The sequence below is a fragment of the Apteryx mantelli genome, chromosome 5 (assembly GCF_036417845.1).
Source record: "Apteryx mantelli isolate bAptMan1 chromosome 5, bAptMan1.hap1, whole genome shotgun sequence".
NCBI lineage: Eukaryota > Metazoa > Chordata > Aves > Apterygiformes > Apterygidae > Apteryx > Apteryx mantelli.
The window spans coordinates 78,311,740-78,372,687 of NC_089982.1; the positions used below are offsets into that span (position 1 = coordinate 78,311,740).

The 60,948-nt window shown below is 43.0% G+C and overlaps 2 protein-coding genes across 5 annotated transcripts; both read left to right on the plus strand.

Annotated features, from left to right (window-relative positions):
* The first annotated feature begins 5,989 nt into the window (after positions 1-5,989).
* Positions 5,990-39,473, plus strand: NELFA (negative elongation factor complex member A). Of its 2 annotated transcripts, XR_010884471.1 has the most exons (12): positions 5,990-6,246; positions 13,834-14,005; positions 15,173-15,334; positions 16,277-16,366; positions 19,352-19,482; positions 19,675-19,744; positions 20,657-20,745; positions 24,619-24,730; positions 27,665-27,921; positions 29,064-29,163; positions 30,654-31,001; positions 39,458-39,473. XR_010884471.1 is itself a non-coding variant. In XM_013960098.2 (11 exons), the coding sequence occupies exons 1-11, from the start codon at positions 5,995-5,997 to the stop codon at positions 30,836-30,838; spliced, it is 1,620 nt and encodes a 539-aa protein (XP_013815552.1). In that variant the 5' UTR covers positions 5,990-5,994; the 3' UTR covers positions 30,839-35,447. The 2 variants fall into 2 exon arrangements, 1 of the variants encoding a protein (XP_013815552.1); XM_013960098.2 differs by lacking the exon at positions 39,458-39,473 and having other exon boundaries at positions 30,654-35,447.
* A 2,858-nt stretch (positions 39,474-42,331) lies between these two features.
* Positions 42,332-59,311, plus strand: LOC106498661 (uncharacterized). Of its 3 annotated transcripts, none has more exons than XM_067298305.1 (9): positions 42,332-42,760; positions 46,745-47,269; positions 48,480-48,615; positions 51,208-51,296; positions 52,607-52,670; positions 53,431-53,519; positions 54,675-54,787; positions 55,803-55,959; positions 58,982-59,311. In XM_067298305.1, the coding sequence occupies exons 1-9, from the start codon at positions 42,706-42,708 to the stop codon at positions 59,131-59,133; spliced, it is 1,380 nt and encodes a 459-aa protein (XP_067154406.1). In that variant the 5' UTR covers positions 42,332-42,705; the 3' UTR covers positions 59,134-59,311. The 3 variants fall into 3 exon arrangements, with proteins under 3 accessions (XP_067154406.1, XP_067154405.1, XP_067154407.1); XM_067298304.1 differs by lacking the exon at positions 42,332-42,760 and adding an exon at positions 46,309-46,662; XM_067298306.1 differs by lacking the exons at positions 42,332-42,760; positions 58,982-59,311 and adding exons at positions 46,309-46,662; positions 57,627-57,891.
* Positions 59,312-60,948: the final 1,637 nt, after the last annotated feature.

Here is a 60,948-nt window from a genome sequence, read left to right on the forward strand (position 1 = left end):
AGCTAGAGAGGAGAAGTCAATGCCTGGCTTCAAAGCTTTAAGGGACAGGCTGACTCTCTTGTTAGGGGCTCATGCAGCTGGTGACTTTAAGTTGAAGCCAATGCTCATTTACCACGCCGAAAATCCTAGGACCCTTAAGAATTAAGCTAAATCTACTCTGCCTGTGCTCTATAAATGGAACAAACAAAGCCTGGATGACAGCACATCTGTTTACAACATGGCTTACTGAATATTTTAAGCCCACTGTTGAGACCTACTGCTCAGAAAAAAAGATTCCTTTCAGAATATTACTGCTCATTGACAATGCACCTGGTCACCCAAGAGCTCTGATGGAGATGTACAATGAGATTAATGTTGTTTTCATGCCTGCTAACACAACATCCCTTCTGCAGCCCATGGATCAAGGAGTAATTTTGACTTTCAAGTCTTATTATTTGAGAAATACATTTTGTAAGGCTATAGCTGCCATAGATAGTGATTCCTCTGTTGGTTCTGGGCAAAGTAAATTGAAAACCTTCTGGAAAGGATTCACCATTCTAGATGCCATTAAGAACATTCATGATTCATGGGAGGAGGTCAAAATATCAACACTAGCAGGAGTCTGGAAGAAGTTGATTCCAGCCCTCATGGATGACTTTGAGGGGTTCAAGACTTCTGTGGAGAAGTAACTGTAACTGCAAATGTGGTGGAAATAGCAAGAGAACTAGAATTAGAAGTGGAGCCTGAATTGCTGCAATTTCATGATAAAACTTTAACAGATGAGGAGTTGCTTCTTATGGATGAGCAAAGAAAATGGTTTCTTGAGATGGAATCTACTCCCGGTGAAGATGCTGTGAACATTGTTGAAATGACAACAAAGGATTTAGAATATTACATAAACTTAGCTGATAAAGCAGCGGCAGGATTTGAGAGCACCGACTCCAATTTTGAAAGAAGTTCTGTTGTGGGTAAAATGCTATCAAACAGCATCGCACACTGCAGAGAAATCCTTCATGAAAGGAAGAGTCAGTCGATGCGGCAAAATTCATTGCTGTCTTATTTTAAGAAATTGCCACAGCCATCGCAACCTTCAGCAACCACCACCCTGATCAATCAGCAGCCATCAACATCGAGGCAAGACCCTCCATCAGCAAAAAGATTATGACTCGCTGAAGGTTCAGATGATGGTTAGCATTTTTTAGCAATAAAGTATTTTTAAATTAAGGTATGTACATTGTTTTTTTAGACACAATGTATTGCACACTTAATAGACTATAGTATAGTGTAAACATAACTTTATATGCACTGGGAAACCAAAAAATTTGTGTGACTTGCTTTATTGCAATATTTGCTTTAGTGCAGTGGTCTGGAACTGAACCCACAGTATCTCCGAGGTATGCCTGTACTCTAGAACAAGATTTAAAGGAAATGACCATTTGATTTCCACCTCTCACAGGCTGTCTTCGTAGGCCTTTATCATTCTAGGTTTGAAGTCACTACACCATTTTGAAGTTTATTTAAAAAAAAAATCATGGAATTGTGTAGCTGGAGTCATAAGTAAGAGGGTGGGATGACAATGTAAATATAATCTTAGACACAGGTAACCAGGTGGTACACCCTTGCAGTAGCTACTGCCCTTCACGTCACATAAATTTACAAGAGAGGATATAGCGAGTAAACTTTTCATAGCTACAGAAGTACTTTTGTTTTTATTTCTGCCAGAATAGAGCCATATCTGTTTCAAAAGACTTTGTCTGGCAGGGAAGGTAACTGGCTGCGTCACAGCAGATGCAAGAGGTTACCACAAGTAAGCTTCGTGCTTGACTTGAGGAAGTCAAATAATCTGTTTTTGTTGGAGTAAATTCTGAGAGTCACCTTTCAGATCCCACTGCTATAGCAAAGAGTTTTAAGACAGGCCAAATAAAGTTAACCAGTCTTTAAAAATGGAGTTTAAAATGTGGGATTTTGTTTGTGTGTAGGGAAAAGACCACAAAAAAGCAATAGAGTTATGAAAATCACATACTGCCCAGAGACCACCCACACAGAAGGAAAAACAAACTTATAACAAGCAGAGTTTTATGAACTGAATGAAAATAAAAAAATGTATTGACATGTATTAAAACTGATAATAAATACCATTTTATGGACCCAATTGCAGCTTAATGATAATTTGATTGTGTATGTAAAGAAAGTAAAACGGTGTTTCCTTAAAATGGTGTGCACTTGAAACCCACTGACAGAATACTTCTGTTGCTGGCTGCCATGAAGGCTATTAGCCTGCCAGTCACTGTTAGCTCTAGTGACAGATCTAAAGGTCTTAATTATGCAGAAAACTTAGGTGTCAGCCTGATACCACATGATAAAATTTGTCTTTGTATTATGCTTCCAAAACATAGAAGACTGCACTTTAAAAAAAGTGCAGAAGCATTGAACGTATTAAACATTTGCAGTGTTCAGAACTGCCAGGGTTACACACAGGGAAGTAAAAATAAAGTAGCACAGACAAACCTAATTATAGTTTTGAAAAGCTCAGTTACTCAATCTTAATGGAATCCTTTTAATAGTGTGGGGGGGGGTTGGGTGTACTATATAGTACTATATTATACAATCAACTGCTTTGTCTACCTTCTTGGGTCAGCCCCTGTCATCATAGCATGAATCATAATCTGAAGCACTGTTGGCTCAGAAACTGTCATAGCTGCAATTGCAGGATGCCATTGGGAACTTAGTGCCACTGCTAATGCTAATGATATATTTATAGCACAAGCTTCAGTGCTTTCTAAAACACAGTAAAAGCTGCTGCTTCTTAACCGAGAGCTCAATGCCAGCATCTCTCTGAACCCTCTGCCCATCAATGTACCACTCCTTTACCTGGGTGTCCAGCCGAGATGCGCTGCTGCTTCCCCCTAAAATAGGAAACCTCTAGGCATTACCTCTGTAACTTCCTTCTGAATATACACAGTTATTCTGATAGTTAACACTGCAGGCTGCCCTCACTGATGCAAGACTAGTTCATCCCAAAAATATATATTTTTGGACAGGTAGCGAGACAAACAGTAGGTCAGGAAATTCCTGGAGCACTGATTTTGGTATGAGGTGAAGAGTTATCGTTCTTAAAACAAATATAAAGTGGATTCAAACACATGACTCTCTGGCTGTGTATGCTTTTATTTGAATACTGTCGCAACTGGGGAAGTGAATCTAGGTTGTCTCCCCTCGACCCATCTTGTAGCATGCTCTTAACATTTCTCAACAATTTGATATTCAGCATTACAAACTTTGAATTAGGGCCTCAGAAGAGAAAATGTCTGCAGACAGTTATCTGTGTAACCCAATATTATGTGGGATATCAACCACTTTCAGAGAAATCAAGTATACCCCATGAACCTATAGGTGCATGAATCCTTGAGGAATGAGCACCTTGGTATTTGCCATATTACTCTGAAAATCACTACTCTCACTAGACAAAATTTAACTAAAAAATAAATAAAGCTTTACTGTATTCAAACAGAAAGTTAAAGTACTAGTAACTAGACAGAACAAAACCTTGCTCTTATAACTAGCTGGTATTTTGTCTTAATCTCCACAAGCTCTGCATGCCCAGTCAGTTAGCAGCTGATAGGCATAGATTTGCAGGTGGTAGGACTGGAGCCAAATTTACTATTTAAAACCTTATATTCCAGATACATCTCAGAGAATAGACTCTCTTTTGAGGTCACACTTCAGCTAAGAAAATAAAAATAATTACACCAGAACAGACTAAATGGCTATGCAACCACTGCTTTAACCCTTTATAGTGGCCAAAAATAGATGTCTCAAGGGAGTATAAGAACAAAGAAAGTATGTAATAATACTCCCTTATCTTCTATCAGTGTGCAGCTTTGGCATCACCTGAGCAAAATTGTACCTAATCCCACACAAAGTCTACCAGAACAAAGTTACCTTTTCAGAAAGTGTTCAGTCCATGTGAGCTGGTAGAGAGAGGCTGTACAATTCTCCTCTTTGCATTGTGGAGCTGTAGAGTATTTATCAGCTCTTACGCTTAAAAAACACACCATCTCATGGAAACAGTTTAATCCTGTGCATTAGCTACTGCTTGAACATAATCAGCTGCAAAAAGTACAGGGTATCCTGTGATTCACTTTCTCCAACCCACCTCCAGTAAGAGTTGGTTAGTTTTCTCCTCACATTCAAAGCTTTCCTTGCTTAGCTAGATTTTTTCTAGTTACAGTATCTCATGGAATATACATTTTCAGAGGTAGCAGACAGCAGAAAACAGAATTAAAGGTGAGACATTCAGATTTTACCTCACCAACAGATTTGGGGAATTCTGTCACAATTGTGCCACTTAGCACTTTTTAATTTCACAACACTTTAGCAGAGTCCATAACCTTCAGCAAACTAGACCTAATTCTGTCAGAGGCTCTATAATGTATATAGGAACATACGCGCTCCACCTTAGATAATCTACAATCCAAAATTCACTCTCCTGCCAAGAAACAAATAGTTCCAATGAACTCAGTGGGATTTCACACTACAGTTAAGCACGTGCTTAGCTTAAGTCTTAGCAAGGTTGGTGCCTACTTTAAACAACAGGGTATAATTAGTAAAAGCAAGGTTCAGGAGTTGGGAACAAGAATACAGTAACTACTCAACACAGTGTTGAAGAGTCAGCGTAAAGCTCCTCAGCACCAACTGCTCAGCTCTTACAGAGAAGCCAGGTTGTAAGCAACCTCCTGTGTAGGAAGAAAGCTGTAAAAAAATGTTTTCCTTTAAAAGCCTAAACAGAGAAAGAGAACAAGTGAATTTGCTGTGCACTCCTACCACAACTCCTGTGCTTTCATTTCAGTTAGAAAAGACACTAAAATGAACCCTTTATGCTGTACTTGAAGAACTCTAAATCTTCTGGGATTTAAGTAATTGATTAATTTTTCATATTTAAATAACGATGAGCTGAATCATGAGGGAATATGAGTGTATGCATAATAAGCCCAAATTTCAGAGTACCTGCCACTAGTGTTACAGACGCAGAGGTAACTTCAAAAATCTCAGAAGTACCCAGCACAAAAGTCTCTGGGGAAAATGATGAAAAAGGCAGTTAACTCTGTTTTTGTCAAATCATAGCGTTACACAGAGATTTCATCATCCGCCACCGTGCTGGCAAGCTCTGCTGGGCAGTTTAGATGGGAAGGCGGCCATGGGCACAGAGGAGGGAGGAGGGGCCCAGGACGCACAGAGGCGGGTGCACCTGGAGGTGCTGTTAGCTCCAATAAGCCACCCGATCTGCTGGCAGGAAAAATGAAAAAGGTGAGAAAACGGACACACTTTTTCAACGTAGGCCGACCACAGATGGGGCAAGGACAGGCCAAAGCGGTGCTGAGGGGGCCTCGGGTGCTGCCGAGGAGCCAGGGTTGCGAGCCCAAGGGGGAGGGCGGGTATGGCAGCTGAGGGAAGGAGATGTGGTCGCGAAGGCCGGCCAGCGGCCCAGCCCCGGGGCGGCCTGCGAGCGGGGCCCTCGCGCTGCTCCCGCCCTCAGCAACGGCCGCGCCGCGCGCTGAAGCGTCTCGGCGGGCGGGAAGGGGAGGGCTGCCGCCCTCCGAGGAGAGGGGCGGGGCCTGGCCTCTCAGAGCTGTTCCTCCCGGCTTCGGGGCTCGCCGGCCGCCCCGGTCCTTCTTCTCGGTCCCGTACGGCCGAGGCGAGTCTTGGAGAAGTTAGGGCAGCGCGTGAGGAGCAACAAGCTGGAGCCGACGGAGAACCTTCCACATGGTGAGGCTACGCCATCTTGCGATACGGCAGAAAAAAACATGGCGGGCGCCATTTTGCATCTGAGCGAGACACGAGAAGAGCCTTAGTGTTTTTCTCCGCCGGGGCGCCGCCATTTTAGATTACGGAAGAATCTCCGCCTTCCCTAGAGCGAGGTTCCCTCGTAGGGCGCCGCCATTTTGGGTTACGAACAAGACGGCGACCCGCAGGGGTCCTCACCCCCCCCTTCCTCCCTTTAGGTGTCTTCATAAAATGCCCGTGGAGAATCCCCTCTTTTTTCGCCCCGCTCCCAAGATGGCGTCGATGCGGGAGAGCGACACTGGCCTGTGGTTGCACAACAAACTGGGCTCCACAGACGAGCTGTGGGCGCCGCCGAGCATTGCCTCGCTGCTCACGGCTTCGGTGATCGACAACATCCGCCTCTGTTTCCACGGCCTCTCCTCGGCCGTCAAGCTCAAGCTGCTCCTGGGGATGCTGCACCTGCCCCGCCGGGCGGTGGATGAGGTGAGGGCGGCGGGCAGGACGTTGCGCGGGAAGCTTAACCGAAACGGAGCGTGTGTGTGGCGGGGGGTGAGGGGAGAAGGGGGGCACCACCTCGCCCCCCCCCCTTTAAATGGAGTCTGTGGAGCCCCCTCCCCTCCCCCGCGGCGGGCCGTTAGCGCGGGCCGCGCCGGCCGTGAGGGGGAGCCGAGCCGCGGCCGCTTCCCGGCGGCGGGTGGGAAATAATTAGCGCCTTCCCCACGGACATCCCCGCTCCGCCCTGGCAGCTGGGTTTTTTTGTTTTGTTTTATTTTTTGTTCCCCCCTCCGTAGTGCAGTCCGTTGAGGCCCCGCTCGGAGGTTCGGGCCCTCGGCGTGAGGAAAAGTGCTCGGATCCTCCCTGAGGCGGGAGCGGAGCGGCAGCGCTGCTGCTGCTCCTCTTCCTGCTCCGGGGGGAGCCTGGCTGACGCTAGACTTCGAAAGCAGGGCTTGGGTTTCAACCTGAAACCTCTCTTACGTGTCCAAGCGGACTTGCAGCTGTAGGACTATATTTTGCTAGAGTTTGAGGACTTTTGGTGCATCTTGGGAGGGGGGAAAGGGCTTCTCTGAGCTAATGCTTGCTCTAAGTTTAGGCCATAGAGGTAAGATTGGCTGCCAACAATAATGTGGATAAGATCTCATTTGTTCTCTTTAATACTGCCAGCTGTGTAGATGTCCCGAGTTGAATATCTCAGATTTAGGAAGGACAGCAGCAAGTGCTGAAACTTTGGGAATGGAAGATCTGGGGTTTGTACTGAACAGTGTTTTCCCCATCTTCTTGTAGTCAGGATTTGCTGGAGAAATTTGCCACTTTTTTTTGCTTCCTCTTACCCTTCTGGGAAGTACTAGTTCTTTCCTTTACTGTCCTTTCCCCAGCTAATAATCTGCCTGGCTGGATTCTGATCCAACTTTGCAGGGAGTCAGCATAGATCCAGCAGAGTTTGTTCGCTTGGCTCTGGACCGTACGTCATCTGCAGCTGGCTTGTTCTTACCAGTAGGCAGCTACTGGTGGTTGGGGTAATAGTTGGAGAATGATTGGGAAACATTGAGTTTTTCCAGCCAGGTTGGAGGAACTCCTGTCCTTCTTCCAGCATGTATGGTGCTGGTTTCTGATAACAATTTTAGAGATAGTGAGTAGTTTGAGCCTCAGCTTTTTATGTGCAGTATCCTCAGTTGTGCTTGTAGCAGTCCCTTTCATGGATAGGGTGTGCTTACACCTAAAAGAAGTATATGCACAGTCTCCCCACACCCTATCTAGTATAATTTAGATTATTGTGCACTCTACTTCTGCTCACTAAGCTTAAAATGCAAAAGCATTGCTTCTCAGCAATAGTTTAGTGTATGCCAGGGTCTGTTTTGCCAGATATATCTGTATGGTTGTTACTCTGTTACACATGACTGCAGTTGCTTTTAAAAAGACACTTTTTGCTCAGCATATGTTTCCTCTGTTTTTTTAAAACATGTTTGTATCTTGTGCCTGTCCAGTGCACAAGCATTCTTATTTATGTGTCACAAATGCAATTTTGTTTTGTACAAACAAAATAACCAAGGCCGGAAAGGGGGGTGAGGAACTACCCCTAAGTTTCCCCGACCTCAGAGTATGCAAACTTCTTCTCGAGTAGTGTGAAAATCCAAATAGCTTGGAAGAAGAAGAGTCTTGCAATATTTGGTAAAAGCTAACAAACTAGTGGTGTTTTTAGGCCTAAGAGAAGGGAATTTTAAAAAGCTTAGGGACCTTCGTAAGTAACACTCAAATGCCAGCCCTGTGGTGAGGGAGCAGCAGTTCAAGTGAACTAAAATAATCGATTGAAATGCTGCACAAGTGTTCACTGGACTTATAATACACTTAATTTTTGTTTGTTTATTTTTTTAAGACTCATTCAAATTAAGGAAGATGGCAGCAGGCCACTTCACTTGATTCGTGCTTTTCTTAGTTGTGGAGATGAAGTGTATGGTGAAGAAGAGCAAGCTGGTTGCTGTGCCTTTTAATATGAAGTTAAAGTGATCAGCTGTGTTCCAAATATAAAAACTTTTACTACTCCTGCTGTAACAAAAATAGAATGTTGTGGGATTTTTCAGTTCTTTGGTAGAGTTTGTGAAGTCAGTCATAAATTCAGTCTTTTACCTGTAAACAGAGCATGCTTGGTCTAGAGCTAGGGTTTTACTATCTTTTCAGTGCTTTACAAAGTACCTGTAATTTATTTTAATTATTTCAGGGACATCTTTTTTTTTTTTTTTTTTTTAAATCCTTTTTCTCAATAAAGAAGTTATTAAATTAAAAAAAAACGATGAGGTAGAAACCCTTAACTTTGCTAATAGGTCTGATTTATTTCATTATAGACTGATTTCATTATAGACTTCCTCCTATAAATGATAAAAATTGCCAGTGTAACAAAACTGCTAACTAAAGGGAATGTCTTATCAGATATTCATCATCTTGTAGTGAATTTACTAAAATAAAGTTGTGTTTATGAAGGTTTGCTATGTAACTTGTTCTCATGGTTTGGGATACTCTAACTGGTATTGGATATTTGATGCATTTATTAACCATAAAGCTGCTAAGTGTTTTGTACTAGTGGTCAGTTCTGTATATACACACAGCGTGCGTGTGTGTGTGTTCTTCCCTCCCCCCCCCCCCACCCCATGCACTGTGCTCTGTATTTCTATACAGTATTCTCTGCACTGTATATTATACAGTGCTGGACATAGTCTTTTTGCTAGTGGAAGTACACCAATATAGGGTACCTGTGGCTGTCTGGAAATGAAATCCTTCAGTCAGAAATCACTTTGACTCTGTTACTGATCTCTGAAAACTATTTAACTTCACTGTGAAAGTACTTATGTTGGGAAAGTTGTATGTATATTTTTCCTGACTTGTCATATGCCAGCTGTATCAATTGTGTGTGAGAAGCACAGAGCTGGCATTTGAAAACTTAATAGTATTAGAACCTGTACTGCACCAGCTTTGTAAAGCTTTGTGAATCTTGATGGTGGATGCAGGATGTGTTACTGGTTTGCCATGTAACATGTTAAAAGATATTCATCTAGATAACAGGTTGTACTTAGTTGTTTTCTCTTCAAAAATCTTTTTTTTTTTTCCAGTTCTCTTTATGATAGCATTTAAACTGAGGGTTAGAATAACATGAAAACCTTTTTGGGGGCAGACATCTAAATAAAAAGTTATATGGGGTTCAGAAGTATGGTGGTATTTGCTTTAGAACGGATTTAATTGGCTGCTGGTCCTTCCTAAATCTCTGAGAAGATTTCAATCTAGACAAGTGAATCTTCAGTCAGTTCTCTTGAAAGCTCACTCTCTTAAGTGTTAGGTTTTTTCTAAAATGTAATATCCTGGTATTTTCAAACTACCTTTTTTTGTTGTTGTTGTTTGACACTGCAAATATTGTGTAGATACTAGTGACTTAATCCTCATAATACCCATGTGGAATAGGTAATGAACCTAATTTTTTTTTTTTTTTTAAATCATGCTATGAACCTCGTTACTGCTTGTTCGTTCCCTCTATCTAATAGGAATAATTGGATCTCGTTTTCTTTTTAACACTTAGGTGTATTTTGTAGACAGTTGTCAAAAATACCCTTTCCTGCTGCAGTTCTCTAGGTAGAATTTGCTAACTCTTGAATCTCCCTGCTCCCTTCCTGAGCCTTTTATCTGCTAAACCTTTTGTAGATGATCATGGTTATTTGAAATGATGCCTAAAGCTCACTGTAGTGCTGAGTAGAGTTTCAGGGGTAATTTGGCAGAACAGTTACTTCTGTTTACTTTGTGTATTATACTCTTGTTAACCTGATTCACAAAGGCAAGTGCAGTATTTTTGTGCCAGCATTTCATTTATTTGTTTAGGGTTAGACTATGATGTTATAATCAAGTCTGGAATGAGGACAGTGTGCTTCTGTGCTCTGAAATATTTTGAGAGGAAGATGCTGCCTATCCCTGGAGTGATGCACCTTCTTATTACTGCAGCTATGTTGAAGAGAGCAAAAGTCAAGACTGTTTCTTCCTGCTTGCTTATGTGAATAGGGAGCCTTCTATTCATACAAGTGGAAATTATGGAATACCAGTGCAAAGAAATAAGAGGGTGTACGATACTCCCCTTTCTCTCTGTTCAGAACAGGCTGCTATGTATCTTTCTGGCCACCATTTAATATTTTTCATTTTTCTGAGTATAATATGGTGCATTTAATGTTACTCTTGGCCACTTCTGCAGTTTTTCATGATTAAAATAGAAAGTATACACAACAGTGTATTTGATCCATCTTAGTTCTGTATCACATAAATAATAATACTGCATACTTTCCAATGTGCTTAATGTAATGCAAATGCTCTGTAGTAGTATAGATTCCTATTAAATATCACCTTCTTAGTGCACCCTGAAAGATGAGAATGTGATTAGGTTTATTAGCCAGCTGTGAATGCATTAGTATATGGGTTTAGTCATGTATATTAATTTAGGCATAATAGAAAGCAAATGAATGGGAATTCTTTGCAAGAAGTCTCATTGGAGCTATCGTTTTGTGTATTTCTAGTGATGTTTCCTTTTTCACGCCTTCCCATGGTGCTGTGCCTGTATTCTTCCTGCACGACCATTGTCAATCTGCCTTTGTCTCTGTTCCCAGACTTCTTCCATCCTGCCTGATCCTTTCTTGTTAAATGTTTCTAGTTGTGCCCTGTGCCTTATTGTGCCAGCAGGCTGAGAAAAACGCTTTAATATCCTTGAGCCTTAGACAAGAGAACTGCCAGAACATGTTGCATCAGATCTTGACATTCATGCTTAACAAGACTCTGGTTGGAGCTGATGGGACTCCAATTTACTGACCCAATGTTGCAATCTTACACAATTAAGAGCTTGGGATTATGGCTCTGAAAAGTAACAGTAAAATTGTATGTAGGATTTTGTGTTGTTTTGAGTTGCATTTCATGCATGCTCAAACCACAGATGAAATTTTTTTTTTTTCCAGCTGCCAGGTTTATAAATTCAACAGGGAACTGAGAGCATATGTATAAATTGCCTTATGAAGACAAACCTGAGCAAAAACTCAAATCCAGGCTTGTTCAATGCAAACCTGTGTTCAGGCATAGTCTTTGATTAGCTCCAAATGTGCGGTGAAGCATGCTTCACTTGACTGTGTATGACAGTGACTGTTCCTTCGCCATCTTCCATGAGGACTTGTGATAATATTACTTGTTCAGCGTTGGGCAAGCAAGTTGCTCCTTCCTTGAAGGAACCAAAATCATGTGAAGCCATGGGTTGTGGGGATAAGAAGGTTGCCTGAGCTTTGACTGCCCTCAAAGCAGTGTCAATATAACTTGCCCAGACAAGAACTCTGTAGGAATATACATGATATAGGCATTTTGTGAACTTTTGGTGCAAATGTGAGTTTTGTGGAGCAGATATGATGGGTAAATGGGAAGGATACAGAAGATATTTTTCTTCCAGTTGTTGTTTTTCTGAATTTGTTTTGATGGGGGGGGGGGGGAAGAATTCTGTACATTTGTCTGGACTGGTAGTGTCCAGATAAAAGCTGGTGTAAGTTTCATCAGCTTTTATTAGATGTTATTTTAAATTTTCAGGTATTTTGTGTAAATCTGTTCTGTAATTTCTATAGAATAGATAGGAGAACGTAGAACTCTAGATAGTATTCATACTGCCCTCTTGCACTGCAGTAGAAGCAACTTGTGACGGGCAGTTTAGGCATAGATTTGTCCATATCTCTGTTCTGTGTGGAATCTGGGTTCTCTTACCTTTTCCGAGAAAGAAATGAGTGATGGAGGACAAAAAAGATTAGAAACTCTTAGAAATTGATTCTCTCTGTTGCGTGTTGGTTAAATTTGATGACAAGTTAAAACTGTGTGTGGTCGTGGTTATGTAGTTACTGTAATCCAAAATAAATCAATAATGCCACTGCAAATGTCACTTGACTCTTGTGTTTCTTCTTTCTGCTTCCACTCCTGTCCTTATTCTAGCTTTTGTGTCACTGCAGTGACCACAGCAAGGGTCTGATCTGGCTGGAACCTATTGGGAGATGCTAGTTTTCAATCAGATGAACTGATCTGGTTCCTTTTGTGAGTGTACAAACATGAGCACTAAAAGGAGCAATGCTAAATGACAAGCTGCTCCTCTAGCAAGCACAGTTTTATACCTGACTAAAGTGACAGGGCAATAACATCTGTGTGTGGGTGAATGGAATTGAGAAATGTCAATGTTTATCTGAGTTAGAATGGCGAGGTCTAAAAGTGCTTCAGAAAGAGATAGCAGAAATTCAACTTTTGTCTCTAAAAAGAATTGTGTGAGTAGAGTTAGCTTTTTAAATTATGCTCATATAAGAAAAAGCCAGTTCTAAATAAAGGGAAAGAAATATAGCATAAGATCGATCTTTTGTTTTTTTTCCACTGTGTTTGGAAACCTCTAGACATTGTAAATTATGCCATATGTGCCACAATATGTAAGCACAATGGGATGTGAGAAGGCAGAATTCAAGTATTTTTCTTGCTTATGGTCTTTAATGCTAATATTGAATAGATGGAATATGTCTAAATACTTGCCACGAAATTTTATTCTGTTGTGTTTTGTGGCTTGACAGGCACATGTTAGATCTTGAACATCTTAGTTTCATGAAACTAATAGTTTTAATGCTTACATAAGCTTTCTTAAAAAAAAGCGTTTGGTTTTTATTTCAGGGTTTGGCTACATATGAATGAAATAAAATAACTAATTTAAGAAATCATAACTCACTGTGTGAAATCAGTTGACTGTAGCTGCAATTTCATTTTTAGTGCCAAGAGCAGGCATGTTGATCAGTAATTCAAAAAATCACTGTGACAAATGTCATTTTGTTAATCTTATGTATTATTTACCCCTTTTTAAGATAGATGCTTAACTTAAATGGTTTTTTCTCACTATAAAAGCTTTGAACAGATGGAAAAATCTTGTTACTTGTGGCATATTAGAGGGCTGAGTGTACTTCTGTAATGAGTAGATTTTTCCAAATGATATAGTTTGATTCAACATGAAACAATTTATTTCAGTCTAAGTTTAACTAAAATTTTGAGAACTTATTGTATGTTCACATGATGTAAATATGGTCTGTCTGCTGTTTTATTCTGTAGCCCAGTAAGGGACATGTCTTCATTTAGATTCCCATTCTAAATAACTTTTATTTTGTTCGAATATCCTAATCGCTGAATATAAAGTTGGGATACACTGGGAGTGTAAGCAAGGTGTAGAACGTAAGGAGACACTTCTGCAAGAACCTGACTGTTTGCGCAAAAAAAAAAAAAAAGGTTCAATACTAAAACAAAACCAAGTTGCCAAAAACTCTAAACAAATTTGGTTTAGATTGACCTAAGGCAGTATAAAAAAAACTATCCTGGTTCATTCTTTGCCTAGTTCTAGAGTTAATGTATAACTGTGGAAGCAGTCTCCCTCTTCCCTTCCCTGCTAGTAAAATATTGTGCATGTTTGTGCTGGTGTCTTTAAAAAAAAAAAAAAAAGTTTCCAACTACAACCTGTTTAAAACTGTTTCCAATTGGCTGATTTTCTTTTTCTTTTTTTGTTAGATGAAAGGGGCACTGACTGAAATTATCCAGCTCGCTACCTTGGATTCAGACCCCTGGGTCTTAATGGTAGCTGATATTTTAAAATCCTTTCCAGATACTGGCTCCCTTAACCTTGATCTTGAAGAACAGAATCCCAATGTTCAAGATATTTTAGGAGAGCTTAGAGAAAAAGGTAAGCCTTTTCTGTTGTTGGAAATTACAGAAATATGATACTACTTTGTAGCCTGTTTTTTCACAGCCAGTCTTACCATTTTAACAGTATCAATATTAGAACAAGCAGTAAGGCCATGTCTTGCCTACCACAGTTCGTAACCTGGCATGCTGATGGCGTATCATGGGACTGTAAACTGAGATATTTGACGAATGGTAACCTCTTAATTTATCTTCTCATGAATCATCAGAACTTGCATGTCAGGTATTATCCTAAATATTTATGAAAGGCAACACACAAGTTAGTGTGGCTTTAATAGCATTGTAGACAGGCTGTGTGCACGCTGACGGGTAATAACTGAGTTACTGCAGCTTAATAAAGTTGAGGTGTTTTTTGCATGTACTGCTGTGTCTTGAACGTTGTGGTACTAGAGAAGACAGTAAGGGTATGTTTCTCCAGTGCCTCGTGTGGACAGCCTTGTTCGTGTGGAGGTGCCACCCACTGTGTTGTGCGGATGGGTGCCTCTGTTTGCTGGAAGTCTTCCTCTGGCCAACGAGTGATAGGAGTTGGCAGGGAAAACTGGACATGAGAGCTCTGTCGCTGATGTCCAACTAACTGTGGAGTGCCTAGGAGTCAAAAATATTGGCTCAGACACTTGCACAGTTGCTGCTTCAAACAGTGTAGTAAATAATGATGCAAAACCCGCTCCTACTACAATGGAATTGATTTAGCAGATTGCCTAGAAAAAACCCTGAGGCATCAATGGACAGAAATGATCTTGGAGTCGGTTTGCAGTAGACCAATAATAGAACGGCTTAGAGGTGAAGCATATTGTTCTCTTACTTTGGACTTCTGTTCGGTAGTTTCCTTCTTATGTGCAAGTTTTATGGAATCTGAGAATTTCATCTTTTTTATCTTTTTCTCCTCTTTGAAAATAATAACATGTATTTGATTCCTGTAATTCGACTAGGTGTAATTAACATGGAACTTGGTGTTTAAGGAAAAAAAAAATCTTTGATTTCTTCCCTATTTTAGTTAATCCTAATAATTAAAATTAAATTACTTGCTTGGTGTTTAAACAGAGACTCAAACTTTAAAACAGCTATACAGTCTAGTTTTAAAATGTTTTATAATCAGCTATCAAAGAGTTGCTTATACCCATGTGTACTGTGTTAACTCTTTGTGCAGTAAGTGAATGTGAAACATCAGCTATGTTGCCGTTGGAATGCCAGTACTTAAACAAAAATGCCTTGACAACACTAGCTGGGCCACTTACTCCCCCAGTGAAACACTTTCAGCTGAAAAGGAAACCTAAAAGTGCTACTCTCCGAGCTGAACTCTTGCAAAAGTGTAAGTAGTATTATACCTAGTTGATAAGGTTGGGTAACAGATTAGATTGCAAAAGGAAAACTTATATTCCGCTGTTTTCTCCAGGATACAGGAATATACATTATAATTTTCTGTTATAAGGGCTTTGTTGACTGATTTCCCCCTCCCTCCCCCTCTTGATACACAGTTGTGTGGAGGAGCAGGTGAGAGTCATTCTGGCCATGATTACATTAAAATGCTAATCTTGATTTAAATGCTGTCCAGATTTCAAGGCATATAGAAAGCTCTATCTTTTTAAAGCATGGGTAGTTTCTCTTGTGTCACAGTCAGTGTTTAACAGTCAGTTGGGAAGACTTATGAGAGAAAGCTTTGGTTAAAGCTCTTGCAAAAAAACTGAAATGAGAACCTGGTTTTATTTTACTATATGTTTTTGTAACAGGGAACAAGAGCTGCTAATTCATGCTTTCTTTTGCTCAGTATGGCTATAGAGGGTGAAAGCCAAGAGGGTTTTCACTAACAAAGGGAAAATATGATATGCACATGTAAATTGGTGGCTGCATTAACTGAGTGATCTTAAAATACTTTGTGCCTGTTGTTCTGTTGCAGCAGCTTGCTTCTTTCTTGCTTGTGACTTGACTAGTTAATATGAGGCCTGTAGCTTTTTATATTTTATGAAGTTTTCTTTAATTGTTCCTTTTTTTTCTGTGATAAATTGCCTACTTTGATAATTTTTTTTTTTTTTTAATTCAGGCTATTCTGTCAGTCATGTTGATTTTTCATTTTCCCCAAATACTGCATTTGCCAAGCTTAAATGACCTATTTTTAAATTAAAATGTATTTCTTATTTTGTGGCTATTCCCATCTTTTTCTGTATTAGTTAATTTTTTTTTTTAACATAAGCAGTGATGTATTGTATTTTTTCCAATGCAGGTTTTGTAATAACTAAAGCTCTTCTCTCTTTAGCAACAGAAACTGCACAGCAACTCAAGAAGACTGCAGGAGTGCCTTTTCATGCCAAAGGGAGGGGACTGGTCAAAAAAATAGATACAACAAGTATGACTCATTTGTATTACTTCCCTGAAAGTAAATCTGATAAAATAGCATAGTTGAAGAGTAAAACTACAAAGTCTGATTTTATAAAACTTAATTCCAATCAAAGGAAAGGATTTCTCCCCTTCTGCCTCCCCCACTCCCTGCTGCTATTTAAATGTTTCTGACATGTCTTGTCTAAAAGAACAAGAGGTTTTTCTTAATTGGCAAGTATGTCTGTCAGGCTAAAACATATGCAGCTAGATCATGCCTATAGACATTAGTAAGAGGTTAATTTTCATCACTCCAGGAATAACTCCTGACTAAGAGATCTTGCTCCAGAAAGAAACAGAGCGAGTGGATCACAGTAATCTGCTGTGGTCTTTTAAATACTGTGAAGTAGACTGAAAGTATTGTGTATCTGTAGAATTTCCATGTAGAGAAAGCATGTGGGGAGCAGAATACTATAATAAGTATAGTACAATGAATAACTTGTGCTTTCTTTAGAGGAGGCTAGTTTAGAAATAACAGTACAGATAAATAAATCTCTATCAAACAGTTTCAAACAAGTTAAGAGCCAGCCAGTCATTGTGATATTCTTAACTGCTTTCTAAAGGTTAAGTAACAAAGTATTTTAGTGGGACAGTATGACCGTTGCTGTTAAGGCTCATTAGTGGTTTCTACTAATGGATGTGACAAAGATGTATAAATGTTAATACTGAGTTGAAAAATTTATTTCACCTATTTACTGAAGTTCCTGAACTCTTTGAATTTTTTGAGTAAGTTTGTGACTGGGAACAAGAGAAGGGTTCAAAATTAGTAACATACTTTAAATCATTGCATAGCTGAATTTTTTCTGACCACCAAAATGATGCTGAGGTATAAAATTTGATGTGATTATTTACCATGGTGGCTAGAAGCTATGAAATATTTTGTGTAGATGCTATTTAACATGCATTGTTTTGAGCAGTGAAGTTTTTAGGCACATGTTCACACGTGAAATGCAAACAGTGCAGTTTTTATTAGAATTAAAATTTGTCCCAATGCAGAAAATGACTTGGCCCTTGGACTTGACCTTTAAAGCCAGAAGGTCTCTAGAAATATTACTTATATGGGACCAGTTGGGGTTTACATTGCTGTAAATATCTCAAGCTTAGACACCTTGGTCAGAGAGGATTGTCCAGTGCTGAAAATGTTTTCAGTATGATATTTAGAGGGATGCAGAGTATCTAACCTTGTTTTCTAGATTTGAAGGTATACAAGAATCTTGTTTGACCTTAAATGTAGATCTTCAAATTGCAGAGTGAAGATAAGATTGTCAGGAGGCTCAAAGGCCTGATAGATAATATAGTTGATATAGTTGTCTTCCTAATTTTTTTAGCAGCTGATGAAAGAATGCTGTTTTCAGTGTTTACATTAAGTGGGAGATAGAGGGTAACAGTCTAAAGTCAGGGGGAAAACTGCTTCTTATGGTGTAGCAGCTTCCACTGAGTAGTGAGGCAGCCATTTTTCTGTTTGCAATATAGAAACAAGTTGGATACTCCTCCTTGTGCAAACAACAGCTCCAGAATTTTAACCCCCTGTGTGAAGTGGTAATTTACCCTACCAGTGGGTTACAAAAGCCCTTATTCCCTCAGCCACAAGATAGCAGCACTAGCCAAATAGGATCTTTTTCTTCATCTGAGGTAGCAGCCGATCCACTAAAAAATTTAGAACTCTATCTCCATTTCTCCCAAATTCAAGGCACTGGATTTTCATTCCTTCTTATTTAAAAGGCTGGGAGTGGGGGATTTGGAAGCCTTGGAGGTAAAGATTTATGCCCTTATGTTCAGAGGCTCAAAGTGTAGTCATTCTTGTGGGGGAACCAGAAATTGAGATGTTAATGAGACCTATGCTATTTTTAATAAGGGCGGTGATTCAGTACACTTTGGAACAAGCTGGGGTGGCTACCCTGCAGCTTATGAACTGTCCAGGTGTGGCTCCCGTGACTGACTGGTAGCTAAAATATCTCTGTGTAGGAGCTATGCAGCATTCAGAGTTCCTGAACCTCAGCTGATGAGAATGTTTCCACCCTGGGTGCTCTGGAGGCTGTGGCAGTTCACCAGCCTCCCCATACTGTGGTAGAGTGGTGGCACCCCTGGTGAGGGGATCACTGTCGCCTTCTGCTATGAACTGCTGCCAGAGCCCTCCTGCCCTCTTAGCTCTGGGGTGTGTGCACTGCCATCTGGCTGTAGGCAGATTTTGGTTTGTGGTTCATAAAGGTAGGGAGGTTGGTTGTCCTGCAGAAACTTACCTTGTATCCGAACAATTTGTCCTCCACCAGTGCACTGTGAATCTTAGTTCTTCCATGCTATCCTTGACATGTCATCCATAAACGGATCTGATTCTGACCCCTTTCAGTCCCACTGCTGCCTATGGTATGTTGAGGCTCTTCAGTAAGCACAAATCACATGCTCGTTCGAAGGAAGGAAGCTAGCGGGAATGTTTGTGTTACTCAGTTATAGAAACTTTAACCAGCTGTACCCAAAATCTTTAATTAAAGTACAGTTTTACTGGGTAAATACATCTTAAAAGTTTGAGGAGTAACCTTGGTAGTAATCAGATTCAAAACATTCATGTCTAATACCTTTTTTATTTTGAATTTTATTTATTAAAGGTAAGGAAAGCATCAGTGTATGTGCAAAAAGTGTGTTTTGATAGTGGTGCATCTCTCTTGATTACTTAGTTTAAAATGTATTTGAAAATACTTAAGGCATACAGCTGTATAATAAAAATTACTTAACCTTTGGGGCTGTGAGCATTAACCTAGGAAGTTCCTTTAGTCCTTGTTTGAAGGGTAAAACCCAATCTGACCTTTGAAGAACATTTATTATATTCTTAAAGTTCCACATAAGAAACTTAGGAAGTTGAAGGGAGGGAAAGACAGGAAAGAGCCTAAGAGACCTCCTTAATGTTCTTTGTAAATAAGTATACATATATTACAGTTGTTGCTTTTTGATCTTCCTTAAGCACCACTCAAAGGAATACCAAAACAAGCTCCATTCAGAAGTACTTCAGCACCTAGTGTATTTAGTCCTTCTGGAAACAGAACTCCTATTCCTCCTTCAAGAACACCTCTGCGTAAAGAAAGAGGAGTAAAGGTAGGTGAACTCTTTCTTAGTCTCTTGCATTCTTGCGCAGCTCAGCTCTTCTCCCTGATCTACAGTGAATTTATGTTGCTATTTGAATCAGGTATCAATATATTAAGAAAAAAATTAAGGACAATACTTAGATACTAACTGCTACCTAAGTTCAATAATGGTTATTAAGATTTCCGCTCTCTCTCTTTCTAGCTTCTAGATATCTCTGAGCTGGACATGGTAGGTGCTGGCCGTGAAGCTAAAAGAAGAAGAAAGACTTTAGGTTGGTATAGAATGCTACTTATAAAGGCTGTTGATGTACCCTGCAAACTGGATCTAGGTTTATAACATCATTTTATTCTCCATATAAAACTGTCATCTTCAGCTAAGTTAAAAACAAAAAAAAAGGCACCCCAAACAAACCCCCCCAAAACAAAATACCACAACTTTAAGGGAGGAGTTCCACTCCCCCCCCACCCCCATTGTTACTAGTGATACTGCCACTTGCCTTGGGAATAACTTGACTCAGTAGCATAAGAGGTTTGAACTGGCCATTTGCACTTTGGATAACAAAGATAAGTGTGAGATTAGCTTCAATACTAAAATTGTTCTGAGATATTTTGGTATGCTTATTTCTACTGGTTGAGTAGCCAAGTAAATGAATTTAAAGTCACTTTGGAAAAATTATCTATAGTTCTCTCCAAAATTTAGGTTGAAAGATCTTAACAAGTGAATAATACCTTCTATACTTCTTTTAATTCAAGCAACAGTACAGTGCTCTATTTAAGTGTATCAGGAAGCTGCACTAGGCAGTATATTTATCCCAAACCAGCCTTTTTAACAAAAATTGAATATCATCTCAGAACAAAATCATAATTGTAATTAAATATTTTTGCTTGATTTCTCCCCCCCCCTTTTTTTTGGTACTTTCTAGTATCACAAAATTAGCCAGTACTGTCTGATACTTAGTTATTGTATCTTGATGAGTGTATATTTTTTGTGGTTCATTTTATCATTAGGTTGATTATATTTAAAAAATTATATGAAAATCAGTGTATCCGCTAACCTTTCAAGTTACACTTCTTAAGTATATTAGCAGACTTTGAAATATGTGGGGTTTATAGCTTTGTTTAAAGTAATTCTGATTCAATAATTAGGAAAGCTTCCTTGAGCTGACTTCTGTTTTTATCCATAGATACAGAAGTTGTGGAAAAGCAAGCCAAAGAAGAAACGGTGGTAGAAAATGCTACTCCAGATTATGCTGCTGGCCTTGTGTCTACACAGGTAAGAAACCATGAGATGAGAAACCATGTTATACTTAATTCTAAACACTGTAATGATATGTTTTATTCTAAATTGTTGAAACATGCCTCTTAATGTAAAAATCCTAATTATTCCAAAATTCCATTTTACATTTTCACTAAGCTAGATAAAAAGTTCAATGCAGGATGAAGGTAAGGTGTTTTATTGTTTTCTTGTTGCTGTTTTTCTAGGAAAATAAGTTAGTGATGGAGTATTTTTGTAACTGAAGACTGCTTTCTCTTATCAGAGATACAAGTTAGTAATGTTCTCTGAAACTAGACAGATGGTCGTTTTGAAGAGTTCTGCTCTGTCTGTGTCTCCTTAGTGACTGAAATTGCTTTCTGTGTCCTTATTTCTGACATTGTTGCTGTCGTTAGGACTGTCTATTAGTCCTGGAAACTTTTTCAACTGGAGTGGTTAAAGGCATATGGGTCATGGTGGCCTCATCTTCTCAGTAATCTGATTGCAAGACGGTACAACTGTTTCTGTCTTGTAACCTTTAGAAAAAGTGTTTGCTTGCTTTATTTTCAATGCATGGATCTGAGTTTGTATTTAAACAAGTTATTCCTTGAAGCCTGATAACCTTCTCTCCTTCCCTTTCCTCATCTGCTTCTCTTTCCTTTCCCCTTTCCTCTGTCCACCTGTATAAAGGTCTGAAATAGGCAAAGTTAAGTCTTTCTGATTTACGATTATTGTGTTGCACGGTAATAAATAATAGAACCCCTTATGCTTAAGCTTTGTGTATATTTTGTTTGTATCCAAAATGTTCTTAAAGTACACTCAAACAGCAAGAGGTGGTCCAAGGACAGCGTGTTTCCCAGGTACATCTATGCAGATACCTTTTGGCGCTCCCTGTTGAACCATTATGTTGTTCTAAGCTCAGAAGTACAACCGTTAACACTACTCCTTTGTCACTGTGATGGAGGGGCACTAAGGAATGAGAATGCCCAAGGAAGGCAGAGGCATTGTTACTGACTCTAGGTGTCCACTCCCAAGTCCCAGCTTCACAGACTAAACACTGAGTCTTATCCAAGCACCATCTAGGAGAAATGTACACTTCATAGAGAAGTGCTTGCTGGATGAGGAAGCTTTGTTTGCAGCTATTCAAATAGCAGATCTCCCTGATATCCTAAATAGGAAACCTGGATGGCACATACTGACAGCAGCATCTCTGAGGAGGTCTGCGGTTTAGATACAGCTGTTGAGCTTGTGCTGTTGAACAATTGAGCAAAAATAAAAAGACCTTGCTATGAATCATTGAGCTGATTAGGAGCACATAAGGTGGTAGATATGGACTGCCTTCTCAGCTGTATCAGGGGAGCACAAGTTAGCCAGTAGTGCAGCTTTAGAGTAGATCCTCAGGGTGAAACAATTGATGGTGAAGACCAAACATCCAAACTGTATTCTTTTGACAGTTTTTACTTTGGACTTGGTTCTGTCTGATCCATCGGTCCGCTTGGGTGAACAACTGTTAGTAGTTGGAGTGCATGTCTCATTTATTTTAATCTGAAAGAGTTCTAGTTTGCATGCTTAAGACCGTTCTGTGTTGCAAACAAGTGCAGTCAGTGGAGACAATGAGGACAGTCGCTTCAAAAGTACATTCCTGATTCAAAATTGGCCTAGTTGGAGGGGGACACCCTAGTGAAGCAGTGTCGTTTCAATGAGGAGCACTTGTCTGTGCCCAGGAGAGATAGCTAAGTATGTATGCAGCCAAGTGCGAAAGAAACCTTTGAAATTTATATCTTCTGGTTTAAGAAGAGAGCCCATATGCTAATATCTTTCTCTGTGATTGTCTTCATTTTTTTAGCTTGTAGCTTCTCCTCACTGAGGGGAGCTGATGCTTACTCCAGAAGGCAGAGTCTTCTGAGGTCTCCAAACCTGTCTAATAACTAGCTTCAGCAAGTCCCACTACCATTGAAATGTCCAGAATATCCATAGGTGATAAGTTTATTCTTCAAAAAGCCCATAAGGTTCGGAGGTAGCTTCTCCTTCTCTTAGTCTTCTAAAAGTTGACTTGTTCTGCTGAAAAAACTATATTGTTAGAGGTAATTCAGTCGGGGGGGGGGGGAGGGTGTGTTTTCAGATGAGACTTATTGGAAAGAACATGATGCATGATGCAAGACCATATCTCAGTCAGGACATGCTTTTTTTACAAGAATGTTAGGTCCTATCCTGACTTCTTTCTGAGTTTGGAAACTGCCTGTTTTTATTCAGCAAATGTTTGCCTGGGATTACTTCAGACAGCTCCGTTCTTGAGGTACTAATAGATGACTTGAGGCTGCTCCAACTGCTGTTCCTGTGCCTCTCAGGAGGACAGAAATCTATCTCAAATCCTCAGTGTCTTCACTTAGCCAAAGTTTAAAGTAGTTACCATTACTCTTTCTCCCTTTATAAGTCCATGTATTATGATGCTTGCCAGAAGAGAGCACTCTATTTACAAGACCTATGACTCAGTTGGCAAGCTTCTAGAACCTAACGGTAAGCACGTGCAACATTGGTCTCATGGTTTTGTTGGTAGCAACCTACAACACACACATGCTGAAAACAGCGTATGGGAAGATACTGGCATGCATGTGTCAGGAGTGGAGGCCTTAGCATTCTGCAGAAAGACAGGAAAAAATACCTTTTTGGCAGACTCTATCTGAAATATATTTTACAGGAGTATCCATCCCAGTGTTTTTGTCCAGTAAAGCTACCTCAGTGATCTCTGTCTGCTTGACTTACTCCCCCAAAACTTTTCCTCCCTCATCTCCATATGTTTAGTAAGGTTGGATTTGACTAAAGTGAAGATCTCCATGAAAATACAGTGCCATTGTGTTTACACTGTGCGATATCATCATGCATAATTGTTATGTATGAAACATGGCATCTCCTTTGGCTTGAGCCTAGATGACATCTGTCTCTTAGGTCAGTGTTGACTGCCAGTTCGAGTGGAGACGAGTTCATCTGTGCTTTTAGTGCTGATTAGGCCTGCTGCTTACATATGTCCCAGGGGCCTTCGCATTCTGTTGGGCCATATTTTCAAGTGATATTTTTGTAGGACTTTTGCCCATGTGTGAACACAGTTTTTTGCTCGCTAGTCATGAAGCGGAGACAAACTCAATGCTTACTCAGGCAGAAGATCACTTATTTTTATAGTAACTGTAATTCTTCAAAGTGTATCATCTGCAAAAATTTCATGATCCAATCTCCATACTACTAGCTGAGACATGGGGCAAAGGAATTGAGGGCAATTTGAGGTCACTCTGCATTTTGCAGCCTGAACTATGGTGTTTGCAAGGGCTCCTGGTTTGCTGGTATGGCTCCCACAGACAATGCTATTTAAAAAAGGTGCTGCCTGTAGAGAATAATCTGTCAGTACCACATATCGCAGAGAATCATAGTGTGCTGTAAATAATTTTCTTGCTGTAAGTTGTTAAGTCATTCCAGGATTACAGAAAATTTAAGCATCACTGGGAACTTTTAAAGTCTTAAAGCTTATCTATGTTGGAAAGTTAAAATGCTCAAGATAGGATGCAAGTTTCAGCAGCTGCAACTACAGCAGCTCGATTCTCTTTGTAGAAGTATATATTCCATTATACTAGTACCTTTTCCTGTCTCAGTTTGTTCCTTTGGAAGCAACTTTGATCTGTATTAGGGAGGAAAAAGCTACTTTTTTTCCTAGGGTAATTCTAATATCTGAAGTTTGTATAGTAAGTTAAGGTTGAAATAGCAAACTGCCCTAGCAGAGTCGCCCATAATTAAGTCCCAAAAGGAACTTCCTAGCAGAACTAATGTTGAAATTGTATTTAAAATGCAAAAACAGCGTATGAGTTCATGCAGTATGGCTGTAACACTTTCTTTGCTGTTTTGCAGAAACTTGGCTCGTTGAACAATGAACCTGCACTGCCTTCTACAAGTTATTTACCTGCTACCCCCAGTGTGGTGCCATCTTCCTCATATATCCCAAGCTCTGAAACACAGCCAGGTAAAGAGTCTTTTTTGCTGTTGGGGCTCAATACCTGTGATTCTATACAGCTTTACTGTCTAGCTCTGCTCTTATTTACAAACATACTGTCCCTCAACTCTAATCAAAATGACCATAACAGTCTACAAAATTTGTGAGGGAACCATGCTTTTGGTTTTTAGGTATCCAGACCTGTCATTTAGTCTTAAATAAAGAAAATGGTTGTTCTTTTTAGGTCTTGAAATGACTGTTAGTTAAGTCAAGTGCGCAAAGCTACTTTCTTTTTATTTTTCTTACTTTACTAGAAGAAATCCAGCCTTCTTTTCATCCCTCAAGAAACACCAGTAATATACGTAGGTATAGAATATACGCTTCATATACACACATCTATATGCATGCACTTGCAAGCTAGATGGTTGCTTTCAAGTGTCAGATATATTTCTACAGTCAGGTACGTACTAAATTTCACTCAGGCTGGGATCAAACACTCCCTTTCTTTTGCATTTTCTTTTTACCTTTTTATAAAGGTCCAACAGATAATAGCTGACCTCCTGCATACTTTGAAAGGTGCTACACTTTCAGTGCTAGAAAATTTTCCAAGAGTAAAATAATGAGCATTCATACAAATCCTTTATTTCTGGACCATTTAACACAACTGCTTTTACTTTTTTTTCTTTCCCTGTTGCATGTAAATTCTTAAAGGAACCTAGGAGTTTGCTCCAACAGACATGCCTGACTGGGATTCATTACCAAAGCTGGTAGTTGACAGAGAATCGATGTTGCAATTTAATTCATTATTTTTACTCTTGCTTGTTGAGATTTGATATTGTAACAATGTTTGTGAAGGTGAGATGTAGCATGTTGGTCACTATAGAAAGAGGCATATGCAGAAACCGATTGCTAACTTGGCTCTGAGACGGAGTTCAGAATCTCTCTGAAGGTCCGTGCATATCTCCCTTTGGCAGAAAATTGGCAGCTCCAGAAGGAGCACAGCCAAGAGCACGTCCATGTTGTCAGCAGCTAGTATTTTTCAGAGCATTGGCATTGTATTCAACAGCAGAAAAAGCCTAGTTTAAAATTCTCTGTTGTTTTTAATTTTTCTAACTTAATTTTTCCTTCTGGAGCATGGGAGACCTTACTCTCCTCATGGACAAGGAATATAAAGCTGTTTTCTTAACATAAGACACAGAAAATCCACAGGTTTGGTTTCCTATAACCTGAAGTTGCATAATTAAGACATGCATTACTTATGCAGGTCACTTATTCTGAGATGGGAGGAAGTCAATAAAACTTAGAGATACTGATTCCCATATACAGTCACTTCCTTCACTCTGTAACCAGTAACTGTGTAACCATACTCTTGATGCTTTCTGTAAGGCTCTGCTCTGTGTGTTTGAATTTATTGGTTGTGCTTGCCTAAGGATTTGGTAGCTCCTGCTTTATTTAAAATATGTATTTAAAGCAGACTGCACTATTTCATTATCACATGGCTCAGATCTGTAAATCTGCAGTGATTTGATTTTGTATTTTGTGAGCAAAGCTTCAAAGTAGTACATTCATTTTTCAAATCAAATCACGACAACAGTAAAATTTGAGAATAGTCCTAGAGTGTTTCAAAAATGTAGACAACTATTAGAACTGGATTTTGGATGTTCATCTTAAAAAGGCAGGCCTATTTATATATATGTGTGTGTGTGTGTTCTCTGTCTTTGTATTAGCTGTGTTTGAAATAAACTGTTGGGATATAAAACCAAGCGATCCATCTAGCAGACAAGATTTAGAAGGAGATTTAGAAGAAGTTAACTGGAAATATTTTACACTTTCTTTTTATTATAGGTAGATTCATACAAAAGGAGTAGCTAATTGTTATGAATGTTTATTTTCTCAAGCGCTCAGTGTCCCACTTCGCATCTTACTAGATACAAGCCATTATTGTTAAAACCAGTGTTAGGTCTGTGCCTACATGGTGGAGAGTGATGGACCTCACTCAAATTCTTTAAAGCCTGATTTAAAAAGCAACAGCTGAGCTCTAGTCTGTATCTGCCTTTTCATCTACTGTGAACATAAAGTGGAGCAGGTTAGCTTAAGCCTCATGAGATTTGTTTAAAAGTGCTTAAGCGACTGTACCTATGTCTAAGAGGCGCGAAAGAATGCGACTGCCTAGAGTGTGCACTGGGTGATTGCTGTTTGCTGGACAGATGGTAACTTGTAAAATCATAGCAACTTGATCAAATACCTAACCTCTGGCCGCACTCAGTTTTGGAATAACAGCTTCCCTATATTAGGTACAGGTGAATAAATCAACTGAAAGAAGTCAAAATTGGGACTGTTGGTACTGTGGGTTTTTTAACGCTCTTAGCAGTTAGTGTTTAAATAGTGAGTGAGGGTTTTGTTTTTTTGTTTTGTTTTTTTTGTTTTTAAGACTGGAGTTAATTCTGTTATCTACATCTAAGTATTTGTATTTTCAGTATTTGCTTACTGGCTGAGACTTAATTAACATTTCCTTTGGAAGCTTCTGCTACATTAGGTAAAAATTGATGAAATATTTTTGTGGTCTTGGCTCTTGCATAAAAGTACAATAAACTTGATAGGGCCAGAGCACAGCTGTTATAGCAATATCAGCTAAAAAGTAAATAAGCAGTTTCAATTAAATCTGATTTCCATTAAACACAAAACTTGATATCTAGTGTAATCTGTATAGTATGATATACAGTATAATACGTATTGGACAATAAGTCACTTTGTCCAATATATTATTGTCCAATAATTGGTAAAGGTAGCTGAGGGGAAAAAGCATTCGGCTCTTAAAATTTTCACATAGATACTAGATGGCGTATTGAATCATGGCACTAAAATGAAAGAACTGGAATTTCTAGGTCTTTTTGAAGGCCATTGGTGATATAGATCCCTGTCTGTGGAAATAATGTTTTAAATCATCCTGATTGTTTTTTACAGCTGGCTCTGCACGAGAGGCCTTGCAGACTAACAGACAGACTGAAGAGCCTGCAGCTCCGAACGCTACCACGACTCTTCCTGCACAGTTCAAACAAAGAACACCCATGTACAATAGTAACTCTAATCCACCTGCAGCTACGCCTACCTCACCCCTGACACCTACCACACCTCCTGCCATTTCCCCTGCAGCACAGGCACCACAAGTGGCTCCCCAAACTCAGCAACAGCCACCACCGAAAAAAAGCCTCTCTCTCACGGTAAGAAAAAAATAGATTTTTTTGATGTCTGAGTATTTCAAATGCTGTTTTTGATGTAGATGTGAAAACACAACTTTTTAATGTTTATCTCATTCAGTGTCTTGGCAATTCTTGACCTTTCGATCATGGAGGTTGAGGCTGCTTAATTATAACGAAAGATAATCAAAATAGTTTGCAGCTTCGTTAGCTTTGCTGTCTTATCAGTGTTAATCGCAAAATTTTTAATTGTGCATTGTGAATGTTACAGTAAGATGTCTTTATTTACTGCTATTTGTTACATAAAATGTTGTGTTCCTCAATACAAATAATTTCACTATGTTTCTTAAGATTACCCAGTAAGGTAAATAGAATGGGAGAAAGGCATGTTTCTACCAGAGCTGTTGCCCAGCTAATTGCGTATGATCTAAGCTGCTAAAAATGATCCTGTCATTACAGTGGTAGGAGAGAAGATATCAATAGATTAACCAAAGGTAGAAGCCTTGATAATTTATTTTATTATTTTTTTTCCCCCCCCTCTCTTTTCTTTCACAAGTCTTAAAGCTGGGGAGGGGTGGGGGGAGCGGTAGGGAGGAGACTAAACACTCGACTGTAATTCCTTATGCCCCGAAGCTTTTTATTGCTGGTATGTTTGTATACATCTGCATGCTTGAAATAAGCAGGTAATTAATTCAAGATACAGCTGACTCAAAGACTTTGTTAAGCACATCTGTAAAGCTGACTTGCAATTTCTGAACCTTAAGAAGGCGTGTAACTCTCTTATTTAGTTGCTCTGCTTCGTTTATCAAAAAAATCTCCCTTGTAGATTATGGCAACTCTGGGTTGCAACAGGAAGCATTGGTGTGTATGTGTTGGTTGTTTTCCCTCCCCCCCACCCCTAAATGTCACAAAGAACACAAAACTGGTAGAAACATTAAATCTATTCAAGAGTGGGTTTTCTTTGTGTTTCTCCCCCTGCCCCCCCCCTTCAGTCTGAGTTTCAGAATTTAGGGATATGTGTTAAAGAGGGAAAGCCTTGAGGTTAAAGGTGTTTTTATAAAGGTAAGGGGAAAGTTTGTAGACCTATTTGCTTGTCTCTGGGTATTAATACAGTACATGTTGGCAGTGTTTTCTCCAGTGGAATTCATATTTGTTATCTGTTGCAGAGGGAGCAAATGTATGCTGCACAGGAAATGTTCAAGACGGCAAACAAAGTTACGAGGCCAGAAAAGGCTCTTATACTTGGATTCATGGCAGGATCCAGAGGTATGTATTGAGACTAAATTAGTTTGCTTTTGACTATCTAAATCTGAAATACATTCTAGCACCTCTAAGTGTGTATATGTGAATGGAAGTCTCTTGCTTTAGCAGTGCTCTGGACTGTACTTAATCTTACATTTTAAAGCTTTAACTATTGGGAATCTTTAGGGTCTGTTTCCAATAAAAGTCAAACACACCATCAAAGGAGCACACCATCAAAGGTGTACAAAGTGTATGTGTAACTGAACACACATAATATCATTGCTTAGGGATTGAGGAGAAACAAGGCAGCCAGTTAGAAGAGTGAACAGACTGGTTGGGTTCTAGTGTTTTGTCCAGAAGACCAATGAATGCACATTCTTTCAGGGCAAGTTGAGGTGCAGGGTTCATAGTACAGAGCTTCTTTGCTAACTCCTTAACATTAGAAATGCAGCAAATACTGTTTCTGAGACCATAGATAATTGTAGGTGCTGTGAATCACAGGAAGATTAGTTGTCTTATAGCTAGATCCTGTCATATATTGGCCTTGATAGACCAAAGCTGTTTTACCCAGAAGAGTATCAGATGTAAGATGAGAATGGGCATAGGAGTGCTTAAGTGAACTCTGTCGTCTGTACCAGCTCCAGTTTCTAATTTGGTATTTGAGGGCTCTATCACTGGAGTGCTGGAGCTGAAGTGTTGCTCATGCATTTGGATCAATACAGTAAATAATTCAAGATGACCGAGGCAGAATTACTGTGACGACTCCTGTGTTTAAAGTTTAGTATATTTTTTTGAAGTGTTTAGTACAAAAGAGGTACTTGAATATCTACAAGGATTTTTTTGTAATGCAAGGTAAAATATTATTTTAAAAGTGTGTGTGTGTTTATGTTATTTTTTTTTATATGTGCATATGTATATATTCCTACAGTAATAATGTTGACACCTTCTGAAAGTTGGGTAAATGACTGCTAACTCTGATATACCTTAGCTTCTCTAATTGTCAGCTTAAATGTAACAGTCAGTACTCATGCTGGAGTGGAACTGAGTTTTCTGGATGAGTGGATTTCAGTGAAGCTGTGCTTGGGTTTCCTAAACCACTGAAAGTTGTTGAGGCTTTTAATTATGTTATATATTCCAAATAAAATAACTTGTTAATTCAGGTTTATAAAATTTCATTTGAATAAAAGCTCTTCTTTAGAGTTCTCAAGGCAAGAAATGACATTGACGTGCTTTCTCCCCCATTTTATTGTTCTTCCAGTTACTTCAGCCCTGAGGTTCATCTTTTGGGGTTTGGTTTTCCTTAGGTATACCTAAAACTCAGTCTGTGAGGCATGGAAGCAAGAAGGTCTTTTATGGCTACCTGTGTTAGTGACGTATACTTGCTATCAGATTTGTGTCATGTCCCCACTCCCCTGCCCCAGTATTAGGCATTGAATCTCTGTTAAGTGCTCTTTACCTTTTCTAATACACAGTGCTGAAATGTGTTTAACTTGTTTTTATTCTTGTTTTGGCAGAGAATCCTTGCCAAGAGCAAGGTGACATCATTCAAATTAAACTTAGTGAGCATACAGAAGATTTACCAAAGGCAGACGGCACTGGCAGCACCACTATGTTGGTTGATACAGTCTTTGAAATGAACTATGCTACTGGTGAATGGACCAGATTCAAGAAGTACAAACCTATAACTAATGTTTCTTAAGAGATGCAGCAAGAGCAGACTGGACCAAATCAAGCTTAGAGTCAACCAGCTCGTAGAGTATGTCAACTGTACAAAATGGCATTCATGTGTACGTTTCTTATTACCCTCCAGAGTAGAAGTTGTGGCTCTTCAACCTAAGTGGGCTCAGTGAACACAGAAGAAGGTGTCAAATTCACACTTTTTTTTTTTTTTCTTTAAATCAGGGAAGGGGGGAAAGGGAGAGGTAATCTTAGGGGGGTTTTGTTGCTGTGTTTTGTTTTTCTGCAGTTCAAGATGCCAGAAATGGAGATCACAACTGAAAGATTACAGATGGGAGCAGTTTACTTCTGAGTACCTGAAGAAAAGACTACTGCGCAATCATTCACAGTTTACCATTAAACAAGGGCACAGATCTTTATTGTAAAAATGTTTTCTTTGGCTACATGGGTTCTGTTTTAAGAATGGACACTTAAGCACCGCAGCTTGGTGCTTTGTTATTTTGTAATTCAGCTGCAGTAAAACTAAATATTGCAGGTGGTAGATGTCTAATGTCTAATGGTACCCACTGTATGTTTAGCTTATTTATGCTTGGGTCATAGGATGGGATTGAGCAGCTTTGTTAACCTTGCTATCTTGTGAATGTCTATGCCCAGCATGAGTTAACCTATATTTGGCAGAAATTGAGATAAAGAGAAACTGAGTATCATAATTTTCTGAAGAAAAAATAACAAATTTAAGATTGCCAGAAAAAAGGAAGTAGCAGTGGCTTATAGCTATCTGGAGGTGATAGCTCTTTGCCATATGAGTCTTAGGGCAGAAGTTGATCTATGTCTCTTGCGTAGCAAGCCCTTTGAACAGCGTGAGAGGATATGAAACTTGTACATCTCAAGATCAGTTGCAGCTTATTTTAAAAAAATGGCCCTGGTAGTGATTGAATGACACATCTCTGAATGCAGATGGTTGGAAAGATTTGTTGTCTTGAGGCAGTGTTAATGTATGTTTGAGCAGTCGTAAGGTGCTTGATAACCAAGTCCTAATCTAAAAAGAAATTTGAGTGTAGCTGTGGTTCTTACCAGTGTAGTTATATCAGTATAATCACTAATGTGGTTGCAATTATACTGGCATATAAATGTGCCTTATACTTGTCCCCTTCCAGTAGAAGCACGTTTTTATCTTTAACAGTGTTTACACCACTGGTATAATCCTGCTTTAATTGTACAAGTATAGCTTGCATTTATTGACAGGGCTTACGTACATAGTTCAGGATTCATCCTTTAGAGGCTTGGATTCATCCTTCGATGGAGACTTTGGATTAAAACTTTGGTTTCTGCCAGTGCTTATAAGTGGACTTGCACTTGTTAGGGAACAGTGCTCAGAAGGAAGAAACACAAAGATGAGTAGAATAATGGTTGTCTGGGACTGAGGAGGTACCTTGGGCTGCCTAGAGGCTGGTGTTAAAGTGGAATTCTTAGGACGTGAGGCTGGGTTTTCTTGGTTTTGTTTCTTTTTTTTTCCTAAAAAGAAAGCAGACCAAATCCTATCAGTATACTTGTATACTAACAAAGACGTTTTGATGATTGCTTAGTCTTCTGTATTGGGGATTTTTATTGCATTTTTTTTTAGCTTTTCAAACTAATTATCCATCAGAACAGGGAGAGCATAAATAATGAGGAAATCTGTTTTTTACAGCATTTTAAGATGTGACCAAAAGTATAGATTTCTTAACTTTATTTGAGCAAATATACAGAATGTTCTAACTCACGTAGTGGGTGAGCTACTTGATGGTGGCAGCTACCATCATGGACTGTTATGCATGTCTCAGTGTGAGAGTTAGACTCCACATATAACTGTCACACGGGGAAATCTCCTTCACCTAATTACCATGTTTCAGAGGCAATGTAAACTGCAATTTCAGTTACAGTTTTTCTTTAAACAGTTAAAAAATCAGCCTGACAAGCAAAGAAGATTAGCGGGTTTTAGTTTTTAGAATGAGTTCACTAGAAATGTGTTTCACAATGGCTATAACTTATTTGATATAGTATGTTACACAGTAAGGGCTAACAACATAATATGAAAGTATTTTTCTTTTAAAGAAAGGTTTAAAGAAAAGTGACATTCCTTTTCTTGTCTGCATTCAGATTTTTAAACAGCTTTTTGTGATAATCAGTTTTTGGTAAAGTAAACGTGTATGATACTTCTGTCTTAATTGTTCTTGCTTGCTAGATAAGCTGCAAGTACCAAATATATCTTTTAAGGAAGAAAACTTTTAGAGAATTGGTTGACTTGAGGGGCATGTACTCTCGTTCCAAATTGTTGATTCAAGATTCGGTGCAGTTTGGTAGTGATCAGGAGTGGCTGTGCAATGGCTCTTTGGCTCACTTCAGATTAATGGGGACCTTCACTAAAGTTACTTGGTCCACTAGTTGGACAGAGGTCTGCATTTCAGATCTGTGCTGTTGGGATGGAGATAGCTCTCCCTCCACGCTTCAAGAAGTCCTTCTAGAATGCAGTTGAGTCATTTGAGTGAGGTAGTGCGTAGGAAGCTATACCGTACTGCTACCTATTCTTATTTGCTGCGTGACAAAGTTGGTCTCCAGGCCTGTTTGTCTAAAATAGTCACATGCAATAAACTGAAATTTTAAATACAAGCTTAGTATATTTTTAATTCAGTTAGGTTATGGTCATTAGGATGAGACAACTTAACACTGCAAAAATAATTTATTTTTAAAAGTGACTTTATGACCCTCAATACCATAGCATTATTTCAAGTTGATCTTTGTATCCAGAGAGGTTTTTTTAAGATGACTAAAGAAAGGGAAGTCTTTTCGTATTGTTTAAAATAATGATACTGGTAAGAAATAAAACTACATGGAGCTCTTCAGTTCAGACAATGAAATCATTGAACCAGTGGCCTGACTGAGAGTAGGGATAGCGCCAGACAATTCAGAAAGGACAACACTAACAGGCAAATTCCAGTGTAATGGAATACTAGGATACAGAGTGAAACCTGGCCCTGGAGCTTGATATTTTTTGTCTTAAATATTCAGTCACTTAGCTGGATTCTGTACAATGGGGCTCAATGTGTGCTGCAAAATTAAATGGAAATAGAGTTGACTCTAGAATGATTTGCTGATGTATCAACAGACTGACCAGGGAAGTAGTTCAGAGATTTCATATTAGTGTTGTTTTCATCCTTTTTCCTTCCCTGTCCTAGCATGAAGTTTTAGGAAATAGCAAGCCCAAGCTTCCTAAGTGCATTTTTGAACCTCAGCAAGGCAGTATGTCCCAGCTTCTCTTGTCCTTGCTAATAGAGACATCTATCTGATATGCAAGTCTAGGCAAGATATGAAGAATTAGCTTATTTGATTTTTATAGTATGGAATACTGGAGAAAGAAGCGGTGAAAATGGCTTGTGTTTTGCCCTATCTTGTCCTAACTTTTTATTCTTTGTGAAGAAAGAACGCATACGTTCATACCTAAGCTGCTTGAACAACTTGTCCCACAGCAAAGTGCTGGGTTTCTTTAGGCTCCGTCTGAATTCATGAGAGCTGTGGGGACCAGACACAGTGAGATGAGGTTAATAAAGAAGGTGAGCCCAAGGGGGATGCTGAGCAAGAGTTCTGATTATAGATTCCTTCTCCCTTTTAGACAGAACAGTTTTTCCCACTGTAGTGCTCTGTAGTTACCTCCATACAAAGCTGTCCAGGCTTAGTATGGTTAACAGTCTAGTATTGGGCCAGTATTTTGTGGGTTAACTTGGTTTTCACTGGTAGCTTTGCTGTTTAATCTTTCAGTTAAATACCATAGGATGCTGGATGTGATGGGGAGGAAGCCTTCAGTAGCTGATTGATACCTCCATATGAAATTGGTAGTTTCTCTCACTAGATCATGTCAAAGCGCAGACTGCTTGTCTAGATGAAAGAAGCTCGAGACTTTGACATTATACAGTTTAAGAGTGAACCACACTTTCATAGTAAGATCTGACTGGAAAAAAGACTAAAAAAATGTTAAGCCAGAATCCTCTGGGAATCTGGTGCCTTTAACAAGAAATGTCATTTTGTAAAATGTTACATCTATAGCATAGCCCATATGTTTTCTATTAATTTTTTTTGTACAGTTGTAAATTCAAAATACTCCATCTTTGGGTACGTATTTTCAGTGTAATACAGTATGTATAATAAAAATTTAGATTTTGTAAGGAAATGGACTGATACTTTTTCAAACAGCCTTGAGTTGCTGCATCTTGTATTTACAGTTGATTTGGCAATGAGAACCAGTAGCCTGAGACCAAGTGGACAAATTGCATGATGATGTGTATCCTATTTTAAATTAATGTTGCAATGCTTCTGATACTTCATGTAAATGTATTTTAAAGTTGGCATATGCCAGTTTTGCTGTTTAGGAGCTTTGAGTAGGAGGTGTTATCAGAATACTTACTTTTGCTTGCTGGGCTGATTCACTGACAGTTGATTATCCTTGGGTGGTATGCATCCACAGGTTGTGGGTATCCATACACTTAAGCACTCAAGCCATAGTTCAGATCTGGTGGAACATGGAAGGTTTGCCCATGCCCTGCTTCCATAGATGGCACATTTAGTATGAAAGTTGAATAAACCCTATTCTTTCAATGCCTCCTTTGGCTGAGTTGCAGCATTTCTTTGCATTCTGAGCAATGGCCTCCTCTTTCAATTTTAGTGCTGTGGAAGATTCCCCCCCCCCCCCAAAAAAAAAAAAAAAAAAAAGTTTTCCTGCTCAGAGATGCCATTTCTGTGGTTGTAGTCTGGTTTAGCCTATGGTAAACATGAAGACTTAGCTTGCAGTGTTGAATTATATGGACTGATGTGTTTGGCCTCATTCCAGTTTTCTTATGTGCAGCCTTACGACATGGCTCTGTTAAACTAGTCTATGCTGGTGCAATGCCAGACACAGTTGGAGGGTGTTTTTCTCTGTAGGATCAACCTTACTGAATGGCCTGGAAGAGAACGTGTTCCAGGTCAACTGCTCTATTAGAGCACTTGTGACAAACTGAGGGTAGGTTGAAATGCATATTTTGTTTGTTGCTTCATAGGGCATTTGCTCTATCAAAGAGACTTAATGACACCCTGAAGTTTTTCAGACATGAGCAGTTCAGGATGCAGGCCAATAGTTTCTTCCTCATGCCATGGTCAGGAGGTGAGTGACTCACTACTATGTTTTATATGAACCAGGATGTGCCATGTTGCCTGTCTTAGAATGGCCTATTTGGAATCGAACCGATCTGTTTTTAGCGATCTATCAGTGTCACTGGACATTTCAGACAGGCTTAGCTGGTTCAGACAGCTGGATGTTTGAGATGCTATTCTCATGCTAATTCTCATGACTGATGACCAAACATTGACCTCTTTGAGACTCAGATAAACTAGTGGCAGGCACAGGACAGCTTTAGAACAGAATATTTCTGATGCTGTTAGGTAGAATCTAAAACATCTCAGACTTTGTCCTTCTCCCCACCTTACGCGCAAACAGGTGCACGCATACAGGTTCTCCTGAAAGCAGGGAAGGAAAATAAGGCAGGAAGCAGAAAAGATAATTGTTCCAAAGTAGATGAGGCAATTTTGTTTTCAGAACCTGCTGTGCTTCAAGGCACTTGCACGGTACCAGACCTTCTCCCAAGGAACTTGGGAGATACCGTCATCTGGCTCTTGGAGCATGGTTCCTGAATAGCATTTGGTATTAAAATATATGCTTGCGTCTTCCTGGTAATTTCATGAACAACAGAAAATAATCTTATGTCTGTAGAGCTTAGCATCTTAGCCTACTGAGTGTGTTTGAAAAGTGTTAAGAGTTCCTGAAGGATTCTTCACAATACTCCATTATCATTTTGGGATGTGCCCACAACATCAAGAATTTGAAGCGTTCTATGGTGCAGATTCATTCAGTAAACAAATCTATTATGTGCATTCCCTTTGATGCTTTTCAAGGTTGCTGTTGTGTGGGTTTTTTTTGTTTTGTTTTGTTTGTTTTAACCCATCTGCATAATGTTAGCTGTTTCTCTAAGAGTGGTTGATTCAAACCCTCAGCAGCATGTATGTTTAGTTTTAATGACACTAAATGATGGATCAGTCACTAAAGTCCATAGTCTCCCTCATCTTCAGTCCCTTTTCATCTTTCAGTAAAAACTTTTTTTTCTTCTCCCCCCTGGCCATTTCTTCATGTTAGGAGAGTTGCTGAAGAGACAGAGATCCTTATCTTCCTTGCACTAATTTTTTTGTTGTCACACATGGAGGTACCCAGAGCTACGCTTTCAGCATTCACAAGTCTGAGGCCTGGAGAGGTAGCAGCTGGCGTTGTAGCCGTGCTAGGTGGTATATCATAATTGAGCAGTCTGGGTAAGAAGCCTTGCCAGAGAAGTTAGTTCTCTGTGCTGTTTTTGGGTGGCTCAAAGCCACCTGCAGTATGGATGCATAGAAGAGCAATGACTTGAGGGAAAAAGCAAGGCACCTTGCCAGTAATGAGAGATTCTTTGAGCTATGTATTGACAAGTGCATCTCCCCTTCTACAGAGTCCTTTTAATATTTTGAATTATGGTTTGAATCCAGTGGAGCTGGGGCACTGAGGAAAAGGGAAAGCCCCATCCCTTTATACCAGCTTGTTTTTTGTGAAGGAGGCATGTTGTGGGCAAGCCCTGACAGTTACTGCTGGAGCAACAGAAGTCTTCAGCTTACATGTTCAGGGGTTTGTATCCCCACAGGGCATATCAGAATATGGAGAATGTGTTGGAGAGTCTCCAGTTACTGATAAGTGACCTTCCTAACTTGGTAATGCTCTTGGTGTCTCAGTGGTGGCTGGTCCTAGAGAGCTGCACACAGTGGGTTAATAGGAAAACATTTCACATAAACATTCCCTTTTACCAGGAGACTTCCCTTTATTTCATTTAAATCATGCTTTTCTTCTATGTGGTCTGCTGCAAGCCAGCTGATGAGTTTGCTTAGTTCCTCTTTTCTATCTAGAGCACCAGATGGGTTTGACCTGCATCCTTAACATTGACTACAGCTGAGAGATTGACACTGTTCCATTTCAAAATCCTCCATGTCGTATTTTAAGCACCCCTTTTTAACTAATCAGGACTGATTGAAGAATCAAATATTCTGTGCTGATTGTGGGCAATACCTGCTGGACTTGGTTCACGTATGGTCAGTGCCTTTAGTTTGATTAAGCCATCAGATCTCTGGGGCAGTACAACACCTTTTTTTTGACTGTCTCTATTCTCTTTTTTAATTCTCTTTAAATCTAAGCCCGGATACGCATCTTTAAAAATAAGAGTTTTGAGGTATTTGTTTCAGGATGATTTTTATAAATCTGATTCCTTTTGCTTCCCTTCTGTGGATTTCGTTCTTCCATTTGCACAACTCTGAAGGCTTTTGCTGGTGCAGTTTGAAAAAAAGAAATGTTTTTCCAGTTAAGACTCTTTCCCGTGTTTCTCCACCCCCCCCCCCCCCCAAGCGTAGTCATGTGTCCTCACTGTCTAAAGCTGTGGTGCCATCATGTGGCCGTCCGGGCAGGTGCAAGTTTTAATGCCTCTATGCAGAACACACAAAAAATCTTGACTTAAGTAAATCCTTTAGGGAGTCCCGACAGCTTTGCTTTGCTTTTTGTTCTTTCTTACCTGTGTAGAAGCATCTTGGCTCTTTTCTGGGCACAGAACTGGATTTGTTATTGTTTATGAGCAGGACAGTGTGGCAGAATTTCTCTCCCCACCTGAAATGAAGCAAATTTCTAGTGGCTGCCTTCCTGCTCATTGAGTTCAAGATCTAGAGACTTAGAGCTGGCAGGGAGTCTGATCATACTTCTATAGCAAAGGTTTTTGTGATTGAGAAGCTCATCTGCTGCCTATGTTCATTACCGTTTTGCAGGTAAGCTACCGAAGAGGCTTTGGAGGATGGTTACTTAAGATCTTGGTTGAATTTACGTTGCTGACTTGCAGATTGTTGACTAAATGGCCTGTGTTCCTAAACTCTGAATTCCTGTGCTGCTCTCTGAGGGTCAGTTTGTGTCCTAGTTTCTGAAAGGACCTTGCATCTGAAAGGGATGTTTTAGATTCCCAGTTGCTTCCCAGCCTAGAAAATGGGATAATGCCTCCTGTGGCTGTCAGGCATGTTTAAGTGCTTTTCTCTCTGCAGAGAAGGAAATGGTACCTTCTGGCTGGTACCTTCTCTGTACACAGCCAGATTGTGGTATCATTGCAATATGCTTGCAAGCTGCATTGCTTGAAGAAATGTAGTTATCTGTATTAAAAGCACTTGTCAAAACAGTTGACCCTTTAACTTTATACCTGATAATCTTGCAGGCACCCCCACAACCCTCACTCTGGTAGTAGCCCAGTGATCAGGTGCAAATCAGCAATGCGCTGCCAAAGGATTGTAGCTGTAACCTTCTCAAATAGCTGAATGCAGTACACCAAGGACCACAATTTCCCTCAGTGTAGGGGGAACAACACGGGTTTGTGGTAGCTTGCTCAGTTTGGAGCATGACAGTCATATGGCATCAGAGCAAGTGACTGAGTTCTAGAATCCTAGTGGTGACAGTGGTGAGTAGCGGATAATTAAGGGAAGAGCCCAAGAGAAAACACAAGAATGAAGTGATCCTTCCTTTAATTTACAGCTGTTTCCTGCTGGCAATTAATAGACTTGACCTTAGAGCTTCCTCCAGTGACCGTTACCATTTTCACACCAGTAGGTATGTTGATCCTCTCTCACTTCATGCATTCCTCTCTGTTCTACCACCCTCGCTGTGGATGGGACCTCACCTGGGATTTCTCCCCCCACATCCCAGTTAACAAGAGCCAAGGTGACTGGGGTGGTGGCAGCTCCCGTTACTCATGCTGGCGGCTCATGCTTGACATTGCAGAGGGGATCAGTGTTTGAGAGACTCTGCTCAGGTTCTCTGCTCTCTTGTTAAATAAGTAAGTAGCTTTCCTTGTAAATGAATAGGTCACTTGAGTGTCTACCTCCCTGGTGATTTGCAGCCAACTGATGCACAGTCCTGGGGTGGTGCTTAGTACTGTAATGCCTGGATAGTTACCACTTTACTGCTCCCCTTCTGAAATGCTTGTGACTTGCTTCGCTAGGCTAGGTGAAGTGTGCGAGTCGGTACAAACTGCTGGTGTGTTTGATGCAGACAGCTGCGTTCCTGGAAGAAAACATCACTGCTGCTGCCTCTGCCCTGGAAGGAGCCAGCAAAGGTTTGAGCCCTCCGGGGAGGGGAGCGGTGTCTTCTTGGTTTGGGGATGCAAGGTTCACAGCCTGAAGAAGAGCGGCAGAACTGAGAAGACAGCCCTGCACCAGCCTAGGACATCGCATTTGATCACCCATGCTGCTCTTATTCTGTGAACCAACTAGCAAAAGTATTTAATCTCAACAGAGACAAGACAAGGCAGGCCAGAAGTTTATAAATTAACCTATTTGTACTTCCTGGCATGGAAGCTGCATCAGAGTTTCTCTGTCAGGAGAGTATTTCAAACTCGCCCAGTTGTTTAAAGCAACTGAGAGAAACCAGCCTGCCTCGCCTCCTAGCTGGGCTCAGATAGTTCATCTGAGAGGGAGGCTTTGAATGGCATGGAAAGGGGGTTAAGATGAAATTTCCCTTTTCCTCCCAAGTATTGGGCTGGCCAAGGGGTGACTTGCCCCTGGGGTTTGAGGCTAGAGGGAAGGCTCCTCACAAAAGAGCGGGGGCTCTATGCAACTCATGGCATAGAGAGTACTGATCTGTCATCAGCTTCTCTTCTCTAGTAGAATAAACCTCATTTTACAGGATAGTTGCTGGTAGTTTCATCTGTACACAACATCTGTACAGGTGTTTCTTCCCTGGCAGGTTTTAGACACTGAGCTCATCTGGTCATAACTGATAACTTACCATGTGCTAGCAAAGAGCTGCTTTGTTCTGTGGTGCTTTTTCTGCAGACATTGCCCACCACTGCAGGTCCTCATCCCACCAGCTGAGCTGACAGACATGCAGCTTTTTCAAGAGGAGAGGAAGAGCTGGATGGACACATGCAGGTCTATGTAACAGATCAGAGTTGCTTATGAAGACAGAGGTGGAAAGGAATTAAAAACCCAGCATAGAAACTTGTAAGACCTATAAAACTGAGGTGAGAAATATCACACTGAGAGCTCACCTACCTGCAGGGAAAGGCCAGGCCTCTGAAACTGCCTTGCCCGGAGTATAAAAGCAGCGTCTCCATAAGGAGCTACTAGTGCAGAGCTGCAAAGCTGCTGGGGCTGGTGCTGGGCCTGAGGGATATATATCCATATCTGGTATTTTGCTTACTAGGAGCGAGCGATTCAGGTTGAGAGTATATTTAACACTGGAAGCCAGCTAGCTTCGACCCACCTAAATCGGGGATATCGAAAGTGAAGGGAGGGTCCCCAGAGGGCAAGGGAAACGTGTGTGCACAGCCCTGCTGCGTAAAGCCTTCTGGGGACAGGTGCAAGTGCTCGCCCGCTTCCCACCTGCCGGCCACAGGCAGCTCCTGTCCCCGAAGCACTGCCTGCAGGAGCGGGCCGGGCTCGCGCAGCTGGGCTGCAAGGCAGCCGCGGCTGGAGGGAGCGGGCAGCGCTGCCTTCCCGGGGGCAGCAAAGGCGGCGGCTGCCCTCTCTTCCCGCAGCTCCCGCCAGGCGTTACTCCTGCGAGGGCATCAACGGACTTATTGCTGGAGACGCGAACCTGAGGAGCGCTCAGCAGGGTGTTTGCATGGGGTCCGGCAGGCTGCTGCAGGAGCCCTGCGTCTTCTAGCAGGGGACTACACATCTTCGTACGCAGCTTGCGTGGGAGGTGGTGCTGGACTGCGTGGGACAGCGATCCTGAGAGAAACCTTCCCTTGCGTGGTCCTCCAGCCCGTGTGGGCAGCGTCCATGCGACATGGGCAAGCAGCCGCACGCGCCTGCGCGGCAGCGAGGGGCACCTGGGGCTTCAGCTTAAAGCCTGCAAACTGTCGGCTCACAACATTTCAAGCTGGGTGACCGCTTTGTGCTCATCTTTCAGATTGGGCAGGCAATGCCTTTTTCAGCAAAATCTCTACAGCCGCGATCTCATGATAGAGCGGTTGCCCTGTGAGCGACGTGCAAATGCCTAAAGCAGAAGAGGGGCTGGAGTCCAGCAGAGTGAGCGAGCAGGCGCAAACAGCAGGACCTGGCATGAACAGCAAGGAGAGCAGTCACCAGTAATGATGCATGGAAAAGGGGATGGGACCTCACTGAATGCAACACCCCATCTCCAAATCACCATCGGGAGCGGTTAACTTGATCCTGGTCACAACAGCTGGATGTGTCAGGTTTGACATCTTGGGAATGCTAATTGGGAAGGCTCTGACCTGCCCCGAGGATGAATTTTGGTTACACCACAATTAGCCTCAGTCAAAGCGCGAGCTGCTTTGAACCGTGGGTTCTTCTTGGGTTATTTTTCTTCTTGTTTTTCTCCTTTCAGGAAATCCTGGGTGTCAAGAAATGAAGTCCTTTCTTTTGATGAGATCACGGGGGACTGGCCAGCAGCCAGGCGCAAGGCGCTCTGCAGCTCGCCCGCGCCGCCTTACTCGGCCCCATGCTTCCCCCAGGGCGCTTCTCTCGCGTGTGTTTCTGGGCGCCACAAAAAGAGGGTTAGATTTTTCTTCTGCCTGGTATTTTAGTCTGCACTACACTCTGGAAGAGCCAGTAACTTCTCCGTAAGACCTCTCGCAGTCTCTGCGTATAAAACCCCCTTTGTTGGGGGTGTGTGTGTGTGTGGTTTGACTGAGCCGCATGATCAGAGTCAGGTGACAACATTGGGCACAAGAACGGAGCAGAATAAGCAGTGAGACCTCGGAGATTAGCTGCCGATCTTGCCTTCTGAGAAGCTGTGCTGCTCCTCGGGGAACGATGCGTGCCTGGCCCTCTCCTCTGCTTTGGAGCTTAACCGCGGCATGGCTGACAGGTAAGTCCTCCTGGAGCGGCATTCGCTCCTGCTGGCGGAGCCCGGGGCTGGGCAAAGCCGTAACGCGCCGGTGAAACTGCCCGGCTTCACCCTCCCTGGGTGCTGTGGAAGGACAGGGCAAGAGGAGAGCGGGGAACCCAGGAGAGGAAATCCGTGGTTGAAACTGAAGTCAAGATATGCAGCATTTAAAGTGGGCTGAACATGGCAGATATCAAAGCTTGCTTTGAGAGAAGGAGGGGAAAAAAAAAAAGCCCAATCACGCTGCAAATGGAGGAGTTGCAGTGGCCTTTTCACGGCCTATGTTTTGGATTGTGAGGGAAAGTGAGGCATATAAAAATGTCTGAAACGCTTTTGTAATCATGCCTCTATCTCCTCCTTCCTGGCTCTTTTCATCCGCTCCTACTGCTTGTGCAGCAAATAGCTCTGCTACGTAGGGTCTGCCAACCTGATGTCCTTGAGCCGTCGGGTCGTGCTCGCTGCAGGACGCGCCTGGCCACGTGCAGGTGGGAGCTCTTTAGGCACGGTGCTGTCCTGCTCCTTCCCCTCGCAGCAGCGTGCTCGCGGTGGAGGACGAACCCCTCAGTCCTGCCGCTTCGCTGGGACGGGCAAGTCCGCGCTTCGGGGCGCTGCTTGGCACCGGGCAAAGCTGCTCCGAGCTATCACCTGGCAGGCCTTATCTTAGCCACGCGTGTCCAGGACAGCCTGAGCGTATAACAAACTGCTACTTCAGTCTGGCACCCTCCCAAACCTAAACTGGGGAAAGTCTCCGTTTCCGAAGACAATTATTCACCTACGGAGTTAAACGAGGATTATCTTCACCCAGATACGTAACTATCGACTTGGCTCTGTGTTGTTTCCCTTGAATGGTTGTTTTTTTCCAGAGTAGCATACTGTGCAGTTGTGCAAGACCAAAGGAAGAGAAGTTGAGGGGGTGTCCATCGTATTTCTGCATTTCAGGAGTTCTCAGCCAGCATCCGTGTGCCTCACAAGTCAGTGGGGCTGCATGTCTTGTAAATCAGGGAGGTTTAGCACTGTGTTTAAGAGCTCAGTAACCAGCCGGGGCATCCTCAAGGCTCTTCAAACAAAATCTTGTGCCAAGTCAGCACGAAAAGACCCATCCCTGAAGCATCTGTGGAGATATTTTTGTTGATACAGTGCCCCTTAAAAAGGAAAAAAGCCTCTAGAAAGCCAAATCAGTGCTCCCCAGTGTAGGCAGTGTAACCGCAAGAGAGAAAACAGTCAGATGTAGCTGAGCAGGTTAAGTACTGGGTTTTTCATAGCTGTGGTACTATAACTAGTAAAACAAAGCATCTGCCCACATTTACTAAATGCTCAAAACTAATTTTACCCAGCCTCACTACCTCTTTTTTTCCAAAACTTGCTTAAGTGAATTTATAAAGTATTTGCACTCAAATGTTGTTGAAATGGCTACTGAAGTTTTGCAAATAACTCTTCAGTAACTATTTTAGTAAAATTTTATGAAAATATATTTTCCATTTAAAAAAAAGTCCATCTTAAAAGTACCACGATTTATCAGCAAAACCAAATAAACCAACAATGAAAGCTTATGAAGAAGCACTTTTCAACTAAAAAAATCTTGTTAAAAAACATGTTCAGCCAGCTTTGGGCAGTCCAAGGTATTTAAATCCACTGCTGTGTGTCTGGCTGACAGCTGAGCAAACGCTGGGGACCGACTGCTCTGTGGGAGATGGGATGTTGTGACCATCGTGGTCCTTCTGAGAACTGCCCAGGAGTGCCCTGGAATTACTGCTAATGTTCACTTTGAGATTAGTTTAATAAAAAATGGGACTGACTCAGCTTCTTGCCAGATATGAGAAAAGGGAAGCAGGCTGTTTTCAGCCCGTAAGGCAGGTAAACCCCAAAAGGGGAATCTTGTATTGGAGCCCTGGGCCGAGCCACCACCCTTCCCTGCAGGTGCTGCAGAGCTGCTCTCCCCATGTAGCACCGGCGCGGGGGGCTGCAGCTCGCTTCGGCTTGGACCGGCGGCAAGCAAATATGCAATAAAAGGATCGCTGTTAAATTCAGCGTCTGTTTTGGGGGCTGTGGCCAGAAGATGTGGGAAGTGGCCCGGGCTGCTGTGTGCTCACGTAGTTATGGAAAGGTTGCGGGGGGTTGTATGCTCAGTTAAGTGCAAAGGAGTTGGTATGCACACAGGAGAGAGTGCTCTGAACGGGCCATTTCCATGCGGTCACAGATTTGTAAGGACTCTTTTATTTGGTGTCCTGATTTTGCTAGAAATTCAATCAGCGTTACCAGCCCGCTTAGTCTGTGGGGTGGTGGTGTTTACACCGCCGGAGTGCTAAGCACTACTATCCGTGGTGCCCAGCGCTGTGCAGGCAGACAGCAGGCGCAACCCAAGAGAGAAAGAGAAATCAAGAGCTTGGGGAGGAGTTAGCCTGGGAAAAAGTCTGCAGCGACTCGAGTTTTCACAGCCGTCTGGCGCTTGTGCTGTAGCTGCTAGACTGCGCTGCCTCTCCGACTCTCCGGGTTTTCACCCTGTTCCTGTATCTAGCCATTTTCATGCTTTCTCCCTTGAAACCCCTAGAGCAGTTTCTTAAAATAGCCCTCTGATTTACCCTGCTAGAGCCACCCGAATGCGGCCGGCCCACTTGCTGCGGTGGCCTGGCACGCACGCCGGCTGGAACGGCACGGAAACGCCGCTGGCGCCGGGAGAAGTGGCTCTGGGCGCGCGCGCTCGCCCGGCCGGAGTCGCCCCGCTGCTCTGAAAGGAAAACCTGACGCAACCTGGAGTTCTTCTTGTACTACATGCTTCAAAAACTGTTAGATTTCTCACCAACTTTGCTATGTTATTCAAATCGGTGTTCCTAGCAATTCAGTCGATCCTTTACTTTCAGAGATGTTTAGCTTGTTTTTCAGCTGGTTGTGTGTAATATAATACCTCCAAGAGAGGGACTGGGCATCATCTGTCCGTCTGTGACTTCTGACTTCCAGTAACTGGCATAAAATTTAGACAAAAGAATTGAAGGCATGTGTTAAGAAGTCACGCAGGGGAAAAAAATCATTTAAGGTGATAGTTGCATGTTGATGCTATATGAAGTTGCATGTTTTCAGAAGCTGCAGATATTGCACAGAGTAAAATGTGGGGGGCACCAGTCTCCTGCCCTGCCTTCCTGAACCAAACTGATGTGACAGCTCCTGTGGCAGGAGCTGGCTATATAGTTTTTTGCTTAGTACTACTTTGCTAAATTAAAACCAACTTTTCAATTTTAGCTTTATGGGTCTTTCTTCCATCCTGAGACTGGGAAACATCCCCCATGGTTGTGTGCTAGGAGATCTCGCTCTCATCAGCAGGCAACATTTCAGTCTGTAACAGATCACAGCAAAACGACTTGAATTGCAGTAATACCCCAAATTCTCTCAAGATGACAGCTTTCCAGCTTTGGCTGAGAAGAAATGCTCCTACTCTTACAGGAGGAGGAATTTCACAGAATCAAAGGAAGCTGAGGCCTGCAGGCAGGTCCCCTTCTGGTCACTGGACAGATCTCTAGAACAGCTTAAAAAAATCCCAAACCCATGGCTTTTCTTTCCTAATCCCTTTAAGTGAGAAAGGATAAAACAACTAGCTACTTGACAAGCATCCTAAATCAGATTGTCACATGTCTCAAACAGCTGCTGCTGCTAGCAAAATCAAGTGTTTTGAATCATTCTCACAACCTTTTATCTAGGAGAGTCGGATGTCCTCAACGCTGATATCTACTGAGTTGCAACCTCAGAGACCCTCTGATTTGTTTCCTTGATACATCTTTCAGTGATGTTTGGATGCTGCCGGCGATGTGGACTCCCTGGTTTCTGCATTACTCTTAGTCAAATGTGGCAGAGGAGGCTTTCTGGACACCAAGCAAGGAAACATGAGTTAAACAGTTGGTAAAACTCTAATGGGGAACCTCTATTAAAGGGAGAAGATAACTCTGCCACTAATGATTTTTTTTTTTCTTCTCTTAGGTATTGCTTTAGGTCAGACAACCACTACGCAGGTCCCTATTGCCTCAACACCAGTGCCTCCCAATGCAACGGCCACCCAGGTCCCTATTGCCCCAACACCAGTGCCTCCCAGTGCAACGGCCACCCAGGTCCCTATTGCCTCAACACCAGTGCCTCCCAACACAGCTGCTGCCTCAGCCTCCGCACCCCCAGTTCCTGCTGCGACACTCTCGGCTGGAGTGGTGTCCACCACGCCAAACCTTGCCGCATCCACGGGAGCGCCGTCTACTGACCCAAGCATGGGAACATCAGCTCCAGTTTTGTCCACCACCCCAGAGGCAACAGCGCTCACTTCTGGAAGTGCGACCACCTCTCGCAAGCCCACCGCAGCGCCCACCAGTGCCCCGTCCTCCCCTCTGGCTGTGACGGTGTCTCCCAGCGTCCCATCGGCAGCTCCGTTCCTCACCACCTCGGAGCCCTCGGGCTGCAGCAGGGTGAACGTGACAGCGTGTGAACACTGTTCCCCAGGGACATTTCCCAACGATGGTAGGAGTCTGTGCTCACCCCAGCTCCTTGTGTTACATGGAAAAGAGGAAAGTAAAGGGAGGTAACAAGGGTGCGTGTCCTTGTCTTGGAGCATTGGACAGGGAGCAGGAATGGGAATTAAAGACTTGGACTTTGCTGGGCTTGTTATTTATCAGTCTTCCCAAAGTTTCCTCAGTAGGATGAAGAAGTGGTAGGACTGTGACCGCAAAGCATAACACAAGGGCAGCTTGGCTTGTTGGCAGGATGATGTTGTTTATATGTACAAGAAATACAAAAAAAGCTTCTAATTATCTGTCTCAAATGGTTGAAAGTGAATCTCTGCTGTAGAAACAGCCTTTTCACCTGGGCTCGAGAAACCACCCAGTTGGTACCAATTACCACTCTGTTGCAGTCAGGAGTGCATGGCATTATGTTTCTCAGAGGTTATTTTGAGGTGAATTTAAACAATAAAATAAAAGCAATGCACTTTCCACGTACTTCTCCCCTCTGCAGGGCACTTTTAAAGAGAGGAATAACCAGAGCTGATGCTTTAGGGCATCTCTGCAGAGGGCAGGAGGTAATTCCCACCACCCTGGTGTGCTGGGTGTTTATCGCAGTATCTCCTCCTCTTGCTCATACGCCGTTGCTGCAGTACTGGGGCTGGTTCCTGAAAGAAGTGGGATGATAGATTGATGTGTGCCGTTATAGCAAATCCCACATAATTGTTCTGTGTAGATCAAGCTTGTTTTGTGGAGCAAAAACTACTAGAGCTTGTGTCCGGTGGGAATACTGTGTTACCCATGCTCAAAGAGAGGCTGTTTCTGGTTAAGGCAGGTTCTCTACTCTGGTATTTTCTGCTGTAGTTCTGCTTTTCATAAGCCTAAGTAAATCAGAAATCAAAAGGACTGTATGCTTTTGGGAGGGGGACACGGAGAAACTCTCCTGTTCCCTCAGATTAAAAGGGGAAAAAAGCAGTCTTGGTAATTACCAGAAATCCATGTTGATAAGCTTGAGATTGTTTTATGGCTGTTCTTCAGCTTGCTAATGATGCACAACAGCATCGTTAGCATTAACATTCTGGTTTTCCACCCCTAAGATTGGGCCTGACTCCTCCAGCAAGACAAATGCTTCCCCAGTCTTTGCGGTGACAGGTACTTATGAGCAAAGGGGTTGTATTAGGGCTTAAGTGAAGTATTGCGGTCCTGATCTTGACCTTTTTGTTCCAATTTAGGCACCCTGAGCTGCTTGTGCTGCTCGCGGGGCTCCTGCGCGGGCCCTGCTGACTGCGTCCCCTGCCCGGTGGGTCACTACCAGCCCCTGAGCGGCCAACAGTCGTGTCTGCCCTGTCCGCAGGGGTATTACGCCAGGTGAGTGACTGAGCCTCTGCTGGGGTGGCCGATGCGGCTGGAAGCATGAATTGCGCGCAGTCTCCCTCGAAACGTTTCCCTGCAAAATCTCCTCCCTTGGGCTGTGGGAAAAGTGCTGCCATGGCTGTTTCTCGGTGGAAAGTACAAGGTTTTACTTCCCTGAAAGAAAGAGAAGCCCAGGGTTGGCTGGTCTGACTTTGATCTGCTGCCATGGCCTTGTGCTGTAAAATGCTCAACAGCAGGTGGAGAGGGGCCGTGCGCTCCTCGGCAGGTGAACTGGATCAGGTTGCTCATTCACTCCACATAAAAACAGCTAAATCCCAGCTAAACTAGTCTAAACAACCCTAACTCTGGAGAAAGCCCCAGATTGCCTCTGGTTTGTACTTCAGGCCAGGTCCCAGGTGGGGCTGGAGGAGGTGCTAAGAGGTGCACCTTTTCATTGCTGCCAAATTTTCCTCACCAGGAAACCCCAGCATGGACGCATGTGCTTCCCAGTGGCCGGCTCCAGCTCTTGGCTGGCTGCACATCTTTTTGCAGCCTTTCATATATGTAAGGGGAAAATGAGTTTTTTGACTGAGGGACAACTTCTGGAAATGAGGCGTGGGGTTCAGCTCTTCAGCTTTCACCTGTGTCTTTCCTCCTGGAAGAAACCAGCTTCCTCTCTGTGCTTTACAAATTGGTTTTCTTACTCTGTATTTTGCTGCAAGGATCTCGTGTTGCAGTCACTGCTGACTGCAACACACTTAGTTGTTTTATTTGTTAGCTTTTTTGCACTGTGTCAGTCTTGGCCAGAAGCCTGGCCTTGCCATTTCACTAGGCTTCCTGGTTAACCAGGACCCTGTTTGAGCAGGGGGGTTGGACTAGATGATCTCCAGAGGTCCCTTCCCACCTCAGCCGCTCTGTGATTCCTGGTTTGCCAGACTCTGGGATTTCGCATGGTCTTCCCAGATGCACCTTGAGTCCCTGCAGGCTCCTCAGCTTTTGCCCTGTGTAACCTGAGCGTTTGCCCTGTGCTGTGATGGAAACCAGGTGATGTGGTTGGCAAAAGCCTGCAGACGGTTTCATGGTGTCTTGGTGGCTTGGATGTCCTGCTGAAAGCGTTTCTGCCTGTGCTGGAGCAGTCCCTGTCCTCTGCTCATCTGGGCTCAGCAGTCACTAACGCTCAAGGAGATGCTGATTTTCCTCACGTATGAAGCCCCGAGGGTCATCCCATGGGGTGGTCTCTGCATGGTGCTGGTCGAGGCAGGCTCAGGCAGTCAACCTTTGCTGGGGTGGCAAACCTGGGCTCCGGCACCGAGGATGCTCGGCAGCTCCTTTCTCGCTCTACAAGTGTCCTACAGCTCCGGAGACACCTGCACTTGCTGCTCAGGCTGTTTCCCCTCCCGTTTTTCCCTCCATTTATCCATCTGTTCATCCGGTATCTGCTGTGTCTGTTGGGGATACCTTATTTCTCCCACGCCTCCAGATGCTTTAGAAATCTGGATCAGTCCCCAGCGAGCACCTCTGCTGGGATGTGGGAGAAGACACAGCCAAGCTGAGGGCTTGGGGGCTGCTGCCACCGAGGAGGAAGGACGGGGAAGCGGCAGCTGGATTTACGCGTGCCGGAGGAACGGGGAGGCGGGAGGGAAGGCCGAGGTGGGAAGGGAAGGGACCGGGGTCGCCTTGCCCGAGCGCAGCATGCGTGTGGCCGTCGCCAGGGCAGCTGGCCGCGCGGTGCAGGGCTCTCCTGGGGTCATTTAACACTTTTGCGGTATTTGGAGAATCCGGTGTCGCCTGAGCTTTGAGCAGCTCCAGCTGATGCAGGCCTGCGTTGGTTTGGTTTAAGCAAAGCATTTGCTGCGTTTCCAATTGGCTTTCCACAAATCTCGCTCAGCCTTGGGGTTTCCAAAGGAATTAGAGAGCATGTCCTTGTTTTCTGCCAAAGCATCCCGTGGTATGTTAACAAACTGTTATGCGCGCATACTTCTTGTTGGTGGGGATTCGGCTCTGTTGGTGACGAATGCAATAGCTTTCCTCTTTCTCTGCCTTCCCTGTTTTTCTCCCGTCCTCCCCAAGGTCTAGCATACTGCATCCCCTTTCCCACAGTCCCTGATGTTTAAGGTCAGGACTCTCACACAGCAGCACCAATAATCTGGCTCCTTTTTTTGACTGTTAACTGACCTGACGTTCAACAAGGGAGCAGCTCTCTTTAAAATCAATAACAGGCGCTGAACATCAAGCACCTTTCCAGCGTGTGGATTTAAGAGCCTGACTTTAACACCAAATTTTAGAGCCTCATTACAATAAGTTTTTTTGAGGCCAGAACTTCAGAATCGGAAACCTGCAGCTTTCCACAGAGCCCACAGAGGGTACAGGACATCGCCGGCATTAACGAAACAGAAAACTTTTTTTTTTTTTTCCCCCCCTTGGACCTTTAACATTCAGGCAAGTTCTAGCTGTTGTTTCTTCTGCCTGAACTCCTTCATTATAATTACTCTATTTCTAGACTTAAAATAAAGAGCTTTGTTCTTCTGTCTCTTCTTAAGCAGCTAAAGAGAATAGAAGCTGCAATGACCTAAAATAGCACTAAACCTCTTTTCAATTCCCTCCCAGTTTTCGGAGGAGCACCGCATGCTCTCCCTGTCCGCCTGGCTCTTACACTAACGAGTCTGGGGCTGCAGCTTGCAGAGCCTGCCAGCAAGGTAGGTTTGGATTTGTATTCAGTCCAAATGTGTTTTCATCAGCGTACACGATGCTTTTACCATAGCCAGATGCAATTACCAGGTGACTTAAAAGCGCTGAAGAGTAAACAGGTTATTTTGTTCAGGCCAAAAATAGAATAGTAGATCTCTTCCCATTCTGTTATCGGCATTTTTATTAAAAAGGAAAGAGCTGATCTCTCACCAAGTCATGTTCCCATTTGCAATAAACTAATACTAATGATACCATGAAAGCCCATTGCAGAAAGTCAGGAAAGAAGTTTTCCAAGGTTCAGTTGTAGCACAAATTGCAGGGGTGGAATAGCATTTCCCATATTTTCCATGGTAAAAAGTTAGTTAAAACATATTTTTCTGGTTAGTCTATCCTCTGTAGCCTGAGGATGGAGCGTAATGCTCTCCTTCTTCCCCAAATGTTGAAGATGGGGTTTTTGGCGAGCTGTCTCGTGCACCTCGTTGCAGGCAGCATGGGCCTCGTACACTGTGTTCTCAGACAGTGCAACAACGTGTTCAAAACAGACCCGCGTTTACTTATGCAAAAGCCTAATTAGCACATGCGACACGGCAGCTATTCTGTACACAAATTAGGCGCTCCTTACACATGCACAACTGTTCTTTTGAAAATCCGCCCACCAAACTGTGTGGCTGATAGCTAAATCGCGTCTGTCATTCGCTAAGTCTGGGAGGAAAAAGCGTTCAGACAGCAGCGGGAGACTCTGCTCGGGGGCAGCGATGCGGGATGCCGCTTCCTTAGCTCCGCACGCTCGAGCGCTGCCTGTCAGACCGCAGAGGAGTCACGAGGGGCGCGCGTAAATCAGGCAATTACGAATTAATGAGTTACTTTCTGCTGGCACGGTGAGGGAGGTTGCTCTGTTTTCTTCCTGCTCAGCCTTGGCTGCGGCACGTGCTCCAAATCCAGGCCTGTTTCAAGGGCGCTTGGCAAATCTTGTTGCCCACGCCGCTTCCGGCTCCTCTCCGAATGCGGACGCCCTGCTGTGCTGGGAAAGGTGAGGCTCAGCCTCCCCGGCGCGCTCAGGACGTGAGCAGGAGCCCGGGGCGCTGCGGCCGGAGCCCTTCGCCCTTCCCAGAGGTGGCTGGGACACTTCTATTGCTCCTGCGGGGCCTTGGGCAAGCGAAAAAGCAAACAAACATCCTGAATGAGCCTGTGAAATGCCACCCTGAATCTGGGCGCTGATCTGGTTGCTTGTAGAACAGCGATCAGCAACTAAGTTAACGGTGTCGGGATGGGGACAGCGGGAGGGAAGATCCTGAAAACTTCTTCTTCTTTCTCTCAGGGTATTCCAGCTCACAGCAAAATGCAGCTCTTTGCCTGCCTTGCCTGCCTGGATCATTTTGCAAGTAAGAAATCCACAGGTGACCTCGGAGGTCTGTGGGCCGGGGAGGGCTGTCTTCCTCCTGGTAGCGGTCACTGAGCTAAAAAGACCCGTTGTACTGGCGACGGGAAGGTTACCGTGACTTTCCAGCTGAGTAGACATCGCTGCTGAGCTCTGGGGAGAGGGAGATGGGGCAGTGGGGGAGATGCAGCCAACGGATATAACATTGCATGAACTAGGAGTGACTTTTTAGGCTCATTAGCCTGTGTGTGTTTTCGGATCAGTTGCATTCGAAGTAGACGAGCTGACGCGTGAGTATTTACCCTCCTTCCGCGCTTACCTGGAGCTTGCTTGTGCCATATCACCCAGCGGGTCTCTGCTGAACCACGGTTAAATTGCCACAAAGCCATACTCCAGGGCTTACGCAGCTGTATTGCGGGTCTGGCTCTCCTAACTAACTCGAGTATCCATTGACCATTTCCAGTCAAATTTGCTAAGGGATAGGAACTTCAGAGATACAGAGTTCCTCCAAGCTTCATGCAAATAAGCAACTAAAGAGAGGACGGAAATGCCATCATGTGCTCAACCCTGATTCAATATGGGAGAAACCACACAGGAGAGAGACATCATGGATGCTTGCAAAATGGCAGAGGCTTATCTCCTGGTAGACACCAGAGACCTGAGCCTCAGCCTGTGCATAGATAAATAAGTGGGCTTTGGTGGGTTGGGCTGGTCTTGGGCCTGCTTGCCATACTGCTTTCTCTCCTCTCCTCTCCTCTCCCAAGCACCACCGGCTGCACCACGTGTCTGGCTTGCCCTGGTGGGACGGAGGCTCTTCGCAAGGCGTCCGAGGAGTGCACACCTTGCCTCCCAGGTAACGAATGCAGCGGAGGGTGGGGGACCGCGGAAGCCTAGCTGAGCATGCACAGCTTCAATACCGGAGCCTGCACAAGGGCTGCTTCACGCCCGAGACGCCTCCAACACGAATGCCCCACTGACATCTGCACAGCAAACCATTGCCATCACAGTGATGGAGAAGCGCTGGCAGTTTTTGGTCCCTCCTAGCTGGCCAGGGCCTGTTTGCCTGCGGCTGCAGGGTTTGGTACTGTGGACTCAAAACGCTTCTGAGGCCGCATCTGCGCTAGGTCTTCCTGCCAGTGTGGTTAACTTCCTCTGAGGAACGCCCTTCATCTGCGGGACGGGGCTGTCGGGAGCCCTGGGTAGATACCGTCCTAGGAAAACTGTGTTTTTGCCAGTGGTGTTTGCTTTGCTGAGGAAACCTGATGCTGCAGGGGTGCTTGGAGAGCTAGGGGATGGTGTGCGCTCTGCACGGCCACGGCTCCGGGGCAGGGCGTAGCCTGAGGCCGGGAAACAGCAGTGGTGAAGGGGGGAGTCAGTGAGGGAAAATGAGGAACTGACTCTTTTTTGCTGTCTTAAATAACATCAGACTGCACATGGTGAGGCAGTGAGACGGCGGAGTGCTCCAGCCACCCGTGCAACCACCGATGGAGAGCCTCCCCTCTAGAAAGAATTTTTGTAGTCAAGTTGTGTTTTAAACATGCAAAACAACGTTAATCACTGAGAGACCAACGGCTTTAGTGACCCATCATCCTTACAAAGCCGTGAGAATTGAACTGTGCTTTAAACTTCACTCAGCAAGTTTTAAAGAGCTAGAAAACGCTCGAATCCAGAATTAGCTAATATGAAATATCTTGCTGACCTCCAGCTTTCCCTCTGTTTTAGAGCCACAGCTCGGTACTAAACCCACCTCACACTACTCAAAGTACCTACTCAAACTTGCTCTATTGCCAGATCTAAAACCACATAGTATTTCTTTCCTCTTCCCCTGCACCTTCCTCCCCCTTTGCCTCTGAGCCAGGACCAAATTTCACGCTCAGCTTTTGTGATGCACATGAAGCATTTGATGGTCTTTCTCCGCCTGACTTTCAAAGACAAATCATCCATATGCAATTGTAAAGGCCCCAGGGTCTAGTCCCACATTTTAATTTTGTGCTTATTTGCTGTTTAGGTATGTTCAAAGGTCCTGAAGACAACAGATGCAAGCTCTGCAAGGTGGGAGAATACCAATTACAGCAGGGCAAGGAGAGCTGTAACCTGTGCCCAGAAAATTACTACTGTCCTGTGAGTCTCTATTAGGTGATTTGACAGTATAAATTAATAAATATAGCTGTCCTGTAACAAGTTAAATATACTTTAATTAACACCATTTTCATCTTTTAACTGCTTTTTTTAACTATATAGAGGGAGAGGGTTAAAATTGTGATACCAGGAACTGGGCTTTGTTTTGCACTTGAAGCTTCCGCACTGGCCGTCAGGGGAAAGTTAGAGGATGGTGTATCCATTAACTAGGCTATATTTGGTGCATGGACATGCTTTATATGGAGCCCTGCTGCTCTTCACCCTACTCTGAATAACACTACAGGGGCAAAGAGGCTGACCATTTCTTGGTGGTTTTTTCCCCCTCTTTTTCAATGCTGAAGTGTCACCTCCCGGGTATTACCATTTGCAGTAATTCCATTTGCAAAGATGCTTGTGCCCCTCCCACATGCCTGCAGCCCTCTCCTGAGGGGGTGTCAGCACTGTTCAAAGGTTAATCCCTGCCCCAGTGGGCGAAGGTAGTGATGGAGCCCAGCTGAACACCTAAAACCCTTGGTCTCAGCACAGCCCCCAGCTCTAGGACAAGCAGCCCATGCATGCAACAGCCCTGGCTCCGCTCCTTTGCTAGAGCGAGGGATAACATCGGCCAGCTCTAGTGCCCAGCCAGCGCGCAGGTAGCTCCACCTCAGTTTGGGAGGATGAAGGGAAAGGAGAAGTAGCAGTAGCAGCAGCAGCACCTAAAACCGCTGAGACTGTAATGTTGCTGGCTGCCAGGCTGCTGTGGTAGCAGCCCATCTCTCCTCCTGCCTCTGCCTTGTCTTGGTTCACCAAAAGCTTCATGTGGGAATTCAAGTCACTCCTAAAATCTCCCTTCTGAGACAGCAAGGCAGTGGGTACTTCATAAAGCAGTCTTTCCCAGCATGTATCTGCCATGCCCCCAGCTCAAAGAGGCTTTTATCACACTATGCTTAGTGCAGAGGCAGTTCTTAACTTATTGCAGTCTTCCCTATTTGAGTAACTCACTTTTTCCTTTGGGCAGAGCCCAGATGTGAACCCGCTCAAGTGCCCTGCTGATGCCTTCTGCCCTGCCGGCAGCACTGAGCCCGAGTATTGCATGGAGGTGTTTCTTTACAAGGCAGGAGACTCTTGCCAGTTGGCCCCTCTGATGATCATCCTCCTGGCCCTTTTCACAGCAGGTGAGTGTCAGTCATTGCTGTGCTCTGGTAAAACCAGCCACCCCTCCGCAGCTAGGGTGCCTCTGTGTTATGCCAGCAGTATTCTCTGGCTGGTGTACTTTGGATTTCCTGAAATGGTCTAACAGCTCATTCTTTTAATCTTTGATCTATTATGACTTCATTGTTTCTCTCCAGAAAGTGGCTGGAGATCTCTAATTCATCCCAGTTGCACTGTCTTCCTTAGGTTTTCACATGCCCTTACCTTACTGCCCAAAAGCACAGTGATGTATGGTGTCACAAATGTAAAGACAATGTTAAAGACAGACCTTAGTAACATGGTTAACAAACAGGTCAAATGCGATTTAAAAGCATGTGCAACTCCAAAAAGAAACTGGTAGTTTCAACTCCCAAGTTTCAACTGAGAACCACTTTAGGTGTGTGGGTGATGTCTGTGGCACACTTTGTTCCCCAGTCAATGTTGTAGAGAAATACATGATCTGTGAGCTGGCTGAGTCTTCAGACTCGGGCCTGTTGAGGAATTGGATCTAACAGTTCAAAAGCAGCTCAGAGACACCAGAGTAAGGCATGATGCATCAGCTTGGACCGTGGCTGCTGTGAAGGTCTAGCTATAGGATGACTGGAGTACAAGTGTGTTAAAATGTGATATGCTGTTACTTAGCTGCAGTAAACTTAGGAATCATGGCATTTCAGCGTGTTTTGGTTAAACCTGTATCTCAAGATGTCGGCCTCAGCTCAGTCTAGTGTATTGGGTTGCCCCAGAGGTATATGTGGAATATCTTGCCTGTCCCAAAGCAGGAAAACAAATAACATTCTATCAATCACAGATGAGGTTTCCAAGGGGAGGCTAAAGGAAATGTGCTACAGAAACATCTCGAGATGCTCCAGATGACTTGGGATATTACCAAATACTTAAATATGAGGCACCTGGAGGGTACAGGCTATCAGGTCTCTTCCTGCCTTCTGTTACATGCAGCTCATGCAGCACCTGGAACAAACATTTGGGCAGGTGCTGGTGTCCCCTGTGAGAAGGAGATTCAAAGACAACAGGTTCTCTGTGCCCCATTATTGCTCTTTCTGACTCTTCCTGAATGGAGCAAACAGCCTCTTTGCTAGGGGGAGGATTAGCTCATGGCCAGCTCTCACAGCAGAGCCTGTAGGAGTGGGTGTTGTCAGCCTGTGTGGTGCTGGTTGTACTGAGGCAATGGTGCACCTTGCAACCAACAGTGTTCTCGCACAGAATGGAAGGCATCAGCACAGACTCAGCACGTGGGGCATCCCCAATCCAAGATGACACTTGCTATTATTGGTTCATTAGAGAAAAGGCTGGAAGCCAACAGGCAAGCGAGCTTCTCTACAAGGAGGTTCCATGGTGAATACTCATTCCAAAACAATGAATATGCAGCATTTGGAGTTTTAGCAGAGGGGGGAAAAACAAGAGTTTTGTAGTTTTTAAATGAAGTTTGGGAGAAGGTTCAACCAAAGCTAACAATTATGATGCAAACTGGCAACTGTTACTGCTATGGGTGGTAAAAAGGGCAGAAGTGCAAGCTGGGAAGCAAGATGTTTAAATCAAGACAGATCTCCTACGCACAGGTACCTGAGTGGCATTACTGTGGGATTTCTGTTTGTTACCAGCTACCCTGACACAAGGCTTTCATCTCCTCCAGACAGTCTAAGGGATTAAAGACACATCCATGAGCCTGTGTTCAAGCCTTAGCTCAACTGTTATGCACCTCCTTTACCTCTGCCTCCTGAACACTCATCGTCCGTGCCAGGCTCAACGTTGTCCAAAGGGAAAGGGGAGATAAGAGAGACAGATGTGTTATTCCCTACAATGAAGAGGAGCAAGGGCAAAGCTGCTTTTCCAATAACTAATCAGTAAGAGCTGCTGTCATCAAAATCCTCTCTTGACATTCGAGGACTGTATGGATATATAAGAGGAGAAAGGGCAGTGGTGAGTCTGGAGGAGCTACAGCCTTAGCAACCCTGGTTGACTGCTCTTCCTCAGACAACTGAAGTGTTGTCAGGGTAGGAGCTTACAGGGGTTATTCTCACAAGACATGACTAAGAACCATGTCAAAGTTCCTCCACTTCTGCAAAGCTATATTCCAAAAATCTAAGACAGGTATCATCTCAAATGAGTATTAGTCAGAAAAAGTGGATTAAAATTAGGTGTATGAAAAGCCTATATAACCAGCATTTCTGACGGAGAAGTCTGAGCATCAGAAAACAACACTCCTTAGTTAAGTCCTGCATATCAAAGACTTTGCTAAGAAGAGGAGTAAAAGAAACAGCCCATGCTCACAAGAACCAGTGAGTAAGTACTTTGTAAGAGTTCAGGGATCAAATTCATGGCTGGTATAACAGATCAATTGTTTACCATGAGACTGCCTGCTCACGCAATCTAAATCTGCACATATTTGTCTGGACATACTGCATCACAAGGACAGATTTGTGCTATTCTATTAAGATCAATTTTCTCTGACGAGGCTTATGCCAGAAAAAAACAGTGCAAAGAGTCACAGTACTTGATATTTGCCAGTTATTTCTGTGCCTATGCCCAACCTAAAAGTAATTTTTTCTGACAGTTCTGATCTCAGTCTAGACTCAAAGTTAATCTAGGTCAGTTACCTCTGGTGCTTCATTATAAGCACTGTACAGAGCAAACTAATTTCTCAGCAAGGTCCTTCACTAGGATAGCACAAATGCAACTAGCCTGCAATTGATGATGATGTCTGGTGGAAAATAATAGTTCAACAGAGTAGAGAGTAAACAGGAGCACAAAGGCAAATAACTGAATGATTTCATTAAAATCTGCTATTCTCAACAGCTTTCTGAGTAAAGCTGAAATGCCAAAGTTGAGTATTAATTATAGCTATCCAAAACTTTTCTGTGCACAATGTATAGGAAAATAAACCTCCATTTACCAAAAGATAGTATTTCAATCAAGAAATCCTAGAACAAACATCACCTGCCATTTTACCTTCCCATCTGAAAATAATTATAATTCCTTATATTCCAGGGGGAATCCTTGCTGTCTTTCTGATAATTCTGAAGAGAAGGCAAGAATATAGGAAGAAATCTTTGAAGTCTCTACTGTTACCAAAAGGATCAGGACAACACACAACGTATGGTGTGATGGAGCACACAGAACCAGTATACGCTGGTTGGTAGCAGGCTGTGAAACATTATCAACAAGCTTTCTGTTCGCTTTTCTGTATGGCAATATGGATGTGTGTATATGGGCAAAATGTTAATCACAATCAACCTATTTCAACCTATGTAGCTAAAATATTTAATTATACTAACCACAAGTGCACAGAAATGCAAATAAATCATTTATCAGTTGTGACTACTTGTGCTAACCCAGATGACTTCTGCTCTAAAGTAGACTGAATAGCAAAATTGTCTCTCCCTTCAATTCCTGACTTCACTCACAAATGAATAGTTTTCTCCTTTTCCTCAGGAATAAATACTATATTCCTCTCCATTTTAACAGTCAGCTCAGAGTGAGTGAAGATCAGCTATGCAAGTTATTAGGATTCCTGCAATATAAGTCATTTCCACCTCAGCAGGCACTAACATGAACATGCTTCCTTTTAGGAATGTGCAGATTCTTTTTTCACCGTTCTCAAAATTTTACTATTACCTTAAGCAAGGGTAAGTCAAGGAACTTTTCTCCTTACTCTCAGCTGTGGGAAAATATGTGCACATAAAATAAATAATGGTTAAGTCTTGGACAAATATGTCCCTTTTGTCTTCTGCTGCAGTCTTTAATGCAGTGCCTCATATTATGACTACAGAAGCAACTCAAAGCTTTAGGCAAATGCTGCCTGCTTTGTTCTCGGCCAAGCCCCACCGATAAGCCATGAGACTGCACGCAGCCCTTTAGAGCCACACTGCTGCTGTCCAGGTGAGTCCCTGGAAGTGCCTTGCACACTCGTGTACTCGACACCACTGCTTAAATGCCTGTGACACAGCCCCTGACCCTGCCGTCGACAGCTGATCCATCATGAGCCAATGCCCCCTCTGCCCCCCATAGCAGTATGTGCAACTTGTACCTGTTCTCACTGCACAGAGCTGCAGCCACTCCTAGCATGCTCCAATGTAGCCAGTCCAGATGACTGTGCCATCTGTTAAACAGATCTGATTTGTATTTTGCAGGCATGATTTCAAATCATGTAGGCTGGTTTACTCTTTCCTTTCTAAAGCTCTGCTTTGCTACATTCTCCCTATCCTGCTCCTTCTGTTACGTTTAGCTTTCTGCACCTTGTCTTCATTACCATTTGAGGTCTTGCCATCATAGCAGGCACTTAGAAACACCCATCAGCTGCAACAGCGTCAACTTCAGCTGCTCCATGAAAGCAGCACCTGGCATCTATTAACTTTCTCATCTTGTTGCTTCCTTTCTCCCCCTAAGGTGAAATTCATACACATATTGGGTGCTGCGCACCTGGACAGACCAGCCAGTTGTGCGGCTTCGCCGCAATGCTGCGCTTCGCCAGCTCGGAGAGCACCAGTAAAAATAATATTTACTGCTGGAAGCTCCATGCTCTTAAAGGATTCCGGTTACTGTGCACTGAAGTGGAAGCAGGTGTTACTTCTCACTTCAGTCGTCTTTCAGCTCAGCTGGCCCAGCAGCTGGGGTACAGCAGCCGGGGCAGGGGTTAAGTGGCTCCTGCCTCTCACCTCCCTGTGGCCATGGAGGGCAGGAGGGGAGGTGCGTAATCCCTCGCAGGCAGCAGGAACCTTCCCTTCGGGGTAGCCCTTTAACCTGGACCAGCAGCAGCCTGGGTAGTGCAGCTAAGTACCCCGGCTCCAGCCCAGCTGCCTCTTTACCCCTTCCCTTGGGACTGCCCTGTCCTTGCCCTACAAGTATCACTCAAGCTTATTTTCGTCCAGCTGCTCCCAAGCTAGGTTTCTCCCTGAATCCTGGTTGCCTCCTACTCTCACTCTTCCTTCCCTTCTCACACTTATCGACCTGCTTGA

Excerpts from the sequence above, each read along its gene's own strand:
- LOC106498661 (XM_067298304.1), top strand. The coding sequence starts at position 46,554 with ATGTTTGGATGCTGCCGGCGATGTGGACTCCCTGGTTTCTGCATTACT. Across the intron at positions 48,616-51,207 it reads CCGCAGGGGTATTACGCCAG|TTTTCGGAGGAGCACCGCAT; the intron begins GTGAGTGACTGA and ends ATTCCCTCCCAG. Across the intron at positions 55,960-58,981 it reads CCTGGCCCTTTTCACAGCAG|GGGGAATCCTTGCTGTCTTT; the intron begins GTGAGTGTCAGT and ends CTTATATTCCAG.
- NELFA (XM_013960098.2), top strand. The coding sequence starts at position 5,995 with ATGCCCGTGGAGAATCCCCTCTTTTTTCGCCCCGCTCCCAAGATGGCG. Across the intron at positions 16,367-19,351 it reads CAAAAAAATAGATACAACAA|CACCACTCAAAGGAATACCA; the intron begins GTATGACTCATT and ends ATCTTCCTTAAG. Across the intron at positions 20,746-24,618 it reads CTGGCCTTGTGTCTACACAG|AAACTTGGCTCGTTGAACAA; the intron begins GTAAGAAACCAT and ends GCTGTTTTGCAG.